Raw genomic sequence first — 72,089 nt, forward strand, 5'->3', positions numbered from 1 at the left:
CGCCCGCGCAGCGGGCGGGAGCCCAGAAGCTTACCGTGTATTTTACCATTGTCACCGGACTAGGGTGATTTATGGTCTAAATATTTCTCCAAATGAATTGTGAAAACGGAAAGTATACAATTACCACGATTATATGGATGAAGGTCTAACGAGTGGCAGATTCCTGACATCTGGGCACAGTCTGGAACCTCAAAAAAACGAAAAGTTCTCTCCTTCTACCCAGTCTCGATCGGCCATTTTGTTACGATTTTTAACAAAAATGGCCGATCGAGACGGGGTAGAAGGAGAGAACTTTTCGTTTTTTTGAGGTTCCAGACTGTGCCCAGATGTCAGGAATCTGCCACTCGTTAGACCTTCATCCATATAATCGTGGTAATTGTATACTTTCTGTTTTCACAATTCATTTGGAGAAATATTTAGACCATAAATCACCCTAGTCCGGTGACAATGGTAAAATACACGGTAAGCTTCTGGGCTCCCGCCCGCTGCGCGGGCGGGAGCTCTCTGGGTTACAGTCACTGCACAGTATAACATACTAACTAACCTCGTAATTAGCTTGTGTGAGTGACTAATATAATACTAACCTCGCAATACGTGTGAGTGGGAACGAGTATGCGATACCAAGGGCAAGGCAACAGTCATTGGGTGATTTCAATAATTTCAAGTACAGCTAGTGTTGAAATCTGGTGTTGGAGTTGTGACAACACCGTACTTGAATCAGGCTGGTGTTGAGATTGACCTTGGAAAATATGGTGTATTTCCGGCAGTTTGTGTTGAAGGCTGGTGTTGATTGTCATCTGCTGAACCCAACACTGCACTGTGGCTGCATGGTGTTGATGATCTACAAGCAATTTCCCCATTCAGCAACACCGGCCCCCAGGGATTGGGAGAATCGTGATTTAAAGTTCAGTGTTGGTGTTGATGAACTGTAGCTCACGAACAGGGGGTGAACACGACGAACCATCTCCGTAAAATTATCTTTTACATTTAAGATGAGAGCAAATCATTAGAGTTTTAATACATTTCAATGAAAAATAATATTACGCTTGGTGTTGGAGCTCAGTTCAGCAGCCCTTTCACGCTCTCAACACCGTACACCGTACTTGAAATCACCCAATGACTTGCTACCTGGCATTCCTGCCTTATTTACTATACGCTGCCTTGAATCGACCTGGTCGGTCCTGCCTGGCCTAGCCTGGACCGAGTGTTTTCCAACTGCAGTCAAACCTGTAGTTGCTATGTGAGGCATGCTACACTTGACGCTGAAATATCATTTAATAGTTATGGCACGAGCGAGACTGGGCCATGGCCATGCATATTGAGATATCAGTTGACTTCTATCTTAATAAAAAAGAGGCACTCTTTAGTTACAGTAGGCAGTAGTTACGTTACTCTGAGTGAGGCCAAGTTACGCGACCTTCCTTTTAGATTTTGTAAATACTGAGAGACTGCAATTACACATGTGAGTTTTTGTGATAAATAAATATCACACGTAATTCTCTTGATTCCTCTTAATTATGTGAAGAGACTTGTAACAGAAAGAATGAAAAGAAATAAATAGCTGTAATAATAGTTGTAATGTTTTTTGATAGAATCATGAACAGGTTACAGATGATGATGGCACAGTGTTGAAAACTGTTTGATGGAGATGGTGCATCGTTGGATTTGTTTAAAATTAGACCAACAAAGAATCAACGTTACAATATACAAATAGCGAATAGGCATGAGTGCGATGGTGCGAGATTTCGCATGAGGTGAAAGAAAGATGCTCTATTCAACGAGGCGTGAGCCGAGTTGAATAGAGCGTTTCTTTCTTTCACCGAATGCGAAATCTCGCACCATTGCACGAATAAGAATATTCGCTATTTGTGTTGTACAACGCCTCGAAATTTAGCGAAAATATGAAAAAACAAAGAGTTTAAGTAATCTATGAAAAGGGAGCAAAAATACCGAAAGCAGAAAGCAAAATCCCACAAGCGCACATGACCTTGGGCAGCCTTGCGCATTTAGCCAGCTGGCTTATACGCGTATTGTTCATTTTTACCGAGCGCAATGAATTAAATCGTATTGTGACGTCACCTCCTAAAGTCGTGCAACGGTACACTTTGGATGGTACGTCTTTTGTGCAACGGTACGAATGTTTGACATTCAGCCTCCCATTTGCTCGCGTACAACAAGCTAAGTAGGCGTTGTACAACAACATTTAACCGATATTAGACAAACATTGAATCAACGTTTACGCTAACATTGGACTAAAGTTGAATCAACTTTCCATCAACATTGGACCAACATTATACCAACGTTGGATCAACGTCACCCAACGTTGGACCAACATTGGACCAACGCTGCCAAACCTGCCTCATCTGGACAATGATTATGCACTCATGAATATTCATTACATCAGTAAATGACCAAAATTTTAGGTAATATTGCTATAATAATTAGAGTATTTATGTTTATTCAATATTTCCACCATGAAAAGTTTCAGAAAAGTATGTGGCTCCATTACCATATCATTTATAATCAAAACATATTATTCTAAGTGAAATATTCAAGGTTAAGTGTGGAAAATGATATTAACTGTATTCTGCCAAGTATAGCAAAGTTGCTCTATATATAGGAGTCAATGACAGGATACAGTGGATAGGTGTAGGATGATAGGAATAGGATATAGGATTAGGATGTAGGATTTTAGGATAGGATAAGACATGATGATAAAGATTAGAGTGAAGAGTTGTAATGGTGGACTTCACCTTGAAACCAATTAATGTTTTGTTAATTACTGCCATACGTTGGAATAACGTTGGAGCAATGTTGGAGCAACGTTGTGACAACGTTGTAACAATGTTGGAGCAATGTTGCCAGACAACGTTGGAGCATTGTTGCTGGACAGCGTTGAACCAACGTTGTAAACATAGTTGGACTGACGATGTATGCAAGTGCACGTCCATCGCTGCTTCAACGTTGCCCATCAACGTTGCAGCAATGCTGTTATTGATGACTCAGCCGACATTATACCAACGTTGGAGCATTGATGGTGGACAACGTTGAACTGACGTTGGAAATGTTGTTGGTCTGACGATGTATGGACGTGCACTTCTATCGATGATGCAACGTTGCTTACCAACGTTGTAGCAATGTTGTATTTGACTATTTAGCCAACATTGGATCAACGTTGCCAGACAACGTTGAAACATTGTTGCTGGACAACGTTGAACTGACGTTGGAAATGTTGTTGGTCTGACGATGTATGCGCGTGCACTTCTATCGATGATGCAACGTTGGCCTGCCAACGTTGAGGCAACGTTGGGAAAAAATTTCCCAACGTTGATCCAACGTTGGTCCAACGCTGTATTGTTACCTGGGTTAGTAAGAAAAGGTCAGTCACTTTTCTTCTTTACACATTCCACATTGTGCCACCTCTATGGCCTTTAGTGTAAGACAGCTACTATAGTGTTTTATGAAGATGATTCGATATTTTAGTCCAAAACTTTGCTAAAACCCGTTGCTTATACCGGGAGTGTATAATTACGCAACCAGACGTATATTCGTTAGCCCTTAAACCACTAAATATCATACAGTTTGTCAATACCTTTGTTTCAACGTTTAAATGCTTACGCCACAAAATTAGATTTATTTTCATCTTCCATTAAGTTAAATATTATTCATCTGATCACTCAGGAAGAAGTTTAAGACAAAGATAACGATACCTGTAAAACTGGAGAACTATTTCCAAAGCTCTATCTTGAAGGATCTCTTTCTGAATTCAGGTCATAAGCATTATATCCAGTTTCATCAAAGTAATTAGATAAAAATTACTCATCATTACAAATTGCATAAGATTTAAGTGAAAAGCATCACCATATATATATAAATACCATTCTGTATATAAAGCTGGATTGGTGATGTATTCCAAATGATTCATGATGTAGTATCATTGTATATGCAGAGGCGTCGATCCTGGGGGGGGGGGGCAGGGGGCGATCGCCCCACCAATGAAAATATTGGGGGGGCAAACATATCGTTTTGCCCTCCCCCAATAATTCCGCATGTGCAAAAATAAAATAAGATGGTAATGTTACACATAAATCAGCAAGCGAGATTGAGCTACACAACTCGTTCTTTATTTAAAATCGTGCTCAAATTGTCAACTTTTCAGATTGGAATATCAAAATTTTAAGCTCGCGCTTCGCGCTCGCATCTATTGTTTTTGTTTTAGATACCCATCTTAATCATTGGTACCAAAAATGCTTAGAATATCAAGCTTTCTGGTCAGAATATAAAGAAATTTCAGCTCGCCCTCGGCACTCGCATTATCTGTGTAGTGAAATATGTATCCTCCTCATGAGTTACTACAAACAGTCCTAAACAGGCACCTTTTTCCTGTTTTCAGGTCAGTATACTATAAAAATTTCAGCTCGCGCTTCGCGCTCGCATTAATTTGTTGGTGAGATATGTGTCTCTATCTCATGAGTCATATAGATTAATATATATATATTTCTGCATATGTGTGTGTGCGTGTTTTGGTGTGTGAGTTTGTTTGCTTTGTGTGATCGAGCGCCTTTGGAAAGTTGATTCATGATTTTGCCCCCCCCCCTCCAATCTGAAAAAAGGATCGACGCCCCTGTGTGTATAGATATATAGTATAAAAAAACTTGTATCTCAATTAATATACACAATATTGGCCTCATCGCAATAAAAGGGTTAGTACACGAGATTTTGAAATCGCACGTAACATGCATAATTTATGTTACTTTTTGTTTGTTTCTTTCTTTAATAAGTTTTTCAATCTCTCTCTATATATTATATTCAAAAAGATTATATATCTTTAAATTGATGTATATTTTCTGTTATAATGAGATATGTTTAAGTGGACTTCAGGGAATGGTCGTACACAGCAAGGGGGGAGGGGGGGGGCAAATTCCCGATCAGCTGTTGTGAAAACACATTTTTTCCTTAACATTTCATGAAAACTATGAAAAATGTGCAAATGTGAGATGTGCACCACATACTTTTATTACACTTGTAAAAAAAAATAATCGCCCCATTGAGCAGCTCTGTCCGTTTACTCTATCGGGTTTTTTTTTCAAAAATATGTTCGAGTCTTGCCCCCCTCCCGGAAATATTATCCTACATTTTGAAAAGAGCATTTGACAGGGTCAGACTTTACCCCTTTTTCAACATTTTCTTTTATGGCGCCGGTGAAGTGCAAAAATTTGTGTGCCGCTCGGCAGTGCGCCCCCCCTCCCTTTCGCCAAAAGCTGGATCCGCCTATGCACCCCATTTGCACCGGGATTTCTTAGTGTGTATATCGTACTGCAATATAGTTTGGGCAACCTGTGCAAAAACTAAAACTAATACAATATATTTATTACAGAAAAAAGCTATTCGAATTTGTACTGATTCGAAGTATTTAGCACACACAAACCCATTATTCCATAAACTAAAGACTCTAACAGTAATTGACATAAATTCACTTCAAATTTTACAGCTGATGTTCAAGTACGTAAATAACATGCTTCCACCTTCATTCCACAATTTTACACAACTGTAGAATGAACACATCTATTCATTCATACCCTACACAGAACTCTTCAAATTTTCACTTAAAGGAGAATGGAACCTTTGGAACAAGATAGCTTGTGTGTTAACAGAAAAATCAAAGAAACAGATCAACGAAAGTTTGAGAAAAATCGGACAAATAATGAGAAAGTTATGAGCTTTTGAATATTGCGATCACTAATGCTATGGAGATCCTCAAATTGGCAATGCGACAAAGATGTGTGATGTCACTTGTGAACAACTCTCCCCATTACTTTAGTATATATTTCACTTAAACTGCCTCGTTTTTCACATCTATCAGTAGAGCATATATTCTTTCTATAGGAGGGCATGTAATACAGATTTTTAAAGAATACATCATGGATAAAGAGTTTGTATCACCATAAGAAAATACAAAAAGAGACATTTTAGGGGTATTTTATAGTCCATCAAAGGGAAAGTTGTTCATGTGTGACATCACATTTCCTTGTCGCATTGCCAATGGGAGGATCTCCATAGCATTAGTAATTGCAATATTCAAATGCTCATAACTTTCTCATTATTTGTCCGATTTTTCTCAAACTTTCTTTGTTCTTATTCTTTGATTTTTCTGTTTCGACACAAGCCTACTTGTTCCAAGGGTTTCATTCCCCTTTAATCAACCCCAAATTGCTAATTGCACAGATATCCATAAAGGCGACCGCACACCTTACGATTGGTCTGCGACTCAATTTTAGAATAAAACGTAGTAGAATTTGATGCTATAAAAATATTGAGACTTGGAATATCTTACTGTGTAATGTTCGAAATCATCGTACGAATACCTATGTTCAAATCTGTGACTATGCTATCAACCTTCTTAGAATACTAAAGCAAATTTGATATCTAGTCGTAATGACGTCATATCAGTCGTACGATTGGCTATGATTTGAAACTAATTTGGCCTTTACTCCAAAATAAAGGCTTGCATTTGGAATCTTTCAAAATGGTTATATTAGTATTCTTTCAATTAATTTTAGCCTCAAATAAAATGATATGTTCCATTCACATTTTCAGAAAATGAGCAAAATGCGATTATTCCAAACAGTCGTAGGCCTAAGGTGTGCGGTGGCCTTAAGACACCACGGTGCCGATTTATGGAACAAGCTCTCTATATACCAGAGTCTATCAAAAATGTTCATCTCGTTACTCATTATCAGAATATTAAAAGTAAGTTTTCTGTGTCCGTATTTCAGTTAATCATTAAATCACTTTTCCTGTGATTTAATCATCACCAAATACTCTCCCATGTCTATCATCATCATCATCATCTCCATCATATGGCCTTTATTTTCACCATTATCACCATCATCCTCATTTATATATCATCTCCATCTTCATCATTACAAAATTGTGAACAAAATAACAATTCTATTCTGCTTTATAAATGTATATATGAATTTAATGAGCATGCTTGAGCATATCAAACGTGTTTTGAAATGTAACAACTACCCCTCACATAAGATCTGCACTGAGCTTCCCCCCTCGCGGAACCCTCATGTAGGACAACCCAAGGCGAGAGTCATTCTTCCATATCTGGGAGCAGCCTCTCACAAAATTCAGAGGATTTTGAGAGAAGCCAACATTGAGGTTCGTCATAGTTCCTCAAATAAGCTTCAATCTGCCCTCACTACCCATAAGGACAAGCGCAACTCCAAGGACCTCCCTGGAGTTTACCGAATTCCTTGTGAATGCGGTAAAGTTTACATCGGAGAGACGGGTCGTTCCTTCAACACTCGGATTAAGGAACACAAGGCCCATGGTAGGAGAGACGAGAGGGAAAAATCTGCAATCATCGATCATGCCCATACGCATGATCACCGGATTCTTTGGGATGAGAGTAGACTGGTCACCCGTGTCCCCTACTGGCATCAGCGGAGAGTCAGAGAAGCGTTGGAGATTGAGGAACATAACACTGTTCCTCAAGACAGCGGCCTCCAACTCAGCAATATCTGGCTTACCGTTCTAGACAAAGAGGCTAATTTGCCTAATTAGCCTACCCGGACGTTCCACACACGTGTGAGCACTGCAGTGCATGGGCGGAATAAGTGGTCATTCATGCTAATCCTAGCGGGAATGATAACTGACAGCATTTCCGGCCGTCGCTGGTTTTGCGCGCCCAATTTGTGTGTTGTCACCCACGTCCGCATATGTGGATGTCATGTGACCTATATCTAGCCAATCAGAGACATGTACCCTGCGAGATACCGTGCATACGGCACTTCGACAGAGTATATAAGGCCTGCTTTTTCAAACTTTGCTCATTCTCCTGAGGACGACAAGAACACACTTGTCGAAACGTCGAGATTGGGTGGTCCTTTTCAGGACCAACATATGCCTAAGAAAGATACATGGTGTACCGTGAAACCTACTACACTAATTTAATGAGTTTTATTCCGGGGTTGTCATTTTTTCAAGCAATCTGCTATAATGACAATCCCTCTCCTGCAAAATGTAAATGTTAAATTTTCTTTGTTGGTAGTAGATCATATTTGTTTAGAATGACTTTTTTTTCTTTATGATTCATACCAAAATCAATTACCGATATATCATGTTTGTTACCTAATGAAAATTGTATTGTATACGAATGTTATGAATGCAGAAGAAAAAAATAAATCAAATCAAATATATTCTCACAAAATGAATCACTTCCTCCACACATTGACCTCTCTCTAGCCCTGAGCTAGCACCATAGCAGTTACAGTGGCGTGAAAGCATGCAATCAAATGCACCTACGCCATCTGAGCCTGTCTTTACTTAAGTTTATACCATGGTCACATTTGTTCTACGGCGGCCGTACGGCGAGTCGAAAACAGCCGTTTTTACATTTTTTTTCAACTACTTATAGGTGGTTTGAATCAAAATTAATAAAACGGCTGTTTTCGTCTCGCCGTACGGCCGCCGCACAGTCTGTGGGCCAGAATGAACCAAAAGTGCGCCAAAACCCATTATTCACACATTTGAACGATTAAATTTGGTAGTTAGGGATAATTTCACCCGTAGAATTCAATAAAAGTATTTTCAAATATTGATGACGTCGTTAAATACTGTTTTCTGATTGGCTGTTAACATTTGAGAAGAAATTACATGTTTCTAATTCTACAATAAGTTTCTAATTTTCAGAAACTAGTTTTAGAGAAACTCAGCAATAATTAAGCATATTAGCAAACACACAAACAGGCAAACAAACAAGAAAAGTCTGTGCTCGGGGTACAAGATAATGATTCAATTGGTGACTTGAGTATCGCTTAAAGAGGGCGCCCTACCATGAATACGGAATTGTAAAATTCAAAGTGAAATTGCCAAAAAAAAAATGAAAAGGAGTATTTTCATTCCCTGGGTACAATGATTAACCACACATACATGAATTAAAATGGATTGATAACAGAAGTGGACAGTGAATTAAATCTTTAAAATAAGGATTCCAGTGATAAATAATAGAGGCCGGGTCCGCCTCTGCAGGTTAATCAGTACAAGGCCTACCTATTTCACGAAGAACGGCGTATACAAGGTTATTCCGAATCAGAGTCTCTCTATCTCACCAACTATTATGTCTTTGGTGAGAGGGTCTTTTAGCATACTTTTAACATCAGGAGGAAGAGGCTGTGATTGTTGTACTCTTAAAAACTTGCTACTAATCACAATGTCACCTGATGTTAGCATTAGTCTGTGGAATACATATATGAGAGTCATAACCAAACAATAAATGCTAATACACACTTCCTTCTTGATCGATACTAACAATTATAGCAAATTTAGAATGAGCCAAGATATAAACGAATTCATACGTGTATGTGAAGTTACAAACCCTTTTGGGGGGATAAATACTAATAATGATAAAGCAACTTATACATGTAATAGAGCCCACGGATATCCCATCTCTGCCCTATACACATTTTCATATTTTGTCAGAAAACTGCGTGAGACCTATCACATCCCTAGTCATGTGAGCTATAGTGATATACAGTAACCCCTACTTGGGTTATCAACAACAAAGCAAAAATATAATCTTACCCGGGAATCTTACCTTAAGAATTAATCTTCTCAGGATGACAGCATATCAGATATGGAACACGGGATGGAACAGTTTGGTATCAAAATGAATAAGTGTTACATGTATTATTATATAGTTAGTTGAATTGGAAATGAAAGCTTGCCTTTACGTATGTTTAACGAAAATATATTAAAGGCAGACACCAGTCACAAGAGCAAGACACTTGAGCCAGACACCCCCCCCCCCCTCTCTCTCTCTCTCTCCCAGCACGCGACGGGAGTCTGTTTAATGTCACCCGCAACGTTCGGCACACGCATAATGGGACATTAACTTGGAACGATTTTTGTGATAAATACGGCGAACATGTGGTTGGAAAATTGGTTATATCTCCAGAAAATGCACGTATATGCAGCTAAATTTGATATCAGTGTAAAGCATGAACTATAACAAAGACCGTCATGGTATTTACAGCGCAGCAATCGGCAGCAATTTGTAAAAGAAATGCTCATGAAAAAAGAAATTGCTAAAACCCCCCATTTTCAAATGGTTTCGTCCAAAATTGCCTCTGAAAGGATTATTATTTTATCTTGAAAATATTTGATCACTTAAAACAATCATTCATCAAAGAGCACCGTGAATTAGAAATAAATTAAGCAATCCGTTTTGTTAAAACAGTGAAATATCCCCTATCTAAAACGTGTCATTTACACATGCGGTAGCCTTAAAGAGTCATTTTCCGGTAATATTGAATAAAAATGGGCGACTAATAATCAATTTAATGGAGAAATATTGTATGGAGGCATTCTACAGGTTCTTATCTTTGCTTAGAACATGAAAAAAACAAAATTTGTTTCATGACCAAAAACCACTTGGCGCACTTTTGCTCTCTCCTGGCCCACTGTGCGCCGTAGAGCAAATGTGACCAAGGTATTAGACAGCTTTCCTCATTCCTCACCACAATTGCTGAGTCATTAAGTCCGGCAAAGGGCTTAAAATGCAATTGCTACCTTTTTATTTTCCATAAAACACACAAAGATAACTTCTTCTTCTTCTTCTTCCAAAGTAAGTGCTGCTTCATCAAGGTAATGAAAATAAACGCACTGGTTGTGTGTGTTATTTCATGATAGATTAAGCTCTTGTTAGTGCAGGTTAGAATAATACATGTGTAAATAAAAGCATTCTTGTTTGTGGTGTTTACTTAATTCTGTATTCCAGTCAAGAAGGCCTTAAACTCAAACTGGGACAAAGCATCCCAACTTAAAATATCACACTCCCCGTTTTCATGGTTGTAGTAAAATTTCAAAACTATATAACATCCACCTCAACCCCCCCCCCCCCCAGTCAAGACGCACAAAATGATATGACACCCCCCTCCCCATTTCTTCACGGTGTTGAAATTAAGACTGAATTGTGGAATGTCACGTGGAATTCATTAAGAGGAGTTTAGCAAACAAGGTCAATGGATTTGACGTCACAACTCGAGTCTCGTTTCTGTCCTTTCGATTTGTTTCTTTATTTATTTCAAATCGCATTTTCCCCTTAATAATAATTATGAACAGGTTCTCCTACAGTATCATACAAATTTATTCGACTTAAATTGTTTGTTCATGCAAAAGCAGAATGCAATTCATGAATCAAACGATTTGATTTTGAATATTTTGCCATCCCAAATCAAACTCGACGCAATTCTATATTTTTACAAAACGTTTAAGGGTATAATCTATAAATAGATATATATGTTTTTTAGTTAGTGACTATTGCAATTGAAATGAATAATTTTGTATAAAAATGAACTAAACTGAGCAGAAAGTTAAAGTAATTCATGTGAATGTGATGAATGTTTAAAATTATACGGTCACACGATCCATAAAGTGATTACTTTTATGCTAAGCATCTCCATTAGATTTGGAAGTAAACAACAAGATTTATTTTCTATCTTAAGCAGTTTACCTAGATGAAATATGGTGAAATTGAAAGTTCAAACAATGTATAACATACGCCCACAATGTTCTTCCTATGGTGTATTTAACATGCAAACATTACATTAATGTACAAACAATGTCAACTAGAATCAATCATTTGAATGTTTGATCCTTAATATTGTGGCGACTGAAGGCTCGGGGTGAGATGCCCTTAAAAGAGAAAAGGGAATAATATTGGAATGATAAAAAAGTAAGTACACACTCGATCCGAAACCCACACTCAGTCACCCATGCCTTTGCTGTTGGTAAAGTATTACCAAACTCATGCTGAACTCTGTCTGGAAAATTAACACCCCCACATACCACGTCACATTCTGTATCCCTTGTCTTTAATTAAACAGTGAGAACTTCATAACACATAGACCACTCCTTACTCAACGACTTAACTTGCTTGAACAAGATCGTGTTTTATTGGTCTTTTATTAGACTAGTCAGAGTAAACATCCTCCTAAGACTTTGGACCTTTAAGAATCAACTCAGCACCGAACCAAAACTATTTACAAGAAATCAACATCTTTTCGTTCTGTAGGGCTTACTCATTTGCAACTAAGATGCGTAGTTGAATGGTTATATCTACCTGCTTATACAGTATCTATATTAAATCATTTCATTCTCTGCTACATCGTCATGGCTCGGCTAGCTTTTCCAGTTCTCTTGCTTATATTCACTTTGCTTTCATGTATCTACGGCGCCCCTGTTAAACGTAAGTATAACCTTTCTTATTATGTGGGAGAGCATACTTGTACCTTATTATAATGAATGCAAAAGTTCGAAGGTTTGTTGGTTTTCTTTTCTTTTTTTTCTTTTAACTACCCATTAAATTATTGGTAAAATGTATATAGGAAACTACTGCATGCCTAGCTAAGAATCTATGTTATTTTCTTCTCAAACAACATGTTTTGTTGTTGTTGATAATGATCACTTCTTCGCCTTGCTCCTCAATTTCAGTTTCTCACTGACTGTTTTTCTTGTAATAAATCAGATTAACGTGCACGTTTTCATTCAATACCATTCCTTCACAAGACGAACAATCTATATATAGGAATAATTAAAAATATACACACTGTAATTAATGCCATAGGGGCAAGGCCGAGGGCAGGGGGCCTCCGCGGCTCCGCCCATGAGAGGGTAGAAAACATCAGTGAGAGAAAAGGTAACATAAAATAATAGGAAAGAAAGTAAGAATCAGATTGTTTCGGAAATATAGATGGGTCGTATAACTATTATGATACCCCTATTTTTCCATTCATAGAAAAATACGTTACCTATGTCTTTATCGCCCCTTGTCGGTGGCCACACCTGAAATGGACACATTAAAAAAAACTTATTCCCCTCTTTAAAAAACTTGAATCATTAGGCCCAAAAAATTATTGATTTGCCGTAGCTTGCAAACTTTTATTATTTTTGTTTCAAATTTGACCACACAATAAAAATGTGCCAACCGATCCTCACTTACATTGATTTGTCTACTTTTTCCTATTTTTTTATTTGGCGAATTGTGCGGCAGAATATTATCCATGACATGTGAATGAACACAAAAACATAAATAAAAAAATTATTTCGACCCATTTTTTTCCACCTCCATTACGGCAAACAAACCATTTTTTACGCCTAACGATGAAAATTTTCATCAGTACCTGATATGAAGTAAGAAAGTTGTGACATTTCAAAGTTTCGTATAAAGACGTTCCACAGTTAAAATGAAATCCATGTCATTTTCACCAAATTTTTCACAGAGCTTTAGCACCTAAATATTTCATGGGCGAAAATTTTATCTAATGCTTCTCTCTACGGTTGTTTTATTCACCTTGCATTTTGTTTCAAACTACCACAACCGATGCAGGACCTTCATTTTCATTCTTTTATATATATATATATATATATATGTATATATGTATATATATATATATATATATTTATATGTATATATATATATATATATATATATATATATGTATATATTTCAAACAATGAAATATAAAACAAATAGTCGGTATTCAGTAAGCGTCATATCAACACTCTATTATAATTTGTATCACTCTGTCGCCTGTTGTGCATACGACAGATTTTATGAAAATAAGCGGAATTTTAAAATGTCATAACTTTCGTATTTTACAACCGATTTCGACGAATTTTAAGCGTTAATCTAGTTTAATTTTCTTTCTCTTTATTCAAATTAATCTTTTCTTGGGGTTTACTTGCTATATTAACCATAAAGAGACAGAAATAGAAGTTTGATATTTCCTGGTATTCTTCATTAAAAAATAATTCTCTTTGGGCAGACCAAGCACCTCCGCAGAAGAAGATTAACACACTACCATCTCATATTACCAAGGTGAGTAGTCATTTGCTTTCATTCCATCTGTATATAGAAACAGAAATGTTTTGTTTGTCGTCAGAATATTTTTTTTTCAAAATCATGTTAATCATTTAGATTTCAGAATGATGTTAATAAAATTCGGCCATTGATTCGTGTAAAATCTGAGCTGTATTAATGATGGTAATATTTAGCCTGTGTAATAGTAGTGGTTTATATAGTAGTGGTTCAATGTTATAATTTAATGTATTTTTAAAACAATGGTTAATGCACTATCTATTATTGTATGTATTCCATTGTAAACACACATTGTTAGTCTTCGAACTTTCATTTTTAATAAAATCGAATTGAATTGAATCAAATAATATTAGTATTGTTAATGTCAATAAGTCAATGTAATGTATGTATTTAATAATGATTTTCAATGGCAATGTTAACAAATTAATGGTACTTGTGTGTTCTTTACAGGGAGATGTGATGTTACTCAAAGAAAAGGTAATGACAAGAATCAATTATCATTTAAATGCAGACAAAATTAATATAATTTTTGTAATCATCACTATAGACAGTAATAGATTACATTGTGTTGTCACAGTGTTGATAGCTATTCCATGAGTAAATCTATTGGTGGTGCAAGGGTATTTGATAAGGTGGGGTGGGGTGGGTGTATTAGACGACTGAATATTGACGTCAAAGATTCGCAATCAAATTTAGAAGGATGATGGAGACTTTCACACTTTATTCCGGCTTTTGATGATCTCCTTTCTTTTTTGTATCCTTTTCCCTCTTTTTCCTTTCTCCTATTCTGTTCTTTTATTTTTTATAATCGGAAAATCATTGAGAGTGGTCGCACCTAGCGGCTCCCCCGCAGCATGTGCAGGGAATCACCGAGGGTTATATATAGGCCTATATATATATACATTCCGTGAATTCTTCTCTTATTTACGGAACATGATAATCTAGGGTATAAATCGATGTGTCTGATCATAACATCCACCGTACAAATAACATTACTTTCAATTCTTTCAGAAAAATAACATTTTGTGGAATTTGTATACATTTCACAACAAATGGGTGAGCGGCTCATCACAGAGTCAAAACTTAAAAATTTGTTATTCCGACATTCTTTGATGAATTTCCCTAAACCCTTTACCGATATCCTTATATGATTCATAGTGCTTTTATCAAAACTAACCTATTGCCTGGGCGAACTTCCCCTTTACTTTAAATAGCTTTAATAACACGATTTCTATCAGAAAGTTATATTCCTCAAAAGATTTTAAAACAATAAAATAAAAGGCCTGTAGTCATAATTGGAATTACATCTTTTATGAATCGAAAAATTCTTTTTTTAATAAGGGAGTTAAAGTATATACAAGGAGAAACAGTTGCAAAGAGAAAATGTGTATCTTGTGTAATTTCTGTATGTACTATATGAGAGATAAAGAATCTTGAATGAGAACTATTGCAATTGAATTCATCATTATCTTTCTCTTGGTTATCTTATCTCCTTTCTCATTTCATTCCTAGTTGGAGGAACTTGAAGCTGATGTAAGTATATTGTATAACTTATTCATTTCCATTTTTCAGAAACAACATATGATTTTACTCAGATGAGTGCATGTCGAAAAGCTTCAGTATGTCCGTTTTTAAGGCTATCACAAACACTTAGAAACAACATAAAAATATCGAAATAAACAAATAAATGATTATACGAGATATAACTCTTTTTTTTAATTTCTACCCCCACCCCCTTTCTCTCTCTCTCTCTCTCTCTCTCTTTCTCTCTTTCTCTTATGATTACTATAAAATTTAAATTCGCTAATTTGGCATGTATCAGGACAAAAATTCAGAGCTCAGCATTCTTTTTGGATTCTAGCTTTGCATTTTCTTCACGACAACTTTGATGTGAGATCGTGAAAGATAGGGATAGGTGGGCTCCGATTAGTGATGCAGCTTGAATGTGGTCTTGTTTAAATCAGTAATGTATTAAAAATTGTTTTCAATTACAAGCTACAATTTTTATTTCGGAGACTTTTAGCACAATTTCTTAGCCTCAACTGAAATAAAAAAATAAGAACATTAGCATCACAATAACAATTTTTATATAGGCCTACATTCAAACAGGGTAGCTTCAGATGTAATTCAGTTTATTTTACTAAATTGTTAAGAAATATATAATATACCAAAATTGTTATTACTTTTTTGTGAACAGTTTTCCAGAATATTTACATATGAGATGCATGTAGTTTGTATATCATTATTAAGTAAAAGTAAGTAATCTATTTAAAATGATTAATCCCATCCGTGTACATATAGGTTGAAGCCATGCAGGAGGCCTAAATCATGTATAACCTACCTTGTGTGGTGTATAATGTTGTGATAAAACGAAAGCGTGACTTTACGATTCGTGGTGCTTCTTTTGTCTCGTGATTTCACAGAAGTAAACATATTTGCTCCTTTAATTGGCATTTAATTCCATGGGCAAATAATTACTCTATTAACGATTGTAACTGAATGCACGAGGCGGAGAATGAGAAAGAGAGAGAAAGAAGGAATAACAGTATGAAAGAAAGAAGAGTATCAAACAGAGGTCTACTAATTTGTTCATGTAACTCTACCATAAGGGCATGTAGTGTCACAATAATAACCATATATTATTCAATGGGGAAAAATACATACATCACCTTTTGATCGTCTTGTCCCCCCCCCCCCCCCTCATTGATATGCCCTGACGCCATCCCTATGATGAACAATGAAATGATATGAGTGTTAGAAAAGGATTTCTTGCATCAGTGGTGTAATGAGCCAAAAATTTCGAGGGGTCTATGTGGCACATCGCGTAAAATTAATATAAAACAACTTCGAGCGAGCGAGAAAAAATTGACATTTTTATTTAAAAAATGAAATTTTGTGATAGATTTTGAAATAGTATTCAAAAAATGATATCACATTTCACCCTTCTCTTTTTCATTTTCTTTTCTTTTCTCTTTTTTTCTTGAGTCCCTCATCTGTATACGCCAGTGACTTGCATCTTGAATTCTTGAGTTTACTGACCAAGATGTTTGCTTTTTGATGAATGACAATGGGTTACAAAGTAGGCCTGTAGTTACACTCCCTCTCTGTGATATTACATTCTTATCACTTTAGTTAGATCAGCTTAAACCCAAGGTTCCCAGTGAGACGACGGGTAATAAAGAAGAAGACGATGTTGACATTGAAGCAGTCGATGACACTAACGACGAAGCAGTTGAAACCCGACTAGACATTTCAGCATCAATCCAAAACCAACCACAAACAAACCAACATAGGCCTAATGAACCAGCTGAACAAGAAGTGGAATCCGAACCCGTGGTTGAACATACACAGCAGGTGGTGGAAGAAGGATTTGTCGGAGAAGAAGGAAGTCAAAAAGAGGTGGATGGAGAATGGGAAGAAGAAGAGGCTGTGCATGAGGGTATCCTGCCGTATCCCCAGGATGATGACATATATCTAAGGAAACTTATTGTTCAGGTAAGAAGGTGAAGCTGCAGATAAATGTTTGATAAATGCTATGGGGCCTTGTCCCCTCCTCACCCCCCCCCCCCCCAAAAAAAAAAAAAGAGAAGGGAAAGGGTTTGGGAAAATAACATAAAAACTAGGGGAATGAAGAGAGAAAGAGAAAGAAAAGAAGGGAAAATTAATCAAAGAGATAAAAATAAAGAAATGGAAATAGAATGCCGAAAATAAAATAAATATGCTATAGACAGAGCAAGTGAGGGTAGAAATTTCAGCTTTTTACTTTTATCTGTAAGTACCCACAATCCTATATGCTTCATTTGATACCACATAAATAAGTATAAGGGGGGGAATGGAAATATGTTATAAGCAGATCCAGCGGCCGCGACCCCTATTGGCGGCCCAATAAACGAGAAAATGAAGAAGAGGAAGGATAAATAAGATGCCTTCTAATTGGTAATTTTAAATTGTTTTGTTTTATTCCAGGCTCTGACAGTTCTTTATAGAAAGGATGCTGAACGAATTGAAAGAATGCTTCAAAAATACGAGAAACAACTACTAGATGATGACGTCTTTTCAGAAAATGTCGTTCCTGCACCCCAAGGTATATTACTCACCACAACTTTACTTATACCATCGCGGTACTTTCTTACATTTTCTCATGTTTTCTCGTGATTCTTTACTAAAAAGTCTTATCGACGAAGGACTACTCGAAATCTTGTATTGCCACATCTGATATCCATTTCTTATTGATTAATACTTCCATTGGGCTGAGTTCACACAGAAGTATACGGTATACAGTACTCGCTATTCGCTGTTCGCTACTCACTATACGATATACGGGCATGGCGGGTCCGGCACAAGATAAAGTAGCACGCATGTCCTTAACTTTTATTTGATTTTCGTGCCGTCTGATCAGATGAAGAAGATTTGACTATCCTCTTCTCATTTAAAATAGGGAAAATGAAAAAAATGCTATCATTTGTTATTTGTGTGAAAAAATGTCTGTATCTTTTTTTGTTAATTCATCCGGACTTGAATGTATGACAATAAAAAAAAAATTTCATACCTGAAGTTAATTTCTGTTTTTAAAAAATGTAAAAGCTCTCCCTTATGCATTGATATTCGAAATAAACCTGTTTTGGAATAACTTCAAGGGGAGAAATCATCCCTGCAAATTATTGAACTTTTGTTTAATACAACTGTTAATGATTTCTTAATAGCTGATCGAGATTGGGTTATTTGAGTCATAATATTACCTACCAAAAACTGAAATTTCATTTATTTTATTTCATTTTTTTTTTTGGGGGGGGGGATGGTTGGAAATACTATGTTATGTTCCTAAATATAATACATTAACATTTCAAACGTGCATCAGCCTTACTCTGATGTTATCAATTATTTATATATCTGATTTGATGTCGTAATTTTGTATGGTTAGTTAAAAAATTTTGATCTTGTGTTTTCAGTCATTCAAGGTCCAAAAGAAAGGATCCCTTATAAATTACGTAAAATTTACATGAGATAGGCCTATTGTTCTTTCATTTAAAAAATGAGGGTATTTGACAGTGTAATCTTTAAGTGCTGGATAACTTAATTATGACGACATGTGCTTTAATGAGAACCAAGAAATTATCTTATTTGTACTTTACCTTATTTCACCTTAGCAAAACTGCTGCCACAGCCAAACTGGACGCTATACACTGCACGAAAATCGAAAAAGTTCGATTACCACTGTACTATACTATATGCTATACGCAGCTATACGGCGTTTCCGAATAGTTCCCTCTAATCTGAACCGGTATGTGGTCACTAGCGTACCTAAGGGGGGGGGGGCGGGAGGGCAGACTGCCCCCCTGACGAGTCACAACTGATACAGGGGACGTGCCCCCCCCCCTTTGAGAAGCCAAATTAATAATTTGTAATGTAAAAATGCAATAAAAACAGACGTGTACCCCCTCTTTTTAACCTGAAGAACTTTTTTATTTTTTTTTTGGCTTGTCAATTTTTTTTGTGGTAAGAAATCCTTTATTTGTGGTTGAAGACCACTTTTTTTTTTTTTTTTTTTTGCTTGTCAAATGTTTTCGCGGACGAAATATCCTCCAAAAAATGTGCCCTCCTTCTGGAAAATCCTAGGAACGCCAGTGTATGTGGTAATCTATTTGTACGATTCAAGCTATTCGCATGACCTTCGAAAACGTGCATCGTATACCGAATAGTATAGTTCTATGTAAACTCAGCCTTATAGTGTATACCCTTTTATTTATAGATTTACTAATTCTTAATTAATTTCTTCATATTAAACAATCCGCGATACCACACACGGTGTCTGTATTGAATTCAAAATGATTTTGTTGTATTTTTTATGTATTCACAAACCTTTCTCAATTCCTTTATTTCTTACTTTCCCATTGTTTTCCCTTTTCTGATCTTTCTCTTTTACTCTTTTTTTTTTCCTTTCTAACCTTCTCCTTTCTTCACTGTCCTCTTTTACTTTACCTCAAGCGAATAAATAAGCTCACTGTGATTTTAATTGTTTGCAATATTCAAAGTTTGTTATTGCCATATTTTACCTAATCATATTTAAACATGTTGAATTGTAATGTTTTCTGAACCGGTTTTTGTCCCCCGGCAATCCGGTGATCTGCACAATTTTGAATTTTAGATCAAACGAATGTAACAGTTAACTCTTTGAATTTTAATTTTGTAACAATACATGTATATACCAAATTGTAATTTGTGCCATTATTGCCATTATCTCATCGACCAAACATCTCACCTTTTTATTCTCTTCGTTGACTTATATTCTTGGTAAATTTTTATCAGTTACTGCTATATTTTTACAAGGTTAACACCAGCTTTGCGTCCATATTTCTTATTGTCTTACTCCCCCATTTCTGTTCTGGTCTTCTTTTCCATATTTTCCCTTCATCTTCCCCTCTATCTTTTCTTTCCTTTCTGTCTCTTTCCTCCCACTCTCTTCTTTTTTCCACTCTTTTTCTCATTCATCCTATCTCATCCCCTCTCTCTTTCTTCTCTTCCCTCCCCCTTTATATATATATATATATATATATATATATATATATATATATTTACTGTTTCCCGTAATATTGGTTTCCTCTCATTATCTCTCTCTTTTCTTTTCTTATTTCTGTCCCCGTATTCCATGGTTATACATGTAATATAGCATTTAATGACTAGTTGCGTTCTGTTCGAATTACACCTTCACACTTTTTGACGTTTGTACATGCTTCATCGATCAACATGTTACTTTTCAATTTTTTTCCCTGATATATCTTTTATGATTGTGTTATATGATCATCGGTTGGTTGTAATTGTTGCTTATATTTCATCTTTATAATATTGTACTTTGCCTTTGTTTATACTGTACACTGGATTTGTCAGTCTTTGGACTGTTTTGCCAGTTTTCTTGATAGAATAAATACCATACTACTGCTACTGCTACTACTACTACTACTACTAGCTACTACTACTACTACTACTATTACATTTACCATGTTTACTTTTAATGTAAAACTTATCGTTTGAAATAAATAAACAAGCAAATTATTGACAGCAAGATAGTTGCGGTGATAAATTGATAATAACGTGCAACGTAACGATTATACATGCATGTGTATATTATAATATGATAGATTGTAACACATTTAATCACTCAAATAGATCTGCAGCCTAATCCGGTACACAAAATGGAGGCCAGTGCCATCGGAGACCAGCCATTCACAAACGAAGAACTTCACCAACAGGAAAGTATGTATAGGAACAAATTATGCATTATCTTTTAGGGGGTGTCCTCTTTATCGCAATAGATTCGTAATTCATTCACACACACAAACAAAAAACAGTGCAAAAAATCATAGAACTCTTGATCTGCCTAGTAAATGTAGACCTACCCAGAAGGAAAAACCAGTTCCACCGGACCAGTTAGACCAGTAGAATTTTAACTGGTAACTCTGGAAATTGGAACATCGGTTTACTGGTCTAACTGGTCATACTGGTCCAGTTAAAATTTTACTGGTCCAGTTAAAAGTTAAACTGGTCTTGAATTGCTGGAATTTTATACTGGTCTTGTGTTTCTGGTGGTTGTTACTGGTCTCACTGGTCTTCATACTGGTATCCAATTCAAGCTGGTCTTTACTGGTATTTTTGTACTGGTCCTCGAAATGGTCGAACTGGTCCTCGTACTGGTCTTACTGGATCAATTAATTACATGCATTTGGTTTGTTATATACCATAGTCAGTGAAATGTGATGGAAAAGATGGTTAGTAAGTTAATCTTTCTGCTGTTATTTTAAATGTGATGTATGAAATTACAAATTTTCAATGTGAATTAGTTCACACACTTATTTGGAAAGTTTTCAAACAACAATGAGTGCCATTGCAAGGATATTCCATTCTAAATCCTGATTTTTCTTTTTAAAATAGGGAATATGCAAATGAGGTAAACCACGTGATCAGCATCATCAGAATTACTGGTATTACTGGTCTTGACCAGTTCAATTTCAAACAATGAAGTACTTTAGACCAGTTGACTATATCAGAGGAATATATCTTGCTTTGCTTTTAATCATAATCAAAGGAAATAATTATTTTAATGATAATGTTAATACTTGACAATTATGATAATATTAATAATACTAATTACAATATCAATAACAATGATAACAGTTATAAGAATGATAACAACAATGATCATAATCATAATAATAATAATTATTATAATTATAAGAAGAATGATGATAACAATGATAACGATAATAACTTTCTCTGAATTGCAAGATTCATTTTCAATAATTCGTCAAATGATCTGACTTGAAATAAAGTCATTATTTATTGGACCAGTAACACCAGTTTGATGAAAAACAATTTAACTGGTATTACTACTTTGCTTCAACTGGAATGCACTTGTTGGAACTGGTCTCCAGTTGATTTTTACTGCATGGTCCAGTTAAAAATCAACTGGTCCAGAAAAACATATACTGGAAACCAGTAAAAATCTACTGGAAACCATTTATTGGACCAGAAACACCAGTTTGATGAAAAACAATTTAACTGGTATTACTAATTGCTTCAACTGGAATGCAATTGTTGGAACTGGTCTCCAGTTGATTTTTACTGGTCCAGTTAAAAATCAACTGGCCCAGTAAAAATCAACTGGAAACCAGTAAAATTCTACTGGAAACCAGTAAAAAAATTTACTGGTCTTACTGGTTTTTCCTTCTGGGTATCTTGTGGTGATTGCTTGTAAGCAACCAATAGATCGTTGACTTCGGTTCTTCTCATAGGGACCAGAAAATGTGTAAGATATCAGAGATTGATATAGATATGACACAAAATGTTCAGAATACGGCCAATTAGATGGTATACCGACTCAAAACAATTATTGCCTCACATGAGATGGCATCATTATGCGAAGCGACCGATCTTGTCATCGGGTGCTATTGCATTTTCTAAAGTAGAATTAAAGGATTTCGTGAAAACTTATCATATTGAAATTTGTGGAAAATTTTTCAGTAAAAAAATGCAGCAACTTCTGAAGGTTTCCATGGCGGAAAAGAGGAGTGTGAGGTGGTTTTACGGTACACCATGTATTCTTTCGTGTGACATACCCTGATAGTGTGAGGTGGTTTTACGGTACACCATGTATTCTTTTGTGTGACATACCCTGATAGTGTGAGGTGGTTTTACGGTACACCATGTATTCTTTCGTGTGACATACCCTGATAGTGTGAGGTGGTTTTACGGTACACCATGTATTCTTTTGTGTGACATTCCCTGATAGTGTGAGGTGGTTTTACGGTACACCATGTATTCTTTCGTGTGACATACCCTGATAGTGTGAGGTGGTTTTACGGTACACCATGTATTCTTTCGTGTGACATATGATAGTGTGAGTTGGTTTTACGGTACACCATGTATTCTTTCGTGTGACATACCCTGATATGAGGTACTGGTTTTACGGTACACCATGTATTCTTTTGTGTGACATACCCTGATAGTGTGAGGTGGTTTTACGGTACACCATGTATTCTTTCGTGTGACATACCCTGATAGTGTGAGGTGGTTTTACGGTACACCATGTATTCTTTCGTGTGACATACCCTGATAGTGTGAGGGGGTTTTACGGTACACCATGTATTCTTTCGTGTGACATACCCTGATAGTGTGAGGTGGTTTTACGGTACACCATGTATTCTTTCGTGTGACATACCCTGATAGTGTGAGGTGGTTTTACGGTACACCATGTATTCTTTCGTGTGACATACCCTGATAGTGTGAGGTGGTTTTACGGTACACCATGTATTCTTTCGTGTGACATACCCTGATAGTGTGAGGTGGTTTTACGGTACACCATGTATTCTTTCGTGTGACATACCCTGATAGTGTGAGGTGGTTTTACGGTACACCATGTATTCTTTCGTGTGACATACCCTGATAGTGTGAGGTGGTTTTACGGTACACCATGTATTCTTTCGTGTGACATACCCTGATAGTGTGAGGTGGTTTTACGGTACACCATGTATTCTTTTGTGTGACATACCCTGATAGTGTGAGGTGGTTTTACGGTACACCATGTATTCTTTCGTGTGACATACCCTGATAGTGTGAGGTGGTTTTACGGTACACCATGTATTCTTTCGTGTGACATACCCTGATAGTGTGAGGTGGTTTTACGGTACACCATGTATTCTTTCGTGTGACATACCCTGATAGTGTGAGGTGGTTTTACGGTACACCATGTATTCTTTCGTGTGACATACCCTGATATGAGGTGGTTTTACGGTACACCATGTATTCTTTTGTGTGACATACCCTGATAGTGTGAGGTGGTTTTACGGTACACCTTGTATTCTTTCGTGTGACATACCCTGATAGTGTGAGATGGTTTTACGGTACACCATGTATTCTTTCGTGTGACATACCCTGATAGTGTGAGGTGGTTTTACGGTACACCTTGTATTCTTTTGTGTGACATACCCTGATAGTGTGAGGTGGTTTTACGGTACACCATGTATTCTTTCGTGTGACATACCCTGATAGTGTGAGGTGGTTTTACGGTACACCTTGTATTCTTTCGTGTGACATACCCTGATAGTGTGAGGTGGTTTTACGGTACACCATGTATTCTTTTGTGTGACATACCCTGATAGTATGAGGTGGTTTTACGGTACACCATGTATTCTTTCGTGTGACATACCCTGATAGTGTGAGGTGGTTTTACGGTACACCATGTATTCTTTCGTGTGACATACCCTGATAGTGTGAGGTGGTTTTACGGTACACCATGTATTCTTTCGTGTGACATACCCTGATAGTGTGAGGGGGTTTTACGGTACACCATGTATTCTTTCGTGTGACATACCCTGATAGTGTGAGGTGGTTTTACGGTACACCATGTATTCTTTCGTGTGACATATGATAGTGTGAGGTGGTTTTACGGTACACCATGTATTCTTTCGTGTGACATACCCTGATATGAGGTACTGGTTTTACGGTACACCATGTATTCTTTTGTGTGACATACCCTGATAGTGTGAGGTGGTTTTACGGTACACCATGTATTCTTTCGTGTGACATACCCTGATAGTGTGAGGTGGTTTTACGGTACACCATGTATTCTTTTGTGTGACATACCCTGATAGTGTGAGGTGGTTTTACGGTACACCTTGTATTCTTTCGTGTGACATACCCTGATAGTGTGAGATGGTTTTACGGTACACCATGTATTCTTTCGTGTGACATACCCTGATAGTGTGAGGTGGTTTTACGGTACACGTTGTATTCTTTCGTGTGACATACCCTGATAGTGTGAGGTGGTTTTACGGTACACCATGTATTCTTTCGTGTGACATACCCTGATAGTGTGAGGTGGTTTTACGGTACACCTTGTATTATTTCGTGTGACATACCCTGATAGTGTGAGGTGGTTTTACGGTACACCATGTATTCTTTTGTGTGACATACCCTGATAGTATGAGGTGGTTTTACGGTACACCATGTATTCTTTTGTGTGACATACCCTGATAGTGTGAGGTGGTTTTACGGTACACCATGTATTCTTTCGTGTGACATACCCTGATAGTGTGAGGGGGTTTTACGGTACACCATGTATTCTTTCGTGTGACATACCCTGATAGTGTGAGGTGGTTTTACGGTACACCATGTATTCTTTCGTGTGACATACCATGATAGTGTGAGGTGGTTTTACGGTACACCATGTATTCTTTCGTGTGACATACCCTGATAGTGTGAGGTGGTTTTACGGTACACCATGTATTCTTTCGTGTGACATACCCTGATAGTGTGAGGGGGTTTTTACGGTACACCATGTATTCTTTCGTGTGACATACCCTGATAGTGTGAGGTGGTTTTACGGTACACCATGTATTCTTTCGTGTGACATACCCTGATAGTGTGAGGTGGTTTTACGGTACACCATGTATTCTTTCGTGTGACATACCCTGATAGTGTGAGGTGGTTTTACGGTACACCATGTATTCTTTCGTGTGACATACCCTGATAGTGTGAGGTGGTTTTACGGTACACCATGTATTCTTTCGTGTGACATACCCTGATAGTGTGAGGTGGTTTTACGGTACACCATGTATTCTTTTGTGTGACATACCCTGATAGTGTGAGGTGGTTTTACGGTACACCATGTATTCTTTTGTGTGACATACCCTGATAGTGTGAGGTGGTTTTACGGTACACCATGTATTCTTTTGTGTGACATACCCTGATAGTGTGAGGTGGTTTTACGGTACACCATGTATTCTTTTGTGTGACATACCCTGATAGTGTGAGGTGGTTTTACGGTACACTGTCACACCTGAATAAATTCAAATGGACATAACTTGTGTCGAATGGTGACTCTCTCAACTCACTACTGTAAAACTAAATAAATGACCATGGAAGACAATTATTATTTAGTTCAACAAATAAAATATGTTTAGTTTTGTTACTCGTTTTCCGGCTTCAACTTCCAACATTTAAATTCAATCTTCTGGTTTTGGTGGACCAGAATAAACAGAAGATAAACAATAATAACAAAAATATATTCAACTCGACCCTTACAAAAAATTCCTGCAGTACTTTAGTGGTACTCTGTTGTACCTGTGTGATACTTCTGTCATACACGACAGTACCGCAGAATTACCACAGGACTTTTGTGGTATCACTCTGTGATAGTTCTGTCATACTTCTGTGGTACATGAAAATATGAAAATTTCCTGCAATACCTTAATGGTACTCTGTCGTACCTGTGTGATACTTCTGTTGTACAAAACTGTATACAGAATTACCACAGGACTTTTGTGGTATCACTCTGTGATAGTTCTGTCATACTTCTGTGGTACATGAAAATTTCATGCAATACCTTAATGGTACTCTGTCGTACCTGTGTGATACTTCTGTTGTACATAACTGTATACAATATCACTCTGTGATAGTTATGTCGTACTTCTGTTGTACATGAAAATTCTAAAATATCCTGCAGTACTTCTATGACAACCCTGCGATACTTCTGTTGTATATGAACATTTTTTAAATTTCCTGCAGTACTCCTATTACTACGCATTTCTATGGAAACCCTGTGATACTTCTGTGGTACATGAACATTTTGAAATTTCCTGCAGTACTCGATCCTATTAAAGGCACTTCTATGTGATACTTCTGTGATACTTCTGTGGTAAATGAAAATTTTGAAATTTCATGCAGGACTCAATTAGGCACTTCTAAAATTCTATGGCAACCCCAGTGCTATACTTTCAAAATTTCCTGCGGTACTTCTCATGCAGCCACCCCAGAAATATGACTGAAACTGTATCACAGACGTTATGGTGTATTTTCTGTGGTACATGAAAAATTTAGTTTCCTTTAGTACTTGCATGGAAGCCCTGTTTGTACCACAGACTAATTTTTTTTATTTCCAGTGAGGGATTTATCTTTTTTCTTCAGTTTCGGGAGCTAGAGGTCAGTGGGGTATTGAGTCTTATATTTTAAAAAGGCCATAAGGCTTAAAAGGGCACCATTCATTTTAAAAAGTACAATTTTTATATGAAAATTTAATTTTGTGATAGCTAGATTGTGACATATAGGCCCTATTTGAAAATTATATTTCACCCTGTCCCATTGTGTAGGTCTAAATAAGCGAGGGGGGGGGGTTATGCCTACTGAGACTCAGAGGTTTTAAGTTTGATAGCTTCTATTTCTACGAGAAAGGGTACTATACGTACTAGATCAAAACTAGGAGCAAAGCGCGAACTGAAAAATGCGAAAAATTATTGACCCAAAATGGGCAACTTATATTTTGAGGACTCTTGTTCGTTTTCAGGGTTATTTCTTTTTCATGCGCTCTTTTAAATTTCAATTATCGTTTGTTTTGTTTGTTCGCCACTTATTTTTCATAAAAAAACAGGATGAATAATAAAAAATTGACTACATTTAAAAGGGTACGTGTTGAAACATACAGGACACACCTAATACCCTTAGAGCTTAATGGTTGTGAGGAAGCCGGGTTGAATTTCAAAGAGATATTGTAATGAATAAAAACATAAGCATGAACGTATTATTCTACTTCATCCATCTCTTTCTAACAATACAAGAAAATAATTGAAGGGGAGGTCAAGGCTAGAGATAATCAATAAATAGAGTAAAATTCACAGAGCAAAATGCTTAAAATTTATTCAAAATCGGATGACAAATAACGAAGTTAAGTTGAATTTTAAGTATTTGCAATATTTCCATGAAACAGTTTTATTTAGGCATGTCTCATGAATATTAATTAGGTGGGCTGATGATGTCATATCCCATGTTCTTTTGTACATTATATGAAATTAGGTGTATTCAACATATTTCTACCAAGAACTTAAACAATTGGAATGACAACTGATTAACCGCATTAGTTATTTAATGCAGCAACTTCATTACAATGGAGACACATTATTTACACATGTATTGAAAAAATTAGATAATCATAATTTCATATCTAACATTAAAAAAGGAAAATGGGAATGTCACATCATCAGCCCACCAAATGAATATTCATGACGATGTGCACACTATCTGTTTTCACAAAATATTGATAAACAATTAACATAAGAAAGTTCAGCGTTGAATGTTGATTAAAAAATAAATCTCAGTTAAAATGCTATCTAAGATTTTGTTTTACATGTTTGATAACCAAGTTTTAATGCGATACTGGCCCCTTGAAGTTTTTATTGCGAGAAAATACATTTTTCCAAGTTTCCCATCTATTTTTTTATTTATTTTTTTTTAGTAAAAAGGACCTATTTTCTTACAAATATATTTTACAAATAGAATTACTTCAATATTTGTTCTCCTATTCACAATATTTTTTCTATTTTACAGGTGGAATAGGATAAACTAAAAATAGGATATTTAATTTCCATTTTAAGGCCTATTTTTTTTTCTTTATATCCCCGGTTTATATCTTTGCAACCTTGCAATATGTTAGCCAGGCTGGTTTATATCTATTTCTTTTTAAATCAAATAAATTTGTATATTTTCAATCTATTTTTATGATGCGAGGCTATATATAGTTTGTAAATATGTTTTTTAATTGCAAGAACAATCTTGTATCTCTGTTGACATATGATGGCAGTTTATTTTGCTTTTTTTTCTAATTTGTATGAAGTTTGTATCTATATATTTTCAAACTATTTTCCATCCTTAAAGTGTCACGACCGATGTAATATTATTTTTTTTACCTCGTTGGCAAAGTTATTATCTTTTCTTATGTTTCGCTTTAAAATGGTATCTTTATATTTGCTTGTCTTGCTCCTCCACCCCTTATCAAAATACCCTGCCGGCACTTGATCTAAGATTATTTTCTTGTACTACTTGAACCTTATAAAGGGATCTTTCCTTCGATCGCAAGAAAGGATAAAATGTGTGTTTTTGAAAATAAATAAAATGAAAAATACATAGGATTGGAGCTGTGATTTTCCTCATTGCTTTCTTTGTCATCCTACTTGCATACTAGTAGGCCTATATAACATATTTTCAGTAAAAGCCCTGGTTTTAAATTGTGAGACATGTTTTTAAATCCTATCCTTATATTTAAAAAAAGAATAAAGAGAAAGAAAAAATTAAAAGACATAGAAAAGAAAAAGAAAGGAAGAAGAAATAAATATATGAATTTTACTTTATTCAATTACTTTACGTTAATAATATGATATATATGATGGCGAAAATAGTCAAATTGTCTGGTTGCCAAGTAAAAAGTAAGACCCCCCCCCCCCCCCCCCTCCCCGTACAAACGCACGGACTAGTAATTTGCACGCGTACGGTATAGGTATACGTGTTTCCGGTTCCGCCATTTGAAAAAAAACGTTCGTAACTGCTCAGCTGAACCTGAAGCTTGATGAAGAAGGCCGTCAATATTTCAACAAAAACTAACAGAATATGGATCAGATTCGGACAACGACTTCTTAAGACATTCACACAACAGGCTAAACAGTAAGTTAGATCAATTTTTCGTAGTTTGGCGCGGCATGCACTTAAATTTCTTCGACTTTTTAATCATTACCGTACGGCCACTGCACTGCCGTTGTTCCCGATCGCTTAACGGGTGGGGGCTGATCTGCGGTGTGCGCGGCCGGGGACGGCCAACGGCTGGCTAGTATTGATGGCGGCGGTGAGGATGTTTGTATTGTCATCTTTATACCTTTATACCGCATCTACTGGAAAAATACAGTTGTTCCTGCAGTCAAGTTTCCAGGTCTATCTTGTTGTCTTCCTATCTTGTTGTCTTCCTAGCTTGATTGTCTTCCTAGCTTGGAGTTGGATAACATTCGGATAAGTTCGAAAACTGACTGTGCTATTTGTGCAATGTGCTGTGCCAATTAATGTATTGGAATGAAATAGGCACTATTCCCATGCGTGAACATAATGCCACGCAGACCAGAACTTGTCTAACTTTGTCTTGAAGCCATTGATTGTTGATGCTGTGACTACCTCAGTAGGCAAAGAGTTCATGATTGTCATGATTGTAGCCAGGTCAGGGGTAGACCAAAAGCTTCGGTCTCTGTTATGTTGGTTGTTCAGCTGAACTCCGTTGGCTTCACTCACCAAATACAGAGACCGAAGTTCTAGCGCGATCTGTACAGGGGACTCAATGGCCATATGTTTATGTACTTAAGATCGGATAAAACGGGGAAGTGAATTTGCGCGACAGCCGAGGTAAGTCACTGTTTTTGTTCCTTTTAACTTGATTTTTCTCCGTTTTTTGGCAATTAATGCCAAGAGGGAATATTAATTTGCATTTTGGTCGCGTTAATTTTCAAAATTTTTATTCATTAAAGACAAAAATTGAAGAGCCCCGAGGGGGGATTTTGCATTGCAAGTCCCCTAATGGTGACTGCACGCTAGCGAGCCGTCTGTGTACGAGGAGAAATTTTAAAAAAAAAAAAAATTAAAAAACTCCTCGAAACAGACGGCTGCCAGCTGTCTAGGTCAGGGGTGGCCTGGAGGCGTTTGGGGAGTGAAAGTAATATACTGTACGTATGGTCACTCCCCTAACGCCTGGCGTTTGTACTTATATATAGGCTCCCACACACCAAAGGAAAATGCAACTAGGAGTAGGACCTAATTAGGCTAGGGCCTATATGTATAAAAATTCGCCAAACTGCTAGTTAAAAACTTTAGATTCCAGTTTTAACACTTCTGTACATGGGTAAAAATATTGGTTGGCAACGTTTGGCAAAAAAAGGATAGTTATGGTTACAAAATGATGCTAGAATTATATGAATTAATTAAAGTAGAAGAGAGTTTAGTTTACTTCCACTTGTTGTTGACATCGCCATCTTTGATCCTTTGTAAATGCAACCTAAGTTAGTTACGTAACGCATATAGAGGGCGGCAAAATCATGAGCGGTGCTAGATTAAAAAGTGCTAAAATGTCCAACCACTGAACTAAGTTAGAAATACAAAGAGAAAACATATTGCATCTTGCCTTCTACGGCGCATTCTCAAACAATTGACCTAGCAAAATGGCGGCGGTCACTTATCGAGTTCGCTGGCGATGTTTTGCTTGGGTGTACACGACTTCCACGTATTTCTAGTTCAGTGATTGAAGCGGGTAGTGCTGTTGTCGATAGGCCTCATATCGACATTGATGTCGACATACGAAGGATTTTCAAAATTCTGACATGTCGACATGCACGCACCCACATCGACATGTAAATATAAAATAAAAAGGGGTCTAGCCTAAAGTCACAAGTGTAAAGCTTAGCTGAGAAGTTAGAAGCATTTATCCACAGTAATTGGCGCGATTAAAAGGTTTATTCAGCTTAGCAGCGCATTAAACGAAAAAAGAATACCTGCGAGCTGTGCAGCAGCAGAAATACGTCAGTGTGGAGCCGGCCGCCCTCGATCCCGACTCGCTCTAGATCTATATCTAGCGCTATAGCGAGCTGAGCGTAGCGTAGTAGCATTCACCGTACCCATCCATCGCGTGCTTGATAAAACGTTGCTCCTAAATGCATTACTTTTCACATAAACGTGAGCAGCAGCGAACACGTGTTTTTGTCAAAGTTGTGACCGCCGCAATTCAGCGCTTACTTCATATCACGAAGTCACAGAAAACTTCCCTTCATTTGTTTGGAGATCGTTGCACGGATCGCCCCGTAAGTGATACTGAAATTATCGGTCGATTTTCATTATTTTTTATTGTCAATTTGAGGAGCTTGCGTTTGCAGCACATGTGTACCAGCGTATAATACGCAATGATCACTGTTGTAATTGGTGATTCTCAAATTGACTCCGAGTGTTATTGCGCAATGTTTTCGAGACCGGATCGTGGTACAAAAAATGTGGATTAAATCGGTTATTTTGGAAGTGAATTCACTCCAGCTTGGTAAAAAATATGTTTTCCCGAACTGAGCCTGTATTATATAGGTCTAGTGTGGGGATATCACTCGTGTCAAGGTGAATACATTTAATTGAGAGTGTTGTTCCACGATCAATTTTTTATGTTAGGGAGCCTAGGCTAAATTACGGTCCCCTTTTCATGTCGACATTGTCGATGTCGGGATTAATTTTTAAGCGACATGTCGACATTGATTTTTGTTTCCGACAACAGCACTAGAAGCAGGACATTTTAGCACTTTTTAATCTAGCACCGCTCATGATTTTGCCGCCCTCTATACGCATAACGTAACTAGGTTGCATTTACAACGATGGCGATGTCAACAAGTGCAAGTAAACTCTCTTCTACTTTTATTAATTCATATAATTCTGGCATCATTTTGTAACCATAACTATCCATTTTTTGCCAAACGTTGCCAACCAATATTTTTACCCATGTACAGAAGTGTTAAAACTAGAATCTAAACATAACTAGCAGTTTGGCGCATTTTTATAGTTGCATTTTTCTTTGGTGTGTGGGAGCCTATAAGTACAAATGCCAGGCGTAAGGGGAGTGACCATACGTACAGTATATTACTTTCACTCCCCAAACGCCTCCAGGCTTCAACACCGTCGTAAGTCTAACTTCTTGACTAAATCAAAGATAGTAAGCTACTTGTCCGCTAACCATTTCAAGAAAGGCAAGATCGGGGGCGCTAATGCAGTTTCGCACCCGCCGATTACAGTGCTAGCATACCTCATCACTAATAGGCTAGCAATACTTTGTCCCAAATCATGTCTTGTCATGACTAGCCTGGAGGTGTCTGGGAGTAAAATTATTTCTACTACATGTATATGTAGGCTTACTCCCCATGATGCCTGGCAAGGCATTGGGCCACACGAAGGAGAGTTTTTTGAGAAAACAATGTTGCTCCAAAATATTTGATTTATTTAACTTGCTTATCACTCAATTTTGTAAATGGAAAAGAAGTTCATTTCCCCCCATTAGGCACTTATAAAGTTTTTTACACGAAAAATAATACAAATATTAAGAAAAATCATGTGAGAAGATGAGCAGATACTCACCGATGATCTTGTCGCCATATTTCCTTCTTTGTTCGTAGCCTAGTTAAAAGACGTGTATAAGAGAGGGCGACGATATCATGAGCAGTGCCAATTAAAAAAAAAAACTTCAGCCGATGATAATCGTGAATTATAAAATACTTGCATTAGCCAATAAATATTTATGTGCTAAGCCTACGTATAGTAGAAATAATTTTACTCCCCAGATGCCTCCAGGCTAGTCATGACAAGTCTCTCAGTCACATTTCGTCGTCAATATACCCACTGCTTTTCCGGCGCTAATGCAGTTTCGCATCTGCCGATTACCAGCATACCTCATCACCAATACTTGTTCCCAGATGTCATGACAAGTCTCTTGGTTCACATTTCGATATCAATATACCCACTGCTTTCCCAAATATTGTGAGGGGTAACGGCTGTATTTTGACTGCGATCTCGAAGACATCGAATCCTCAGTCAAACACCGCTTTGCTCACATTATTTGGTTGCTAAATTCAGTCCATATTAACATTACAGCGATGGCAAATCCAAGCGATCTGCGAAGCGATGTCTACGGATTAGATCAACGAGGTCAAGATCGAAGCCGAAATAAAGCCGTTCCCGATCAGGATATTTTGAAAAGGAGTAGGTATATTGACATCGAAATATGACTGCGAGACTTGTCATGACATTTGGAACAGATATTGGTGATGAGGTATGCTGGTAATCGGCCGGTGCGAAACTGCATTAGCGCCGCTTTTCCAAATATTGCGAGCGGTAACACCTGTATTTTGACTGTGATCTTGAAGGCATCGATCGTTCGAATCCTCAGTCAAACATCGCTTCGCTTGGCTTCACCGCTCGCCGTCATGTTGATATGGACTGAAGTTATGCAACCAAAAGATTCACATGCGGCATGCTGGCAGTTCGTTTGCCACATGTTCACATGATTGGTTGCTAAATTCAGTCCATATCAACATACTGCGCACGGCGAATCCGAGTGATCCGCGAAGCGATGTCTACGGATTAGTTCAACGACGTTGAGATCAAAGCTGAAATACAGCCGTTCTCGATTACGATATTTTGTAAAGTATTGGGTATATTGACATTAAAATGTGACTGAGAGACTTGTCATGACATTTGGGAACAAGTATTGGTGATGAGGTTTGCTGGTAATCGGCCGGTGCGAAACTGCATTAGCGCCAGATTTTGGACAACAACCTAACTAAATAGTAAATATTTATGACACCTCCAAACCTTCAACCTGTCAACTTCTTTCTTAATGATAGACGGTAGTGGCATCACATGGAAAGCCAAGAGAGCACCGATGGGTGTATTACGTGCCGCTGTGTACAATGTCAACAGTTGCATGGCAATCCCTACCTCGAGCAAAGTTTGTGCAGGCTCCACTCCACTTAACTACGGCTACACAACACTACGCTCCACCTACTCGAACTTCGAGACCATGAACTCGATCTGATATTCTGAGTGACAGATGTGGGATTTTATGGGGGTGGGGATATAAAATTCATGCAACATCTTGATTTTTAAAAAGAATTAAAACTAATATTCTTACTTTACACAAAGTTTCATTTAGTTCCATGCTTTTATCAGTCTCAAAATTGGTGATTTAGAGCCAACATGAAGTTCCTCACACATATTTATAATTCGCTGCCGATTTCAAAACATTGCATGCGGATGCAATATGCGCGATATACCGGGTCTGGTCTGACCCGACCGACCTCACGCGCATGCGATGTATTGAATATTGATACGTGTGAGAAACTTCATGTTGGCTCTAAATCATCAATTTTGAGACGGATAGAGGCATGGGGAAGAAGTGAAACTTTGTGTGCAGGAAGAATATTAGTTTTAATTTTTTTAAAGAGCGTGATGTTGCATGAATTTTATATCCCCCCCATAAAATACCACTTTTTGTCACTCGGAATATCAGATCCAGTTCACGGTCTCAAAGTTTGTGTAGGTGGAGCGTAGTGTAGCAATAGTGAAGTGGAGTGGAGCCTGCACGAACTTCACTCGAGGTAGGCAATCCCACAAATTTAAAAGAGGTTTCTATAAAATCAAGTCCGGCCTTCTATGAACATGACAAACTTACGAAAAGATGTGAAGTCAATTTACCCTAAATATCATCAATATCCCTCAAATAGCTTCATTTAAGCACTAATTTCTCTTCCGGTTGATAAAATATGGATCCGTCTTTAATTTCCAAAATTGTTCGTCTAATTAGCTAAAGGACGCATGTTTTATCTACATATTAAAGACACTACATAGAAAAGACTAGGCACAAAGACTATTATACATGTAAATCGATGCAAAGCATTACGCGATGTCGGCAAAGTGTCCAATCTTCTTATTGTAAAGACTTTAGCGACAATAACAGACTGTGAGTAAGGTTAAAATGCTCCTCTACTTTTAATGTTTTCATTAGTGCTGTTGTCGGGAACAAAAATCTTCTCGACATCGACAATGTCGACATGAAAAAGGGACCGTAATTTAGCCTGGGCTCCCTAACATAAAAAAAGCATTCGATCGTGGAACAACACTCTCAATCAAATATATTCACCTTGACACGAGTGATATCCCCACACTAGATCTATATAATACAGGCTCAGTTCGGGAAAACATATTTTTTACCAAGCTGGAGTGAATTCACTTCCAAAATCACCGATTTAATCCACATTTTTTTCTGGAGAATCAAGTTTTTGTACCACGATCCGGTCTCGAAAGCATTGCGCAATAACACTCGTAGCCAATTTGAGAATCACCAATTACAACAGTGATCATTGCGTAGTATACTCTGGTACCATGTGCTGCAAACGCAAGCTCCTCAATTTGACAATGAAAAATAATGAAAATCGACCGATAATTTCAGTATCACTTCCGAGGCGATCCGTGCAACGATCTCCAAACGAATGAAGGGAAGTTTTCTGTGACTTCGTGATATGAAGTAAGCGCTCAATTGCTGCGGTCACAACTTTGACAAAAACACGTGTTCGCTGCTGTTCACGTTTATGTGAAAAGTAATGCATTGAGGAGCAACGTATTATCAAGCACGGTGAATAGCGCGCGATGGGTACATATTTCCGTGGATGGGTACGGTGAATGCTACTCTCGCTATAGCGGGATATCGAGGGCGGCTCGATCGGGCAGGCCGGCCCTGCACTGACGTATTTCTACTGCCGCACAGCTCGCAGGTATTCTTTTTTCATTTAATGCGCTGCTAAGCTGAATTAACCTTTTAATCGCGCCAATTACTGTGGATAAATGCTTCTAACTTTTCAGCTAATCTTTACACTCGTGACTGTAGGCTAGACCCCTTTTTATTTTATGTTTACATGTCGATGTGGGTGCGTGCATGTCGACATGTCGGAATTTTGAAAATCCTTTGTATGTCGACATCAATGTCGATATGAGGCCTATCGACAACAGCACTAGTTTTCATTGATTTTATGTTGAATATTATTAAAGAATATGACTCTTTGCACCTGAATTGTAACACTGAAATATGGAAATGAAGAAGTTTTATCATCATGTATTTTCATTAATCTGCAAATAAAATTTTACTATGTCACTCAAATTAATTTCATTTCATTAAAGATTCAAAGAGGGATCTCTGGATGATCGAGCAACAAGTCCAGCATTATGTGGGAAAGATACTACAGGTGTACACAGAAAAGGCCATGATCATGTACAAGACACGGTTGGAGTTCATAAAAGGTGATTATGTAGGCATTCACTTCAGTAGATATTATAATTGCAAAATCAAGCAGATTGTATTCATGCAGTGGCATACAGTGTAATCCTTGTTAGAAGATGTAGATTTATTCTTCATTTTTTTATTAAAGAGTTTCAATATGTGCTTATGACAATTTGTTTGCATTATAAATTGTTTGTCACTCTTCGGCTTAGTTTGCTTTATAAGCAAGAATATGCTAAGAGAGATAGCCGCAAGGACCTCATGATCCGATAGGTATGTACTTGTGAAAAGAGATCTAGATGGTGGCAAAACACCTTATTTCTTGTATTTTTATGTTGTTCATGTTATCGTAATGGTACGTGTGTTTTTTTTCTACAGATTAAGCTGCCTCGTGCTATACAGACGTGGATAAAAACAAGCTGTCCAATGAATGGTGACTACTCAAGAGGAGCCAGAAAGTCAACTAAGGCCAGGGTATTTTGGGAGTTGATATGGCCGGGGAAGGGGGGGAGGGGAGGGGGTTTCCAGGGCCCCCCCCCCCTCCCTTGAGATCTCGACCGCACAATCGCGTCTTACATTGGCACATGGGTTGTCTAGGGCATAATTTACGAAATTAAATTGTAAATTATTTCACGCAAATAGTTATTAAGTGATAATACTAATTTATGCGTAATTAGAATACAAAATCATACTTTTTCCTCTATTGCATTGACTTTGTACACAAAATCACGTTTTTGAGCAATTTTTGGTATGACATGTACTTACATAATGTCACGTTATTACAGAACCACGTACCGGGTGACACAAGATTGGTCTCAAAAGATGCACAAGACTAGAAAGAGGCATGTTTTTAAAAAATTGTGCGACAGCATGGTCGCAAAATTTTTGGAAGGGGGGGGGGGTCAAATTGGTCCAATTTAACTGAGGGTTAATAACTAGGAGGCTGTTAGCTGCCTTTTTACTTTCAAGTCTTGCACATCTTTTGAGACCAAATTTGTGATGCCTGGGTACGCTGTTCCGAAATTTTGCAACATTTTTATGTATTAATCCAACACAAATACTGTTTCTTGCTAAAAATTCACAATTAGTATACCAGTAATATACATTTATCAAGATTAAAGTCAAATTATTTAATTACATTTATAATCATAAAAACTTTGATAAAGTATAAAAAAAAACCAAAGAGTTGTATGTAGGCCTGGGACTTTCGGGTTTTTTCTCTTCGGGTACCCGTGGTAATTTTCGGGCGGGTACCCGAAAATCATGTCACTTGAAATATGACTGGTGGAAAAACCCCATAGGTGACGTCATCAAGCCAATGCGATGCAAGCCAATTTATGAATGAAAATATAGTAAGCATGCGCATTGCAAGCCTCCCGTGCCCCACGCAGTATTCAATCGAAACAATTAAGTTTCAATACTCTGTCACCTCGTACCAAAATCGACCTAGAATTCCACTTTCCTATATTTCATATGAATTATAAAAGGTTTTCTCACCGATACTGCACAGGTAAGCAAATTTTTATTACTTCTTGCTTTTCCGTCAAAATCTTACGAAGTAGCGTCGATATTACATCGTGTTCGTGAGTTTGTATCGCTACGTGAACAAAGTCAATTGATTTCAGGGTTTCGGAGCGTCAAATGCGCCAGCCAATCACGATCGTGTTCCCATTTTCGGTTTATGATGAACTAAAAATGGTAACAAGAACGTGATTGGCTGGCGCTTCGTAGGTCGATTTTGGTATGAGGTGACAGAGTATTGCAGACTTGTTTTGACGGAATACTGAGTGGGGCTGAGGCTTGCAATGCGCATGCTTACTATATTTTCATTCATAAATTGGTTTGCGTCGCAGTGGCTGGATGACGTCACTGCGCTGCAAAAGAAACATGGCGATGATTGAACGATCTCGGTCACATCATCATCACTTGAAAACTTGTATATTTATGGATATTTAGAGGGTAATTGGTGAAATTCAAAATGAGGCTTGTGTACTTTTGTGATGAGTTACAATCATGTCTTACACTACGCAATACAAATCAAATACATGTACATTATACTGGTGAGCAATTTTCGGGTATCGGGTATTGATTTTTCTACCCGGGTACCCAAGGCTTCCGGGCGGGACCCGGGTACTCGGGTTTTAGTCCCAGCCCTAGTTGTATGTAAATTTTCAAAAATAATGAAAGGTAAAAGAAAACAAGATTACAATGTCCATTGCAAGGGGGCTAGTCTATTCAGGATAATTGGGATTTTATTTAGTTTTTAATTGACATAACATTATGACAAGATCCCTCCATTTAGTGTATAAACAGCACATGGCCATGATTGAAATTCATACAACATTAAAGTATGCAAACCAGGCAGCTACATGTACATGTAGGACTCACTGCTTGTCAATTCTATTGTCTGCCAGGGTCAAGTGACATACAGTGCACATGTATAACGTGTGTGAAAGTACATAAGAAAATCAGCTTTTTATTTTTGTACTGTAACATTGGGTGAACTGGTGATCACTTTGGATATGATGCTCTTCATATTGGTTTATTTTATGTATATGAATTTTTGGATAATCATTAAGAATTAAAGCTATTTACTTAATATATGGAAGCATAAGCCCATCAAAAAACAGAATTATGTCATGTACAGCTAATTCATTTTGCGTGATATTACAATTGTAATTGTTTACTTGAGCAAGTAATTTGAATTGCTGCATGACCTAAACAATAACATGTTCCAATTCGAATAGTAACATGACCTAAAGAATAGTTACTCCACATCGATTGAGAGTGCTTATGTTAAATAATCGATGTTGCTACTTCAAATAATTGAGGTCAATCAAATTGGTCAATTTTGAGCTATATGTCATAATTAATTAGGTCATATACTAATTGAAATTACTAAATGGCTCGAGTAGGTATGAATTCACGTTGCCACATGACCTTAATTATTTTATGTAGCAACATCAAGTATTGAACGTCATTTAGTTATCAATTATGACATGTAGCAAATCAAATTACATGCCGCAATTTCGTGTTTATGATGGGCTCATGCTTACATTCATATATAACCCTTCAATACGTAGTTGGAGCAATTCTTAGACAAGACGACTGTGTAAAACAATGATATGCCTATTCAATGTCAAAAAGGTTAATGTCTCAATAGATTTGATCTACGTTTTGGCAAAGTAATCTTATGTTCATATTTTTTCTAACCTATGGTGAACATTCTAAATCATGTGAAATTCATTCAAAAATATCTTTCAGTATTTATGGACTTAAGTGAATTCTAAGCAAAATGAAGTGATTATGATTACGTTCATGTACTTTAAGTTTATACTGGTGATCAACACATCATAATTTCATCCCTTACTGTATGTGCACCATGCATTATCTGTACATGCAGAAGTGGTTATCCATTGTTTCATAACATGGTTGAGTAAAGGATGTTCTGCTTTTAGTATTAAGCCAATCGGGAAAATGCAATTGCTCAGCTATTACAGGTTTTTTTGCAACCATAATACTGGTTAAGCCTTGGTTACATTCGCCGGCTCGTGGCCTTACGTCGAGTCAAAATTAGCAGTTTTAATCATCCTTGTACCAGCTACTACCAGCTACACGTGGGTGGTTTGTACAGGAATACCTAAAACTGCTGATTTTGTCTCGCCGTAAGGCAACCGGTCAAGGAATGTGACCAAGGTATTAATAATAATCGCTTAATGTTGTGTTAGAGGGAAGGATTCTGGGTCGAATCTAGCTTTCTTTATGTGATCTCAAAATGGCAGCAATGTATGAATAGTGAAAGTAGTTCATGTGGCATCTCAATGTTGGTGGATATAAATCTTTGTACATGTATTATCCTAAAGATGAAATGTTACTGCATTATTCTAGCAGTCATTTATGATATCAAAGATGTTCTATACTGTGCATAGTACAACTCATACATAATAAAGGTATGTGAATATGCTTTTAACGTCTTTGCAAATTTGTGGGTTTTTTCACCCCTCTTTTCATTAGTCAAGATGTCAAAGTTGTTGTGCTGGATCACAGGAAATTCTTACAAACTACTACGCCTAACAAACCAGTGCAGGACGGTGTCGTGAGAAAATCGCACAGACTACTACAGGACAATACCATAGGATTGTCACAGGAAATCAACAAGAATATCCCTTCAGGATTACCACAGTAAAGTATCACAAGAAGGCTGCAGGATGAGACCAATAATGCCACAGAAGATATCAAAGAACAGTATCACAGGAATACCACAGGACAGTACTGCAGGAATTGTCCTGCGGTAAGGTCTCTTGGTATTCCTGCAGTACTGTCCAGTAGTACTGTTCTGTAGTACTTTCCTGTGATACTGGTCTGCGGAATTCCTAAAGTACTGTCCTGTCATACTGTCCTGTGATACTATTTATCACCACAGGATAGTATCACAGGACAGTACTACAGGAATACCAGACCAGTATCACAGGACAGTACTACAGGAATACCAGACCAGTATCACAGGACAGTACTACAGGAATACCAGACCAGTATCACAGGACAGTAATACAGGAATACCAGACCAGTATCACAGGACAGTACTACAGGACACAGTACCAGAAGCCTGCGGTATTCCTGCAGTACTGTCCTGTAGTACTGTTCTGTAGTACTTTCCTGTGATACTGGTCTGCGGAATTCCTAAAGTACTGTCCTGTCATACTGTCCTGTGATACTATTTATCACCACAGGATAGTATCACAGGACAGTACTACAGGAATACCAGACCAGTATCACAGGAATACCAGACCAGTATCACAGGACAGTACTACAGGACACAGTACCAGAAGCCTGTGGTACTCCTGTAGTACTGTCCTGTAGTACTTCCCTGTGATACTGGTCTGCGGAATTCCTGTAGTACTGTCCTGTCATACTGTCCTGTCATACTATCATGTGATACTATCCTGTGATATTCCTGTGATACTGTCCTGTAGTACTAGTAGTGGTGTGGTAGTGGTTGTAGCTGTTGTAGCGGTTGTGGTGATCGTGTCCTGTCATACTTCCTGCCATACTTATGCGGTTATTACCACAGGAAGTATCACAGGACACGGACCTGTTGTACTCCTGTTGTACATTTCTGTAGTACCGTCCCAAATTACGTGCACGTAATTCCTGCAGTACTTTCCTGCGATACTTCCTGCAGTACATATCACAGAGTACTACAGGAATTTTTTGTAAGGGGAAGGAAGTTACACAATAGTATATATATGGTTACAAAACAATGCTTTAAGTCTCTGGAGGGTATAAATAAAATAACCCACTTTAATCAACTGTTGCTTCCTGCTAAAAATTCATGAGGAGTAACGAATGAGTAAAAAGAGCGATGATAAACGACCATCATCAGATCTTGTCAGCGTGGGTGCTGTCCGTTCTTGGTGGGTGCCCTCTAATAAACCTTTACTCCTACTCTTGACTGGTCTGGTCAATGGCTGAAAATGAGCTGCCAGACTTCTTTACTTCTGAAGAACCACTGGGTGAACTCCCAGGTAGATGAAGAAGAACCCATCTACAATTAAACAATTTCCAAAACTTAAAAAGTCTACGGAATACATATAGGACAATAACCATAACATAATAGGTTATCTATATTCAAGGAAACATCATTTCCCTAGCTTAATTCAAGTATTCAAGTATAATCTAGAATGACATAATTCGGTCATTGAAAAGAAAGCATCATCATTTCTCTTAAATCTAACATTTCATACAAAGAAATTCCATGACATGAGAAACACTTTCCATAATCCATTAATGCTTAGGAAAAGCAAAGTTTCTTATATATTTTAAGAATATCATTTAAAGACCTTTCAATATTTCAACAGATGGAATTCTTGTTGACATATAATAATCTTTTAATGAAAAAATATAGTTAGCATCTTTCACATCTCACATTTTAGAGGCTTTCTTTGACCTTTTGTTATTCTCAATGAATAATAAAAATCCAAGACATAAATGAGACAAAAAAACAACTAAACTTACAGTTTGACTGGGATGACTAAATGCAGGAAATCAGGAACAGGCCTCCATGTTGGTTTAGTGAATCTTGACTCTGGAATATAGTTTTATTGCAGCGCAAGTGTTTGGCTTAAAACTCTAACTCTCCATTTCCAATCACCCAACTGGACCCAAGGACCAATAGGTCCTGCCTGTGTGAAAGCTGTGCAGATAGTGAGGTACTCCTGCTAAAACAGGCAACCCACCCAGTTCAAAAATGCTGAGTATGTTAATTACAATTAAGTGCGATGGAGCCTAACCACTGAGCCTAACTACTCACTATTCACTCCAGAGCACTATTGTGCATTACATAATACAAAGGATTAAGAATACACTTGAGGGGGAAGGTTGAATCTCTCTACGGTACACCATGTATTCTTTCGTGTGACATACCCTGATATGAGGTACTGGTTTTACGGTACACCATGTATTCTTTCGTGTGACATACCCTGATAGTGTGAGGTGGTTTTACGGTACACCATGTATTCTTTCGTGTGACATACCCTGATAGTGTGAGGTGGTTTTACGGTACACCATGTATTCTTTTGTGTGACATACCCTGATAGTGTGAGGTGGTTTTACGGTACACCATGTATTCTTTTGTGTGACATACCCTGATAGTGTGAGGTGGTTTTACGGTACACCATGTATTCTTTCGTGTGCCATACCCTGATAGTGTGAGGTGGTTTTACGGTACACCATGTATTCTTTTGTGTGACATACCCTGATAGTGTGAGGTGGTTTTACGGTACACCATGTATTCTTTCGTGTGACATACCCTGATAGTGTGAGGTGGTTTTACGGTACACCATGTATTCTTTTGTGTGACATACCCTGATAGTGTGAGGTGGTTTTACGGTACACCATGTATTCTTTCGTGTGACATACCCTGATAGTGTGAGGTGGTTTTACGGTACACCATGTATTCTTTCGTGTGACATACCCTGATAGTGTGAGGTGGTTTTACGGTACACCATGTATTCTTTTGTGTGACATACCCTGATAGTGTGAGGTGGTTTTACGGTACACCATGTATTCTTTCGTGTGCCATACCCTGATAGTGTGAGGTGGTTTTACGGTACACCATGTATTCTTTTGTGTGACATACCCTGATAGTGTGAGGTGGTTTTACGGTACACCATGTATTCTTTCGTGTGACATACCCTGATAGTGTGAGGTGGTTTTACGGTACACCATGTATTCTTTCGTGTGACATACCCTGATAGTGTGAGGTGGTTTTACGGTACACCATGTATTCTTTTGTGTGACATACCCTGATAGTGTGAGGTGGTTTTACGGTACACCATGTATTCTTTCGTGTGACATACCCTGATAGTGTGAGGTGGTTTTACGGTACACCATGTATTCTTATGTGTGACATACCCTGATAGTGTGAGGTGGTTTTACGGTACACCATGTATTCTTTCGTGTGACATACCCTGATAGTGTGAGGTGGTTTTACGGTACACCATGTATTCTTTCGTGTGACATACCCTGATCGTGTGAGGTGGTTTTACGGTACACCATGTATTCTTTTGTGTGACATACCCTGATAGTGTGAGGTGGTTTTACGGTACACCATGTATTCTTTCGTGTGACATACCCTGATAGTGTGAGGTGGTTTTACGGTACACCATGTATTCTTTCGTGTGACATACCCTGATAGTGTGAGGTGGTTTTACGGTACACCATGTATTCTTTTGTGTGACATACCCTGATAGTGTGAGGTGGTTTTACGGTACACCATGTATTCTTTCGTGTGCCATACCCTGATAGTGTGAGGTGGTTTTACGGTACACCATGTATTCTTTTGTGTGACATACCCTGATAGTGTGAGGTGGTTTTACGGTACACCATGTATTCTTTCGTGTGACATACCCTGATAGTGTGAGGTGGTTTTACGGTACACCATGTATTCTTTCGTGTGACATACCCTGATAGTGTGAGGTGGTTTTACGGTACACCATGTATTCTTTTGTGTGACATACCCTGATAGTGTGAGGTGGTTTTACGGTACACCATGTATTCTTTCGTGTGACATACCCTGATAGTGTGAGGTGGTTTTACGGTACACCATGTATTCTTATGTGTGACATACCCTGATAGTGTGAGGTGGTTTTACGGTACACCATGTATTCTTTCGTGTGACATACCCTGATAGTGTGAGGTGGTTTTACGGTACACCATGTATTCTTTCGTGTGACATACCCTGATCGTGTGAGGTGGTTTTACGGTACACCATGTATTCTTTTGTGTGACATACCCTGATAGTGTGAGGTGGTTTTACGGTACACCATGTATTCTTTTGTGTGACATACCCTGATAGTGTGAGGTGGTTTTACGGTACACCATGTATTCTTTTGTGTGACATACCCTGATAGTGTGAGGTGGTTTTACGGTACACCATGTATTCTTTCGTGTGCCATACTCTGATAGTGTGAGGTGGTTTTACGGTACACCATGTATTCTTTCGTGTGACATACCCTGATAGTGTGAGGTGGTTTTACGGTACACCATGTATTCTTTCGTGTGACATACCCTGATAGTGTGAGGTGGTTTTACGGTACACCATGTATTCTTTCGTGTGACATACCCTGATAAAGAGTAGAACTCCGACTGTATAGGCCTATTTAGGTCTGAACGCGAAAAGATCACAGTATATATCACATATCCATATGTTGCGTCAATTTGCAACTAATTAAAACATTAATTTCAGTTGCTATTTTAACTCATAAAGCAAGACTTTTAAATGTGCACTATTTATTGAAATATGTGAGTAATCAAAGTCAGAAAAAAGTCTGTTAAAAAAATTAATGTGAATTGGGGTGATAATTGAATATGAATTTCTTCTCAGATAAAGAAAATGAGAACTAGCTGGTATAAGAGAAAGAATAAATGAAATCTGACATCATTATAAAAGGAATTCAATGCAAATAATGTTTTTAATTGATTCATAAAAATCCTTTGTATGTAGTTTCTTGTTTTCACCAGTGTGAATTTGAATAAACTTGAATAATATAATGACAGTATAATGCAAATTACATACAAAGTCAATATCACTGAATTTCAAAAGCTCTTTTTTATTTCATACTCTTTAGTTTTCGACGCTATGGCGGCAAAGAAAAGGCAAGGTAAGAAAATGATAATAGTCTAAATAGAGTCTGGTCTCAGTTCAGAGACATTACAAGACGTATGAGGATATATAGGTGACATTCTGACAAAGATTTAGTAAGAATACAATCTTCTCTTGATTATGACGTCACATGCGAGCAATGAATTGCATGGGAAGACGAACGAGACCCCCAACCAGAAGAACAGGAAAACCTGAAGACGTATAGACATAATGATATGCGCCTCGATCAGAATATAATATGCAAAATGTATATTATAATTATCTATTAATAGCAGCCGCAGTATATAGCAGTTGTAGAGTAGTATATAGAAGTAATAGTATTGTTACTGAAATTGTTATACTACTACTTCTACTGCTACTACTGTTACTACTACTACTACTACTACTACTACTACTACTACTACTACTACTTCTACTACTACTACTACTACTACTACTACTACTACTACTACTACTACTACTACTACCACTACTACTACTACCACTACTTGTTGATTTGAATATAAATCTAAAAGAATTTAATTTAAATCTTTTGAGATTTAAAAGTTAATCCTTAAGATTTGAAATAAATTCAGAATTCGGCTGGTCTCTATTCACAGCCGATATGCATTTATTTTAAATCCTTGGGATTTAGAGTGTACTACGCTACACTAATTCTTCTATCCTACAAATCTAATTCTTTTGAACTTATGAAGATCAATTATACTCAAAAAATTAATTCTGAGTATTTTTTTTTTCAGACATAGACACAGCTGAACACACCCTTCTTGTTGATATGCAAACATTTAAAGGGATAACTCTGGATGATCTCCTTAAGGATCTTGCAGAAAAGAAGAAAAATCAACAGAGTCAACAATTGCCTATGGGACCAAGAAATGGTATTGACAGAGGCTTTCGTTATTTAGTAGTTGAGTGAATTTAAACATTTTAACAAGTGTCATATGTGTGAAATTGATTCTTGTAATTATTTTCACTCCACATTGAGTGTTCATTACATGATGTCACTTCCAAGAAGAGTGGAACGCGAGTAAATTTGTTTAGAGGGTATATAAGAAGGCATGAATAGCAAAATAAATACAGTTTATCAAGTTTTGGTAATTTTTCTACATTATGTTATTTTTCGTTTTCATTAATTTCTAAGTACAGTTTATTAATGAGGTATATAGCTCTCATCTGTTCTCAGACGAATATCAATTACACTTCTTAAATATATAATTATAGTGTTGGTCAGTTGAAAGCATGGTTAGAATTGTGTCCCTAAAGACTTTATTAGGAAAGATCAATTGAAAATTTACTAATGAATCTCTTTAAATAAAAAACAGTGGATATTGACGAAGGAGAGGCAATGTTTGGTGAATACAAAGAAGAGCCCGAAAGCGTCAATGACAGAGCTATCAATGAAGACCCTGCACTCTCCCTTCAGGAGCTACTGAATACCGACAATGAAGGCGTCGTCGACATTGGACACGAATACGATGAAAGTGAGGAGAGTGCCGATGATTTGCTAATGGAACTCATATCAAACTTGAACACATCACTGAAAAAATTGAAAGAGCAAAAGGCAGAATTACCGAAATAAAGACTTGATTTGTGAAATAGGCATATTAGAATTCGCAAGTAAAGTTAGACTGTTGTTATTAATTTAAAGCTGTTTATAATAGAGACTGTCAAATCAGGCTTATGAAATATTAGATTAAACCTCAGCAGTTTTACAGTTACGAACAAGTATTGAAAAAAGTGGAACCGGCGTTCATAAAAATAATAAATCTTCGATTTGTAGAATCATGTTGACAAGATGTTTAAAACTTTCAAGGACTTGAGCCATTATTTGACATTATATTTTCTGCCTGCGAAAAGCCAGTAAAACAATATACAAAAGTACAATGCGTTTGCCTGTATCTTTAAATTACGTCTTGTAGTTTTATCCCCCTTCTCTCACCCCGAACACTGAGTGCCAAAATGGGTATACCACCATGACCACGATTCAAATATTACTTCTACGAACTCTCTTCCCGCCTTCCATTTTAAGGGGAGGGGGCAGACGTATAGGTGTTCCCCCTGTATCCACAAGCATGAAAGATTATTTCAATAAAAAAAATCAACTACCCACTTTCTTTTTTGTTTGTTGTTGAAATTTACATTTTATTTAACTTCACTTCATAAGACTCCTTAAATACTTGTTATTAATGAAACAGAACTGAAGAAAACATTACACAATGAAATCAAAATGTAAAATAAAAAATAATGGATTAAAAAGTTATGAGCTGATGAAGATTACATCAGACTTTATTGGTATGGAGAATTCCACTGGATCATTCTTCTAATCATTACTACGGATATACACCTAGTGACTGATTAATTAATCCAAAGGTACAAATTCACTCACATAAATTATGTTCCTGTTGCTATTCAGTTTCCAGGAATTTTAGGGTTAATGAAAAGCCCAGATGCAAAACAGTATGTAGCACTTGCGCATGTTAATTGTTTCTCTTGTTTTATAATAACTTATTTAACGAAAGTACAGAAGTCTTGTTTTCTGAATAAACACATTCACGTATGAAAACTTCTGACTTATTTTGTTTCTTTGTTTGAAACGGTATCAAACGATAGCATCATTATGAAGTTTGTTTGTAATAAGGAAAGAATAGAATTGAAAGAAAGAAAGAGAAGAACGGAAGGAAGGAAAGAAAAAAAGAATGAATGAAAGAAAGAAAGAAAGAAAGAAAGAAAGAAAGAAAGAAAGAAAGAAAGAAAGAAAGAAAGAAAGAAAGAAAGAAAGAAAGGAAAGAGAAGAAAGGAAAGAAAGAAAGAATGAATGAAAGAAAAAAAAGAAAAATGAAAGAAAAAAAGAAAGAAAAGGAAAGGATATATAAGAAGGAAAACTATGGGACCTTAAAATTGCTACCCAAATGTGTTCAGAATCATCTTGTTATGTCTACAAAATGACCTGATGACGAGCTAGATCTCGGATTTCGTCATGCCTACGTCCTTTTGGAGAGATGATGAGATGACAAGAACCATGACGTCTATCTCTCCCACACGACGTACAAGATATGACGAGATCTTGTCACTTCATCATCTCTTTCAAGAATTGTAGACGAGATGATTATTCGAACCGTAGAGGAAGGCGGGGTAAGTTGTGACACTTTTTGCATTTTGCATGTTAGAATTGATATGACTAATAATATTGTAGAAATAAGTACCTAGCCTTTAGATTTGATTCCTGGGAAATATTTTTCACCTATATATAACTTTCTACCCCCACACTGAAAGTTGTTGTGACCTTTGAAAAAAAAAACGATGTCAAATGGCTCAACTTGCCCCATCTGTGGGGTAAATTGTGCCACCTTCTGGGGTAAGTTGAGCCACAAAAACTATGTACAAAATGTATGCGGGAAGAACCAGCATGCCAATTTTTTATTTAAAGTCTTTTCACTTGCTAATTCTCTATAAATACTAACATCCTCTAAATGTGAAAGAACTGTCAAGTGAATTTGCTCCTTTCTACCTGCATTTCAATGGCTTTTTAATTTTTTGTTTATTATTATACATTACCATAAGAATTACTATGGCTCAACTTGCCAATGTTGGCAAGAGAGTGATGCCTATTATGTGGAATAACACACATACACACATCACCCCTCATGTAAATCTTGGGGGTGCTCCCCCCAGGCGCGTAGCGTGGGGGCGGTCGCCCCCTCCAAAAAAACGTCCCCATAAAGAAAAAAAAAGAAAAAAAGAGAGGAGAAAAGGAAAAGCGGAGGGAGGAAAGGGAAGGAAGGTAGCTTTGTGGGGTTTTCTATTTATTCTTTTATTTTTTTCTCAAAAGAATGAATACCTCAATGAAACTACTTCACTCTCGTTTAAATGACAATATTGCAGTTCTTCTTTGTTTCCCTCACCCTTTCGCTAACCCTGTTTTTCCTCCTCGGCTATAGGACTAGTGTGTTTCTTGCGAGTTAAAATTCAAATTTATACATTAGGGCATTGAATTAGAGTAAGGTTAAGCCCCAGTCACATATAGACCCCGGACCACCCCGGACCATCCCGGATCTGATCCGGGGTGGTCCGGGGAGAGATCCGTGTTGGCGCCTTGGGCATCCTTGGAGGTCCGGGGTGGTCCGTGTTGGTCCTTGAACGTCCGGGAGGCCAACACGGCAGTTTTTGACTGTCAAAAACATCCGGCGTCATCCGTGGACTGCCGGGTTGGCAAAGCCATCCGGGATGGTCCGTGTAGCTGCCGTGTAGGTCCGTGTGGCTGCCGTGTAGGTCCGTGTAGCTGCCGTGTAAGTCCGTGTGGCTGCCTGGAGTATCCTTGGCAGTCCGTGTTCTTTTTTCCCATCAAATCTTTACAACGCTATTTACTTTATGAACTTTTCAGTAGTTGTTAAACAGTTGACACAAACATGCTCAATTTATTTATGATTAAATGGATGATTAAATGATTCAGGATATTTTCTTACGCTTTGGATATTGGCCCCAACCTAATATTTGTAAACTTAGTGCATGTATGAATATTTTTTTTCTCTTTTTTTTCTTCTAATATTTACCCCAACTTTGTCTGTTATTATTATTTCACATTTCATTTTAAAAAAATATGTTATATGTATATAATTTATGTAATGTACCTGTTACATCGAAATTGTACATTAAGTGTTATACTACTGCCCTGCATCGACAGTTATGCGTCATGACCTGGGCCTATCTTAATTTGTATTTTCTATTGACTTTGTAAATTTCTTTCCTTTATTGTGATTTCAATAAAGTGATATCAAATCAAATCGAAATTAAATTTGTCGTTCAAGATTTAAAGTACTTAACAACTACTTTTAAAACAGTAAACTGTGTTGTATAAAAAAAACAGCGTTTTTACTGGTTAAGGAAGTTTTGAGTTTTGATATATTTTTTAAAAACAACATAATATAATGTTGCGACAAGGATGAGAAAAAAATAAATAAATAGATAAATAAATAAATAAAAAATTAAATAAATAAATATCAGCTCATTATTATGAACAGATTTTCATTTGCCGTGCTGGTCAATATAGCTGCCGTGTTGGTCCTTGAGCTGACGTGTTGGTCCGTGTAGCTGACGTGTTGGTCCGTGTAGCTGACGTGATGGTCCGTGTTGCTGACGCGTTGGTCCGTGGTTGTCCTTGTAGCTGACGTGTTGGTCTGTGTTGCTGACGTGTTGGTCCGTGTAGCTGACGTGTTGGTCCGTGTTGCTGACGTGTAGGTCCGTGTTGCTGACGTGTAGGTCCGTGTTGACGACGTGCTCTGCCGGCATGGTCCGTGTAGATCCGTGTGAAGATGCCGTGTAGATGCCGTGTTTACAGTCATCAACGCTTAATCCGGGGCAAAACGATCCCGGACCTCCCCGGATCATGCCGGCGTTGCCGTGTTGATCCGTGAGGATCCGTGTCTATATGTGACTGGGGCTTTAGGCCGACGTACATGAAGTTATAATTTTTTTAATTTGATCACGCAGCATTTCCTCACTTCTGGTCGGGTCGGCGCCGGACGGGTAAATCTTCATATCAGTTTCTACCGCCATCCCCATATAGGCCACTTCTCCCGCTTTTCAGCTCATTACTAAACAACCATAATTAGGGGGCAAACAGGTTCCTCATTTAAAAAGAGGTAGGTATTAAATTCGTGTCGTATCAAATAAAAATGTACAATATTTCTATTAAATTCTATGAAACTTCTACCCTTTTTACACACGCTAAAATTTCCTTAACCCCGTACTATAGGTGGGGCTAAATTGCCATTTAGCCCCACCTATAGTACGGGGTTAAGCTTAGCCCACTTTCTTTTTACACAGCATTTTTGCAAAGTGGGCTAACCCCACCTTTAGTACGGGATTATTTGGCCCTGCAAAAAAGCAGGGTTATCCCAGCAATTGCGGTGCTAAGAGCGATAGTACGGGGTTAAGATCGCTAGTGTAAAACGAAAGTGGACTAAGCTTAACCCCGTACTATAGGTGGGGCTAAATGGCAATTTGGCCCCACCTATAGTACGGGGTTAAGGAAATTGTAGCGTGTGTAAAATGGTACGAGTGAAGTACTTGTACTACGAATGATCGACAAAAACCACTAGTCCGGGGTTAGCGAGTTTCGTGTGTGAAAAGCAAGCATTCCTTATCCGGGGTTAGCAATAACAATTTGGCATGTGTAAAAAGGAAAAAAAATAGTACGGGGTTAAGGATAGTACGGGGTTAAGAAAATCCTGTGTAAAAAGGGTATTCATGTCATTTCCCTACACATTCATCTCCTGTCTTGTTTTGCGCCCTCAGTTTGAAATTTTGAATGACACTTCAGTTTCTTAATCATTCAAAATAAACGCTTCAGGATGAGTCAAACAAATTATACATCATCCTCTTTTTATACATATATATATAATTTCAGTCAATCACAGAATTGTCAACAGTGTTGGGCGCTATTTTCCTTGTAATGAAGTTCAGTTATCTTAGAAAACCAAGTGAATTAGAGCCGATTAGATATCTGCATTTGATGAAACGCCTGCGCTTTGAAATCATAGTTTCAGAGTTTCATTGCTAAGCGCGGGGAGGAATGTCATCCTCAAGGCATATACCATTCTTCTCCTCTGTTTTGCGAGTTAAAGACATGGACTGTCGCTAAATTGTTTGTAATCACACCTGATTTTTCCAAGGGAAGCATTCAATATAACTTAGAGAATACCCTTTCCAGGGACCCTTTCATTTTCCAAAAAGGAATAAAACGCTGTATCTTCCGCGCTTCGTGCGTAGTAATTTTATTACTTTAATTTCCTCCATTTTATCCTTTTTGAGCGTTCACAATCACTTTTGAAAACAAGGTTCAAAATCACAATAAAATTGGAGCTGATACAGGTACTAGAGACAAGAGAGACGGCTCCTTTTCATAGTTGATGAAAGATCGAAAGCTTCGCGCGGGAGGGGGAAACTCCCCCTGCCTGCACGTCACCCACCCCAAGGGAGCGCGCTTCGTGCGCTCGATCCATAGGCTCGATCTGTAAGTGTTGGCCATAGCGTTAAATACGTACTATGATGTTGGCACGCTTCGCGTGCATTTACCACCCCTCAAAAATGAAATCCAGGCAACGCGGTTCCCCAGCACCCTCGCTTCCCATACAGGAGCATGGACTAATTTGGGGCGTCGTGGTCTTGTGGTTAAGACTCTCGTTTATCAATCTGAAGGAAGTGGGTTCGGTTTCAAGCCATGGCGTGTTTTCCTTCAGCAAGAAATTTATCCACATTGTGCTGCACTCAACCCCGCCGGGGGCCGTTTCATAAAGCTGTTCTTAAGTCAGTTAAGAGCGACTTTAAGAACGACTGGTGAACCCTTTTACGCGCTAAACAATCGCCGCCAATTCAATACCATTTACCACAAGAAAGGATCACCAGTCGTTCTTAAAGTCGCTCTTAACTTACGAACAGCTTTATGAAACACCCACCAGGTTAGGTAAATGGGTACCGGCAGAAACCTAATTCCTCAAAAAGCTGTGCGCACCGGGATCGGTAGACTAGCTTAGCCGAGGTATTAGGAGCGCCTTGAGCACTTAGCACGGGTGGGTACGTGCGCTACACAATCCTATACTGTTAAAGGACAAGTCCACCCCAACAAAAGTTGGCTTGAATATTAAGAGAAAAATCAAACAAGCATAACGTTGAAAATTTCATCAAAATCGAATGTAAAATAAGAAAATTATGTAATAGTTATATTCACTTCCTGGCGGGTGTTTCATAAAGCTGTTCACAAGTTAAGGGCGACTTTAAGAACGACTGGTGATCCTTTTTTGTGGTAAATGGTATATACATTGGCTATGGTTTAGCGCGTAAGAAAGGATCACCAGTCGTTCTTAAAGTCGCTCTTAACTTACGAACAGCTTTATGAAACGGCCCCCTGGTCAGTATGCAAATGAGGAGACTGATGACATCATCCACTCACTGTTTCTTTTGTATTTCAATACATGGAATATTCTTTAAAATTCTTCTCGTTGTCATGTGAAACCAAGTTTTATTTCTCCGTGAACATGTGTAATTATATTTTTTAATAATATTTTGTGGTTCTAAAAAGCGGGTCCTTATTGTCAAATCTGTAAAAATTGAAATATTGTATAATTCAAACAATAAAAAAAGGGAAATAGTGTGTGAGGACATCAGCGACACTTTCATTTGCATAGCACTGACTTGTGAATTTATAACCGTTTTATGAAAAATATGCGAAAATTTAAAATTTCATAATTTTCTTATTTTACATCCGATTTTGATGAAATATTCAGTGTTATGCTTTTTGGGTTTTTCTATTTTTATTCAAATCAACTTTTTTTCTGGGGTGGACTTGATCTTTAAAAACAGAGGCCGATCCAGGTGGGGGCATATCCGCCCCTCTCCCCCTTGTGAGCCATAAGAAATATTTTTTATTGCAAATTTCCTGCATGCGCTATAAACCCCCTCCCCCTTGGGGGTTTGTATATATTTTTTTTTTTTGTTAAGGAATCTCCATCATTCTGGAGTGAATAAAACTTTTTTTGTTTTTGTTTTTGTCAAAATTTTTTTGAATAAAAATCCCCCCCCCCCCCTTTGGAAAATCATGGTTCATTATTCAAACCTAGTCAAACAATAGTAATTTTACAAGTCATGTTGAGGGAGGAATAAAACTTTGTTTCACATGACCTGGCTTATAGATGAAATTACAAGATTTCAAATTTCAGGCAAAAATACAAAAGTGAGCGGGTGTTGTCATCAGTCCCCTCATTTGCATACCGACCAGGATGTCTATACAACCATGGACATAAGTCCCGTTAAATGTCATAACTTTCTTATTTTACATCCGATTTTGATGAAAATTTCAGTGTTATGCTCGTTTGGTGTTTCTCTTTTGATTCAAATCAACCTTCTACTGGGGTAGACTTGCATTTAAGGTACAAATTCTCTTTTAAAACAACTGATTAAAAATGTCAAACGAGGATAAAACACCTGACTCTGACTCATTGCGTGCATTTGTCCTCAAATCCCAACTCCCTGATTAGACAAACACAACGATTTATTACCCAGACTTTGATCACCATCTCCGAGTCGACGTCCGGCCATGGGTAAAGTCTCGATCTTTCCCGGAGACTAGACGATTTTAAATCCTACCCTGCAGGGGCGGCGAAAGCCGGGGGCGGCCGGGGCACAGTGCCCCCCACTTTTTGAAACACTGAAAAGTGCCCCTTTTTTACGCACTGCCCCCTGACGAACGTGTGTGCCCTTTTCACCTGAAGAGGACCCGTTTTAGGTTCTCGTATAAGTGCCTGTTTTGCCCAAAAATCCCCCTCTCGAACGTGTTCTGTGCCCCTTTCACCAGAGATGCATTTTATGTGTTACCAAATGCCATAGTGCCGATCGATCGTTGCACAAAATGTCCGTACAAACGTGTTTTGTGCCCCTTTCACACGAGGACCCGTTTTATGTGTAAGTATGCATCATTGTAAGCAAGTGCCCCCTTGCCTTCTTGTAAGTGCCCTTTTCCCTTTCTCGAATCAGTGCCCCTTTTAACAAAGAAAAGTGCCACTCATGAAAGTGTTCTGTGTCCTTTCATACCTGAGAAGGACCCGTTTTATGTCGTTAGCAAGTGCCACTTTGCCTTATAGTCATGGGCGGAAATCCCAGGGGGGACGCGTCCCCCCTACCATTTTGGAGAGGGGGGGGCATAATATCAAATGTCCCTCCTACTATTTGTGGTCTTTTATTATGGAAAAAAAGACATAAGTCAAAATCGAAATTATACACATGTATCCTCGAATTTTGAAATAAATATAAACAGATAGTTTTTGTTAAGAACTTGGATAGGAAAAGAAAAGGCATACCGGCCCTATATGCCAGCCAAAGAGTGATGACATTGGCATCGATGCCCATTGTCAATTTCATAACTAATAAAATTGACGAAAACAGAAAATCGCCCCTGGATACTTATAAGTAAATTTAGTGTATAGATGGTAGACGAGAATGTTCCATACCCTGTAAAAACATACTTTTGTTCAACCAATTCATTGATTCCAAATTTATTTGGAATATATATAAGAATATTTTCATTGTTCGCGTATTCAGTAAAAATAATAGTTTTCATGAGTTATGATTAATCCTTCGCAGTAAATTTTAACTATGTTTTTTTTATTTGTATTTAAATACTCTATTAACGAGACTTTTATATTCCATTTTTGCACAAAAATCCTGCCGTACGTGGGAGAGGTCATCAGATCAAAGGGGCGAAGCGGCGGCCCGCCTCCTATTGGCGGCGCAAAATAGGAAGGTGAGGAGAAAAATAAGAATAAATATAGGTCGAGGAAGAAAATTAAATGATGGAAGGGGAGGGGAATAATTAAAAGAGAAAACTTTCAGGTCATTGTATAAAAATAAAAAAATTCGCTCGCACTTTGCATTAATACACAGCCATCTCTTTATTTCAAAACGTGCCTAAATTTTTTCTTTCACTTTTTAGATCGAAATATATAAAATCAAATCAATTATTTAGGAAGATATCGATCTTTTTCATAATTTGTAGGTTTAAATCTTTAAAAAAAATTAGCTCGCGCTTTGCGCTCGCATTGTTTATTAAGATGAACTGATTGTTCTTTATTCAAAAAGTGCATGCTTGAAAGATCCAGTTTTCGCATTAATTGTTTAGATTCCTATCCTGTTCACAATCTTTTTAAAGTACTAAGAATGTCCAGTTTAGGTTGGTAAATCAAAAACTTTCACCTCTTGCTTCGCGCTCGCATTGATTGTTTCCTGTTCATAATTTTTTATTTAAAGTACTAAGAATGTCTAGTATTTAGGATGGAAAATAAAAAACTTTCAGCTCGCGCTTCGCGCTCGCATTGATCGATTAGATTCCTATCCTGTTCATATTCTTTTTAAGGCGCTAAAATGTCCAGTTGTTAGGTTGGAAAATAAAAAACTTTCAGCTCGCGCTTCGCGCTCGCATTCATTGTTTAGATTCCTATTCCGTTCATTATTAAGTGCAAAGAATTTCCAGTTTTTAGGTTGGAAAATCAAAATCTTTCAGCTCGCGCTTCACGCTTGCATTAATTGTTTAGATTCCTATCTTGTTCATATTCTTTTTAAAGTGCTATGAATGTCCGGTATTTAGGTTGGAAAAAAATTCAGCTCGCGCTCGCAACTATTATTTAGTTAAATTCCTATCCTGTTCATGATTTGAAAAACGTGTTACGAATGTCACTCCCAGGGGCGGATCCAGCTTTCGCCAAAAGGGGGGGCCGAAAAATATTTTTATCAACATTTTTGTCGATTGGCCGCTATAATCTGATTTTGTTTTGTTGGTTTTTAGGGTGTAGTTCTAACTGAAGAAGACCGAAGTCTTAAGTATATGTTAGTTTTTATTGTTATAAACAAGATAAGGTATCTCATGTGGTCTTAATATATAATGCGAGCGCGAAGCGCGAGCTAAATTTTTTGATATTTTATGTCCTTAAAATTGAATATTCTGAGCAGTTTTTGTAATCATGAACAAAGATAAGTATCCAACGAAACAATGCGAGCGCGAAGCGCGAGCCGAAATTTTATTGTAGTAACGTGAAAAGAGACTCAATTAGAACTGTTTATAGTGATTAATGAAGAGGATACAAGTATCACCAATTAAATAATGCGAAGCGCGAGCTCAAAATTTTTGATATTCCTACCTGAAAACTGAACAGTCTAAGCGCCTTTTTATTTAAAATTAAAGAACAAGCTTTTATGTCTCAAACAATTAAATGCGAGCGCGAAGCACGAGCTTAATTTTTTGATATACTGACATGATAAAGGAGCATTTTGACAAATTTTGGAAAGAATTTCCAAAGAGGATAGGTATCTCATAAATCAAACAATGCGAGCTGAAAATTTTGATATAACAATTTGTGTAAATCAAACAAATAATGAAAGCTTGATGTGCAAGCTAAAATATTGTGTGTAAAATTGATATCAGAACTGGATATATGAAGTGTCATTTAATCCTCTTGAATGGGATTCATTACATAGGTAAAGCGCGCGCGAAGCGTGAGCGAAAATTTCTATATAAAGTTTATTTTCCAATTCTTCCCCTTTCAGGGGTCGGGCCGGCCGTTACGAGGCTGTAAATTGCAAATCATTAGTATAATACCTATTTCTTACTTTTCTTTCTGTTTTTCGTAGTTTCTATCAAGATAAAGAGTACACTTTTTTTCTGCAGGCTGTCAAAAAATAGGGGGGGCCGGGGCCGGCTCGGCCCCCTGCTGGATCCGCGCCTGACTCCAGTTTTTAGGTTGGAATATCAAAAAAAATCAGCTTGCGCTTCGCGCTCACATTAATTGATTAGATTCCTATACTGTTCATATTCTTTTTAAAGTGCTATGAATGTCCAGTATTTAGGTTGGAAAATCAAAAACTTTCAGCTCGCGCTCGCATCTATTATTTAGTTAAATTCCTATTCTGTTCATGATTTGAAAAAAGTGTTACGAATGTTCAGTTTTAGGTACTTCCTATCCTGTTCATAATTTGAAAAAGTGTTACGAATGTCCAGTTTTTAGGTTGGAAAATCAAAAACTTTCTGCTCGCGCTTCGCGCTCGCATTAATGGTTTAGGTAGGTTCGAATCTAGTTCATGATCACAAAAAAACGTTCAGACTGTTCAATTTCCAGGTCACAATTTAGGAAATATCAACATATTTGGGCTCGTGCTTCGCGCTCGCATTATTTATTGAGGCCTTCCATCTTTAGTCAGGAATACCTCCCCTCTTCGAAATATGTATATATAGGCCGATATATATATATATATATACATGTATATAGATAAATATATATATATGTGTGTGTGTGATGGTGTGTGTGTGTTTGAGTTATTAACTCTGTAGAACATAAAAACGGAAAACTAAATTGTGTCCCCCTATCTTTAAGGAGAGATTTCCGCCCATGCTTATAGTGTCCCTTTTTACCCAAGAAAAGTGCCCCTCACGAACGTGCTCGGTGCCCCTTCCCCCTTTCATACCTTAGAAGGACCCGTTTTATGTGGCGACGATCGAGTGCCGCCATGTCATGGGACAAGTGCGCTTTCTCGAATCAGTGTCACTTTGTGTCACTTTTCAGTCACCCAAGAAAAGTGCCCCTCACGAACATGTTCTACTTTCACCTGAGAAGGACCAATTTTATATGTTCACGAGTGCTCGTTTGCCTTCTCAGAGGTGCCTGGTCTTCATATCAGATAAGTTGTCCTCAAAAACCTACTCTTTTCGTACCCGATGAGCGACCGGTTTCTTTATTTAGCGTTCTGCTTCCATCTGCAAGTGCATCCATAATCCCTTTCAAAATGATGATTTGCCCTTTCGCTACTTCCTTTCTTTTATAATTGAATTAATCCCTTTTACCTCTAATCGTCATTTTCCTATTTTGTTAATTTTCTTTAACTTGTGTTTTATTCAACTGTTTTACATTTCTGTTCCGTCATTTCTTTTCAGCACTGCCCCTGCAGTCTGAACTTAGGTTAATGATATTCTTTTCCTCTGATTCTCTTTTGTCATCTTCATTCCTTTCCTAAAACAGGTGTTCCACTCATTCCATCCCTCACCTAACTCCTTAGTTTATAATATTATTATTACATAATCACACAGACATCTTTTGACACCTTCATCTTATTCCTCGTTGGTTTTATATTATAAATTGGATTACTACATGTAAGTCGGGCTCTCTTATTTTCTTTAATTTCATTGGTTAGCTTTATGTTAATCTAAATACTGTTATGTTTCTATTCCTATACAAATTTGATGTGGGCCAGACTCAAGGCCAGTGGCGTAACAGGCGGGGGGGCAGGGGGGGCAAGTTGCCCCCCCTGGCGGATTTCACCGGGAAAATAAAAGAAAAACGGGAAAAAGAAAAAAAGGAGGGAGAAAGAAAGGGAAAAGGGAAGGAAAGGGGAAAAGGAAAGGAGGAAAGGGAAAGAGAAAAGTGAAAAGAAAACGAAGAAAAAACTTATTCAATGGGAAAGGAAGGAAAGCGGGAAAATGTACGAAAGAAGAACATTTGAGAAAGAACAAATCATTGAGAAATAGGCCTATATAATGCAATAGCACGGTGGGAAATAAATTTAAAGATGGCAAAATGGCAAACAATAGCGGGAAACGAAGGTAGAATGTAATTATTCAAAAGCTAAATTGGCAAACAAAGAAAAGGGACAAGAAAAAAAAACAATAACACGACCGGGCTGCCAATGATTGAAATTAAAGAGCGGGAAGAAAGATGGACTGCATACAACATTGTGCTATAAGCTTGCTAAATTTTATGCAAATTAGCTACCGGGGCTTTGCCCCAGACCCCACGCAGTAGGGGGCTCTTCATCTATAACCTTCAAATGGCTCTATAACGCCCCCCCCCCCGTTCAATCACGTTCAATCACTGGCATACAGGAGGGGGGGGGGGTCGTGGTTCCACACCCAAGAGGAAATGAAAAAAAAATTATAGGATACAACGTATAATGAAATGAATGGAAACAATGAAATGTGTTATTTGCTGAATATAATGGAAAAATCTATCACATAATTAGAAATTAATTTCAGTAGGCAATTTTTTCCAGCTCGCTTTGCACGCTGGCGACTTTTTACAAAATTTTACCACATTGCTATGTTTTGCCCCCTCAAAATATTTGGTTCATTATGCAACTGGGTTTAATAAATGTGTTGTGTAAAAGCTAAATTCTGTATATGCCCGCGATTTGATTAAAATTGCGGAAATCTGCGAGGTTTAAATGGCTTTGATATCAAGAAGTTCCGGGGGCTCTGCCCCGGACCCCAAACGCGTATGGAAGGGTTGGGCCATGGCCCCAAAAAAATCTACAGACAAGGACAACAAAAAAGGAGGAAAGAAAAGCAAAGGAAAATTGTAGGATATAATTTTAATTACTGAAAATAATGTCAAAAAATAGCTCAAAGTTAGATTCTCATGAAAAGTTGATTTTTTTCTCGCTCGCTTCGCTCGCTCGGGACTTATATATAAAGCAGTTTTTTAGCACATGTGCTATACTGCGCCCCTCTTTGTTTTGTTTTGTTTTTTACTCTTCACGCTACTGCCGCAAAGAATCCTGTTCACAGTGGCGTACAGACCACCGTGACAATCTAAAGAGAGAAGAATTAAATATATTATTCTTTGGATATCATGTCAAAATCTATCACAAAATTTGATTTTTGTATTAAAAAGGTGAAAAATTTTGCTCGATCGCTTCGCTCGCTCGCAACTTTTTTAAAAGATATATAGATCTGGCCTTCTCAAAATAGTCGCCTCATTACACCATTACGCCTGTTCATACCATGATATGACCGGGAAATTTTTGGCTCTTGCCCCCCCTGGCCACCGACCCCTGTTACGCCGCTGCTCAAGGCCTATGGTATAGGAAGAGAAGTGATTTTTAATAAAGACCCCCCCCCCCACACACACACACACACGACACCAGATTTCTTCAACTTCAATTTAATTTCTTTCACTTCATTATTGATAAGAAGATTTTGAGTTCGCTGCTTTAGAACTTCATTTATTTTCTACCCTTAAATCATATTTTTTAGATTTAACACGCTGACAGTTTTTGATATTCATAAAATTCAAATTGCAATTCTAATGTACTACGTAAATCACAACTTTGCACCCCTTAATATTATTAATCTATTTAAATATAATAAAGACTACCATCAATACAATACCCGCTCCCACTGTAAATTCCATTATCCTGTAGTATTCAATCAGTCAACCCTTTATTCATTTAAATCCACTGTTCCTCGAATATGGAATTCCTTCCCTTCCAATGTAATTTCTAGCACAAATGTTACTGCATTTAAAGGGGAATCCAGCCTTGCCCATAAAATGTTGTGTTGGGAAGGAGAAAAATGAATTAAACAGAATGGTGAAAGTTTGAAAGAAATCGAACAAGCAATAAGAAAATTATAGCTGCTTTAAAATTGAGATCACTAATACTATGTAGATTTTAAATTGGCAACTAGCTGGGTAAGTAAATTATGACAAAGGGCAAGGACAACTTTCCCATAGGCCATGTACTTTATTATCAGGGATTTGTGGTTTTCTCCTAAGTACCAATTCCCCTGGGGCAGTAATCTAAATTATAACCCAGGTAGTATATGTTTTATGTCCTCATGAAAGAAAAATATAATTTGAAATAAAACTTTTGGGAAAAATTACATTTTAGCCATAATATGTATTGGAGTACATGGAAAAGTAGTCCTTGCCTTACATCACTATGACATCCCATATGTGGTCAATTTGAAGTCTCCATTGGTATAGTGATTACCAATATTTACAACTTTTAAAAATTCATAACTTTCTTGTTCTTTGTCCAATATTGTTCAAACTTTCCTCTATCAACTTGTCTGATTTTTCTTTTCCTTATAAAAACAAGTTTTTATTTGGGTAGGATTCCCCTTTAAAACAAAACTAAAAGTTCACTTGTAATTATGTATGCCAATTAATCACATAATTCATTTCCACACCCTTTTCCTGACCCCCCCCCCCCCTCTCCCCTGTAGGTTTACCGTCTTATTTCTTATGTATTGTTTGTATTTATTATTGTTACCTTTTCACTTTTATGTACGTTTATATATATGTATTGGGTGTCCCACTCATCAAGCTTTTGCTTTTAGGGGCACCCTAATCATTTAAACTATACTGTACATTTGATCATGTATGATTTTGTATACATTTTGGTTTGTATATTGATTTTTTAAATGATTGAATAAATGAATTGAATTGAAATTGAAATTAAAAATAATCTTATAATTTTCAGCTCGACATTCTAATAAACAGTCTGTTCCTATTTCACGATTCTGGAAAAACTCATTTTAAATGATGAATTTCACATAAGACAAAGCCATTGCCAATAAAAATTTGTCCACAGGAACAGCCAGCGTTTCATTTTTATGTGTTAATACTTATGACGGAAAAAATTGCAAGAATGGGCGATTCCATGCTATAGAAAAATCAGCCATTTTCAGAACATTTTTCAACTTGCTGGAAAAACAAACGAGGAACTTCAATAATAAAGTACTACTGGGTAGTAATGTAAAAAAAAATTACAACCAACAAAAATATGTCGTCCATGGGTGAATTAGAGGTGAAAATGTTGGGTAGTCGTACGGGACATTCTGAGACCCGTACGACTCACAACATTTTCACCTTTAATTCACCCAAAATCAAACATTTTCAATTGGTTATCAGTATTTCACATGACGACCCACTAGCTATATTAATTACTTTATCATCGACAAAGAAAATCAAATTTTATTGCTCAAGCATTCAGCTAAGAGACAAGAAATTGTTGCCGAAATGTCCCGTACGACACGTATGGAATCGCCTAAATAATCGTAGGCCTACGTGCCTTGAGTCATGTAAGTGGGATAGATAAGTCTCTTTTTTTCTTTGTTTAAAGATAGTGCCCTTTCCGAAAGAAAAGGTGTCCCTATTCCCTGTGCCCCCCCCCCCCCCTCCACTTTAATCTTCGCTCCGTTCCCCTGCTATCATTCGTAATAATTTATGATGAGTGTGACATTGGATGAGTTTGGTATAAAAGGACATTGACCCACAAATAAACTGCTCCTCGATCGAGTAGTTGCAAGTTTGGTTATAGGCTAGCTACTGATGAACAAAGTACTTTTTAGCAATTCGGAGTAGTACAGTTGTGATTGAGCAACCTACACTGTAATCACCAGTAGCGTATAATAGCCGCATTGGCGGCGGAGCAGAGGATTAACCCTTTGAGTGCGACGGGCTTCCACAGAAGCCCAGCGAGTCGTTCTTTGGGTCTTTTGTGTTTGCATGGGGGGGGGGGGACGCCTATTGTTGCGTCCCCCCCCCAAACACAAAAGATAATCAATGGCAAAAAGAAGCTGCTGAAAACTGCTTATCTAATAAAAGAGAGCCAATGGAGTAAATTAGAAAGTCAAAAGGGGCCTAAGCTTTCGATCCTAGCAGAATCTTCGTTGGAGGCAAAATGACAAACAAAAGATAATCCTCTGCTCCGCCGCCAATGAGTGTAGGAGACTTTCTCCCACCGATGACCAATGAAAATTATTTGCCCAATGCCCAGTATCCGACTTTCTGTATTCTGCACTCCCCCCCCCCCCCCCCCAGCGGCGTAACAGGGGTCGGTGGCCAGGGGGGCAAGAGCCAAAAATTTCCCGGTCATATCATGGTATGAACAGGCGTAATGGTGTAATGAGGCGACTATTTTGAGAAGGCCAGATATTGCGTATCGGGCAGAATTTATCTTTAAAAACAGTTGCAAGCGAGCGAAGCGAGCAAGCAAAAATTTGGACCTTTTTAATACAAAAATCCAATTTTGTGATAGATTTTGACATGATATCCAGAAAATAATATATTTCAATCTTCTCTCTTTAGATTCCTTTTTTGTGGTCTGTAGGCCACTGTGAACAGGATTCTTTGTGGAAGTAGCGTGAAGAGTAAAAAAAGAAGAAAAAAAACAGGGGAGCAGTCTAGCACATGTGCTAAAAAGCTGCTTTATATAAGTCCCGAGCGAGCGAAGCGAGCGAGAAAAAAATCACCTTTTCATGAGAATCTAACTTTGAGCTATTTTTTGACATTATATTCAGTAAATAAAATCATATCCTACACTTTTCCTTTGCTTTTCTTTCCTCTTTTTTTATTATTCTTGTTTGTAGAACTTTTGGGGGCCATGGCCCAACCCTTCCATACGCAGTGCTGTGAGGTTGGGGTCCGGGCGGAGCTCCCGGAACTTTTTGATATCAAAGCCATTTAAACCTCGCAGATTGCCGCTATTTTAATCAAATCGCGGTCATATACAGAATATAGCTTGTAGACAACACATTTATTCAACCCGGTTGCATAATGAACCAAATATTTTTAAGGGGCAAAACATAGCAATGTGGGAAAATTAAAAAAAAAAAGTCGCCAGCATGCAAAACGAGCTGGAAAAAAAATTACCAATTGAAATTAAATTCTAATTATGTGATAGCTTTTTCCATTATATTCAGCAAATAACGCATTTCATTGTTTCCATTCATTTCATTATACGTTGTCTCCTACAATTTCTTTTATTTTGGACAGAAAACAGAATTTACTGTGCTACGGAATCCCAGAAAGCAAACCTGAAAATATCTTTGTTGTCGTTCAAGACATATTTTGTCATTTTCTAAGGGTATCCCGAGAAGAAGCAGCTAGGATTCCCATCGCAAATGCACATAGGATACCATCGACGAACCGCCCAAAACAGTTCGGTGGAAACCGCAACGTACCCATGGCCGCTACGCCAGATCCCATCATCATCCGCTTTGTGAGGATGCCGGACCGTGATCGCCTCCTCAACGCTTTCGAACGCCAACCAAGACGACCTCGATCAGATCACACCGATATACAGACGCCGGCGGACACCCCGACCGACGCCCATGCCACGCCCCCTTTTGGATACGCCGCCGCAGCTTCCGCCACCACTCCCGACGACAACCCTGCCTTCTCCCGCGTTACCATTCGCACAGACCTCCCGCCCAACCTGAAGAGGGAGAGGGGTCGCTTGGCTTCCATAGCCTATAATCTTCGGCGCGAGAAGAATGTTTCGACCAGAATAAGACTTATAGGAGCCAAGTTATTCCTACAAACAAGAAAGATAAGCAGAAACGGAAACCCCCATCAAACTACATGGAGCAACTGGTCACCCACAACGTAAATCAGACCGGGGAGTTATCATAGACGAGTTATCACAGCAACCGACCAAAAACACCTCCCATCACAAGGTCCACCTATATGCGTAAGTTCTACATACAATGAAATATCATGTTTATTATACAGTTTATCTCCCCTCCCTAGAAAGTTAAATATATCTTTATTTGAAGCGGTAACCATTTTACCCCAATAACACATTTCTAATGTCCCCAAATCTGTCTTAAAACCGTTTCAACCATTACAAGTTTAATAAAACAAGAGAAAATAATTCACGAAAGTAAAATGTATATGTAAATCGGGCTTTTCTGCCCCCCCCCCCCGAACACGAAAGTAAAATGTATATGTAAATCGGGCTTTTCTGCCCCCCCCCCGAACCCATCAATACAAGTTGAATTAGCGTATTCTATTGTTAACAGAATGTTTTTGCTACTTGTCATGAAAAGGGAAATTGTGTATTAAGTAACATGTAGTGCGTGCTCTGTTCCAAAAGATCTTTTCTGGAAAGAAAAATAATAATAATTAACAAAAACTGAACAAGAAACGAAACATCTAAATGCAGTTTTTATGCCAAAGTTGCTGTAAAATGCAAAGCGTTAATCATTTCGTTGACATAGCAATACCTTCCATCATCCATGGGTATTTTCATTGTTGACAATACTTAAAATAGATGAAATGGTATAAAGCACGGATTATGTAACTATTCAAGAAGACCGAATGCTTTGAATAATCTGGTATCCAAATGTTTTTTTTTTTTTTTTTCCTGTTTAATGTTTCTTTATTCTGAAGACAAATAACGCTACCCAAAGCCTTTGCCAGGTTAGGTCTGAAGAGACAAAATGTGCATATTTTCAAAAATTGTGACACATAATATAGCCATTTTCTGTGGATCAAGTCGTTTGTGCGTTAGAGTTTTAACGATGTATTTCCTCAAACAGTCTAATACCCCCACCCCGAAAAGGGGAGAAAATCGGTATGTATGCATAATCAACGATAGAAATACGATTAGAAATAAATTTTGATGACAACCATGTATGACTTATCTCTCGTCAAAGTTTATTTAATAAGCCAACATGCTAGACGCGCATTACATGCATGAAACAGATCAAGAGCAGATCAGAGAAATATTGTATTGTTTTTTGGAAGCATGCTCAATTTACTTACTGGTACTAGTCTAATACCCCCCCCCCCCCCCGAAAAGGGGAGGAAATCTGTATTTTTCTCGAAAGTATTTAAATTAACGATAGAAATACGATTATAAATAAATTTTGTTGACAACCATGTATGACTTTTCTCTCGTCAAAGTTTATTTAATAAGCCAACATGCTAGACGCGCATTACATGCATGAAACAGGTCAAGAGCAGATCAGAGAAATATCGTTTTATTTTTTGGAAGCATGCTCAACTGACTTACTGGTAATATCTTTTGATTTGATTGAAATCGTTCCTGAATGATAATTGAGCGATTTTACTCAATGTTTTAAAATAGACTGAATTGCCCAAAGAACTAATCGGTATTGTTCTTTTACATTACGCCAACGTTGTTTTCAATAGAAAAACGGGTAAGCAATTATCTTGACAATCGTGCATGTAATGCTTTCCCCCAAAAGTTTCGTATTTTTGTTGTTTGTTTCTTTGCTCTATCGTTGTGAATGAAATCGTTCCCAGCTAGAGTTGAACGATCTTTACCTGCAAAGAGTTAAATTGTTCATTATCCAAAAGAGCCAAACGGTATTTTTTTCCTTTTACTTTTCAAGCAAGTCTTACATTGATAATTAACACGGCAATCAAAAGATCTATTAAATCGTTTACGATTGTTTGTTTTCCCGCCAACTTGCTGTCTGTGTTGTAACAATATGAATCAGGTCAAGAATTATAGTGCTTTCTTACAATAAGACTCAATGTTAATGCTTTGAAAAGAAATCAGGGTTGCACATTAATCTGACAACCATGTCTGGTAATGGTTTTTTTTTTCCCGCCAAAATGTTGTGAATGAAATCGTTCCAGCTATAGAGTTGAACAATCTTTACTCGAAAAGAATTTAATTGCTCATTACCCAAAAGAGCCAAACGGTATTTTTCCTTTTAAATCTCAAGCCAGTCTTGCACTGAAAATTAACTCGGCAATCAAAAGATCTATTAAATCGTTTACGATTGTTTGTTTTCCCGCCAACTTGCTCTCTGTGTTGTAAAAATATGAATCAGGTCATGAATTATAGTGCTTTCTTACAATAAGACTCAATGTTAATGGTTTGAAAAGAAATCAGGGTTGCACATTAATCTGACAACCATGTCTGGTAATGTTTTTTTTTTTTTTTTCCCGCCAAAATGTTGTGAATGAAATCGTTCCAGCTATAGAGTTGAACAATCTTTACTCGAAAAGAGTTAAATTGCTCATTACCCTAAAAAGCCCATTGTTATTTTTCCATACAAATTTCAAGCCAGTGTTGCATTTATAATTAACACGGCAATTCAAAGATCTAACTCGTTAATGATTGTTTTTCCCCGCCAAAATGCTTTCTGTGTTGTAACAATATGAATAAGGTCAAGAATTATAGTGTTTTCTTACAATAAGACTCAATGTTAATGCTTCGTAAAGAAAAAGGGTTACACATTTATCTTGACAACCATGTCTGGTAATGTTTTTTTTTTTTTTTTTTTTTTTTTTTTTTTTTTTTTTTCCGCGCCAAAGTGCTGTGAATGAAATCGTTCCAGCTATAGAGTTGAACGATCTTTACTCGAAAAGAATTTAATTGCTCATTACCCAAAAGAGCCAAACGGTATTTTTCCTTTTAAATCTCAAGCCAGTCTTGCACTGAAAATTAACTCGGCACTCAAAAGATCTATTAAATCGTTTACGATTGTTTGTTTTCCCGCCAACTTGCTGTCTGTGTTGTAACAATATGAATCAGGTCAAGAATTATAGTGCTTTCTTACAATAAGACTCAATGTTAATGCTTTGAAAAGAAATCAGGGTTGCACATTAATCTGACAACCATGTCTGTTAATGTTTTTTTTCCCGCCAAAATGTTGTGAATGAAATCGTTCCAGCTATAGAGTTGAACAATCTTTACTCGAAAAGAGTTAAATTGCTCATTACCCTAAAAAGCCCATTGTTATTTTTCCATACAAATTTCAAGCCAGTGTTGCATTGATAATTAACACGGCAATTCAAAGATCTAACTCGTTAATGATTGTTTTTCCCCGCCAAAATGCTTTCTGTGTTGTAACAATATGAATAAGGTCAAGAATTATAGTGTTTTCTTACAATAAGACTCAATGTTAATGCTTCGTAAAGAAAAAGGGTTACACATTTATCTTGACAACCATGTCTGGTAATGTGTTATTTTTTTCCCCCGCCAAAGTGCTGTGAATGAAATCGCTCCAGCTATAGAGTTGAACGATCTTTACTCGAAAAGAATTTAATTGCTCATTACCCAAAAGAGCCAAACGGTATTTTTCCTTTAAATCTCAGGCCAGTCTTGCATTGAAAATTAACTCGGCAATCAAAAGATCTATTAAATCGTTTACGATTGTTTGTTTTCCCGCCAACTTGCTGTCTGTGTTGTAACAATATGAATCAGGTCAAGAATTATAGTGCTTTCTTACAATAAGACTCAATGTTAATGCTTTGAAAAGAAATCAGGGTTGCACATTAATCTGACAACCATGTCTGGTAATGGTTTTTTTTTTCCCGCCAAAATGTTGTGAATGAAATCGTTCCAGCTATAGAGTTGAACAATCTTTACTCGAAAAGAATTTAATTGCTCATTACCCAAAAGAGCCAAACGGTATTTTTCCTTTTAAATCTCAAGCCAGTCTTGCACTGAAAATTAACTCGGCAATCAAAAGATCTATTAAATCGTTTACGATTGTTTGTTTTCCCGCCAACTTGCTCTCTGTGTTGTAAAAATATGAATCAGGTCATGAATTATAGTGCTTTCTTACAATAAGACTCAATGTTAATGGTTTGAAAAGAAATCAGGGTTGCACATTAATCTGACAACCATGTCTGGTAATGTTTTTTTTTTTTTTTTTCCCGCCAAAATGTTGTGAATGAAATCGTTCCAGCTATAGAGTTGAACAATCTTTACTCGAAAAGAGTTAAATTGCTCATTACCCTAAAAAGCCCATTGTTATTTTTCCATACAAATTTCAAGCCAGTGTTGCATTTATAATTAACACGGCAATTCAAAGATCTAACTCGTTAATGATTGTTTTTCCCCGCCAAAATGCTTTCTGTGTTGTAACAATATGAATAAGGTCAAGAATTATAGTGTTTTCTTACAATAAGACTCAATGTTAATGCTTCGTAAAGAAAAAGGGTTACACATTTATCTTGACAACCATGTCTGGTAATGTTTTTTTTTTTTTTTTTTTTTTTTTTTTTTCCGCGCCAAAGTGCTGTGAATGAAATCGTTCCAGCTATAGAGTTGAACGATCTTTACTCGAAAAGAATTTAATTGCTCATTACCCAAAAGAGCCAAACGGTATTTTTCCTTTTAAATCTCAAGCCAGTCTTGCACTGAAAATTAACTCGGCACTCAAAAGATCTATTAAATCGTTTACGATTGTTTGTTTTCCCGCCAACTTGCTGTCTGTGTTGTAACAATATGAATCAGGTCAAGAATTATAGTGCTTTCTTACAATAAGACTCAATGTTAATGCTTTGAAAAGAAATCAGGGTTGCACATTAATCTGACAACCATGTCTGTTAATGTTTTTTTTCCCGCCAAAATGTTGTGAATGAAATCGTTCCAGCTATAGAGTTGAACAATCTTTACTCGAAAAGAGTTAAATTGCTCATTACCCTAAAAAGCCCATTGTTATTTTTCCATACAAATTTCAAGCCAGTGTTGCATTGATAATTAACACGGCAATTCAAAGATCTAACTCGTTAATGATTGTTTTTCCCCGCCAAAATGCTTTCTGTGTTGTAACAATATGAATAAGGTCAAGAATTATAGTGTTTTCTTACAATAAGACTCAATGTTAATGCTTCGTAAAGAAAAAGGGTTACACATTTATCTTGACAACCATGTCTGGTAATGTGTTATTTTTTTCCCCCGCCAAAGTGCTGTGAATGAAATCGCTCCAGCTATAGAGTTGAACGATCTTTACTCGAAAAGAATTTAATTGCTCATTACCCAAAAGAGCCAAACGGTATTTTTCCTTTAAATCTCAGGCCAGTCTTGCATTGAAAATTAACTCGGCAATCAAAAGATCTATTCAATCGTTTACGATTGTTTGTTTTTCCCGCCAACTTGCTGTCTGTGTTGTAACAATATGAATCAGGTCAACAGCTATAGTGCTTTCTTACAATAAGACTCTATGTTATTGCTTTAAAAAGAAAACAGGGTTACACATTTTATCTTGACAACGTGACTGGTATAGGCGTGTTTTTCCCCCGCCAAAGTTTCGTATGTTTGTTATTGTTGATTCTTTTACTTATTCTTTTATTTATTCCAAAGTTTCGTATGTTTGTTATTGTTGATTCTTTTACTCAATGTAATACTCTTTAATAAACCAACATGTGATAGACAAGTCTATTCTGTCAGCAAGTACTACATGCATGAAGCAGGCCAAGTTCACAATAATAGCGTCTTGTTTAACATACCTATCTTATTGGCTAACATATTCCAAAAGGTGTTGAAAAGTCTAATACCCCAAAAGCCAATTGGTATTTGTATTATAATATTCTCACCAACGCTGCTGTGAATAGTAAAACGGTAATTAAAAGATCATCTCGTTAATAACCATTGTTTCTTTTCCCGCCAATATTTTGTGTTCTCATGTACCATGTGTATACTCTAAGCTGACATACAAGACATGTTCTCTCTGCGGCAAATCACATACCGCACGAAGCAGGTCAAGATCAGGATTAATACGTGTTTTTTGTGCAAAAAACCTATCTAAATGACAAAACTGTTAATGCCAATTCTTGTGAAAGAAATCGTTCCAGCTGAGTTGAACGTTATTAACTCGAAAAGAATTAAACGGTTTATAGGCCAAACGGTATTTTCCTTTGAACTTTTCAAACCACTGTTGCATTGTAGTGTTGTATAAGCCTACCTAATTGGCTTATTGGAAATTCCTATTGCTGTGAATGAAATATTTCCAGCTTTTAAGTTGACCGATATTTACTCGAAAAGAGTTAAACTGTTTATTACCCAAACGATCGAAAGAT

The 72,089-nt window shown here is 37.4% G+C and overlaps 2 protein-coding genes and 1 long non-coding RNA gene across 3 annotated transcripts; all 3 read left to right on the top strand.

Annotated features, from left to right (window-relative positions):
- The first annotated feature begins 6,990 nt into the window (after positions 1-6,990).
- On the top strand, positions 6,991-7,575 carry LOC129258006 (uncharacterized). Its single transcript, XM_054896462.1, has one exon. The coding sequence runs from the start codon at positions 6,991-6,993 to the stop codon at positions 7,573-7,575; it is 585 nt and encodes a 194-aa protein (XP_054752437.1).
- A 4,325-nt stretch (positions 7,576-11,900) lies between these two features.
- Positions 11,901-48,766, top strand: LOC129256631 (uncharacterized). The gene is made up of 10 exons (XM_054894789.2): positions 11,901-12,259; positions 13,839-13,891; positions 14,342-14,368; positions 15,404-15,424; positions 17,024-17,386; positions 17,858-17,975; positions 21,056-21,142; positions 46,169-46,201; positions 46,944-47,081; positions 47,526-48,766. Exons 1-10 carry the CDS (start codon positions 12,184-12,186, stop codon positions 47,780-47,782), a joined length of 1,173 nt encoding a protein of 390 aa, XP_054750764.2. The 5' UTR covers positions 11,901-12,183; the 3' UTR covers positions 47,783-48,766.
- LOC135153710 (uncharacterized) lies at positions 29,730-41,010 on the top strand. The gene is made up of 3 exons (XR_010293218.1): positions 29,730-29,872; positions 36,941-37,060; positions 37,419-41,010. It is a non-coding gene; the product is annotated as an uncharacterized LOC135153710 (long non-coding RNA).
- Positions 48,767-72,089: the final 23,323 nt, after the last annotated feature.

This window comes from Lytechinus pictus, chromosome 3, assembly GCF_037042905.1.
Source record: "Lytechinus pictus isolate F3 Inbred chromosome 3, Lp3.0, whole genome shotgun sequence".
NCBI classification, from domain to species: Eukaryota; Metazoa; Echinodermata; class Echinoidea; order Temnopleuroida; family Toxopneustidae; genus Lytechinus; species Lytechinus pictus.

Bases quoted from the DNA above. Each gene is read 5' to 3' on its own strand.
- LOC129258006 (XM_054896462.1), top strand. From the start codon at position 6,991: ATGCTTGAGCATATCAAACGTGTTTTGAAATGTAACAACTACCCCTCA.
- LOC129256631 (XM_054894789.2), top strand. From the start codon at position 12,184: ATGGCTCGGCTAGCTTTTCCAGTTCTCTTGCTTATATTCACTTTGCTT. The intron at 14,369-15,403 runs GTAATGACAAGA...TTTCATTCCTAG, and splicing joins TGATGTTACTCAAAGAAAAG to TTGGAGGAACTTGAAGCTGA. The intron at 21,143-46,168 runs GTATGTATAGGA...CATACTCTTTAG, and splicing joins AGAACTTCACCAACAGGAAA to TTTTCGACGCTATGGCGGCA.